At 45.5% G+C, this 72,089-nt stretch overlaps 1 long non-coding RNA gene across 1 annotated transcript; it reads left to right on the forward strand.

Moving 5' to 3' along the window:
* The first annotated feature begins 914 nt into the window (after positions 1-914).
* Positions 915-43,518, forward strand: LOC142862397 (uncharacterized). Its single transcript, XR_012913452.1, has 3 exons — positions 915-1,314; positions 2,279-2,391; positions 43,254-43,518. It is a non-coding gene; the product is annotated as an uncharacterized LOC142862397 (long non-coding RNA).
* Positions 43,519-72,089: the final 28,571 nt, after the last annotated feature.

Below are 72,089 nucleotides of genomic sequence, written 5' to 3' on the forward strand. Positions count from 1 at the left end.
CTTCCTCCATCCATCCTTTCTTATTGTTAACTGTATTGTCCCTTTCTGTGTCTTAGACCATCAACTCTAGTCCTAATAGTACTTTCTAACTCTAAAGGCCACCATATGGGTCCCAGTGTAACAGTGGCAGAAAGAAATCTGGGCGAAGTGGGTGCATGGAGAAACACCACACAAGTGCACCCCTAAAATTGGAGAAGAAGGACAGATGATGTCACCATTCAGAGTCAGTTTATCAATTATTATAAGATAAACAGTATTCTCAGTAATCGCAACATTTTTATGGTAACTGCCAACTGTGGGTGACAGTTTACACGGAGCCGAGAAAAGGGAGCGTTCAGAAGCAAAGGGTTGCCCGTATTTATCTAGCACTGTCCAGTGGGGAGAAAACAAGACTCTGAATTCAAAAGCGTTAGCAATTATAGTTGCTTCAACAGTAAAATCTATGGTGGCACCAAGATCATTTTCCATGGTCTGCCCTAGACTGATTACTTTCCGCTTAATCTCCCAATTACTCGTTCAGAGAATTTGCGAGGGAGGAAGCGTGCTGCACGGGGCGTTAGAATGTCTCTGTCTGTATAAATAAATGCCTACCCCCTTCTCTCACCCAACCCGCTCACTGCAGAGCGCACATCAGAAGTCTAGATCACTCGCCAGTCTCCAGCCGCCGTGCTGGAGACGGTGTTACTCACGCCCCCTAGAGGCGAGTCTTGGGACCAGCCTGGGACCAGCCTGCCAACTTTTCTTTGCTCTCAGTGACATCAGGAGAAAACTAAGATCACAACCACAGACATAAAGAAAAAAGGTGTTATGAGAAGGAAGTGCAGCTATTTTGGAAACAGTGCAAATAAAAAACATCAGTAACCTTGTGCAAATAAAAAACATCAGTAACCTTGTGCAAATAAAAAAACATCAGTAACCTTGTCTGCAAATAACCAGGTCAATTCAAAAGGGCTGCTGATGTGGGTAATTACAAGCCTCTACCATCTACCACGTGGAGGCCCCTCGCCTTACCCTCAGCGCTTCAGATTTTCTCATTTAAAAACTCATCACCTCACCCTGCCAAATGTAAGCCACACTCATTTACATCAACGAGGATTCGGTGTCCCTGGGTTTCGTGCTGGTGCCTCTCGAGACTGCGGCTCACGTCAGCCAGGCTGCGAGACGCTTCCAAGCAAAAGGAGCGTGGCTGCAGAAGCAGATGCCAACCACCCCAGGCACCGTGTGCCCTCTCTCCGTGACAGCCTCCAAGCCTGCACTTGTGCTCTCAGCCAGGGGACTGCACAGAATGACAACTGATGCCACCAGTGAAGGGAGGTAAGAGGGGAGTGAAGGGTGGGGGAAAATACTAGAATCGTTGATTAATAGCTCCAGAAGGGGAGATGGGCTCTCTCAGCTCACATAAGCTTCTGAACTCAGGTGGGGTTAATTGCTTTCTATGCCAGCCCCGCGGTAGCTTTCATCTCAGGAGACGGCAGTGAATGAGTCTTAATTAGCCAGCCTGACCTAATCGCGTTGTCAGCTACATGTGGGACATCACCCAGCTTGTTTTGGGTTCTTCTGGAATGGATTAAAACACACACACACACACCCCACCCTGAACACGGGAAATTGGATAGTCATCCTTCCACGGAAGGGCGTGTGGGGAAGTGCGAGTTGTCACAGTAAGGCCTCTGAACTGAGCCTTGCTCAAGGCAGGCCTGGATGTGGGTGTGGGTGGGTAGCGACCTTAGGTTTTTGCCGAGAGGCAGCCCGTGTGATGGCGGTGCACACAGGTTGCATGCTCTGGGGAACAGCGCATGGAAGGGAGAGAGGGAACAGAAAGGGAGATTGAACTGCGATGCAGTTGCAGCCAATGCCTCAGTTGATCTCATGGGGTGAGGGGGGAGAATCTGCTACTGGGACAGCCCACCGAGTTGTCCTAGAATAAGGCTCGGGGCTGGGCCTTTGTGCCCCTCATGGGCCAGCCATGGGATGAGGCTATCCCTGGGGAAGGCATGTGACCTGGGTACCAAGGCATTTCCTTCAACCAAGGACACTTCTCTGAGAGGGACTCAGATGGGGGGGGGGCTTCTCTGCAGCCAACCTCCTGACACCCTCGGCCTGCAAGTGGGACTGGGGCGGGGCACGCCACAGCCTTCAACTGAGCAAGACCGGAGTGAAAGTGGGCAATGACCTCGCCACCGTGCCAACTGCCAGCTTCTGTCCAGAGCAGAGTTTAGGAAGGTCTGACAACATAATGAAGCTTATAGGGAGATTCTAATGGCTCCTTTTTCTATAGAGGCGGGGAATGAAGGAACTCGTCACGGTGCTCCCGGGAGTCAGGGACGCAGAAGCCAGTGGGGCCCACACACCTCCGATTGCACACCCCAAGCTTGTGGGCAAAACAAACATGTGAGTGTCATGAAGCAACTGGCCCAGGACTGACGGCGCGGGGCTGGGATCCCACCGCAGGTCTTGAACTGCGGAACAGTCAGCGTATCCGCAACTTCTTGGTGCTGCCTTCAAAATATGTCACTTTTTTAAACAGTGAAGAAGGACACATTTGGCAATGTTAGCTTCCCTGTGTTATGGCTGACTTTAAATCCAACTCAAGCTACCAGGAGAGAATACCACTCAAGGGGTTTCTAGGCCCACGGGCAGCCTAGAAAGTGCGAGTTAGTTGAGAAGCAAAGCAGTTGAAGTTTATCCCCAATCTCCGGCCCCACCAGGACCAGAATGAGCAATTTTACGATGCTCTTGCTGGTTTTGTATGACACAGATCCCTGCCATCCTTGTGGGGCAAGGCAGACCACCCTTGGTGGACTCCTGTGGTTTGGAGAGGGAAGCCGAGAAACACAGGAGCTGGAAGAAGTGGCACTGGGATTTGGGTGCAGTTTCTGGTCCAGCACACAGTGACTTAGCTCACGGTGACTGCAGGCAGAGTTAGAAACTTCAGGGGCAAAGTCTGTGTGTTACCATCAATCTCTCCTTTGTTTACACAGTGTGTCCTGTCGACACCTCTATTCCTACCCTCTTTCCCCTCCTACCTCTGGTCAGCTGGGGTTTCTTTCTAGGTGCCATCACCTAGAGCTCCAACAGGGCTCTGGGCACAGCAACCACCTGATAGGCACAGGTAGCCGAAGGCATCGTGGGTCCCAGAGGCCCTCCAGATTGACCCCAGAAGAGACAACAGGGTCTTATAAATCTTCCCCGTTTATATTCTGTGTATGGCCAGCCTGTATTTGCTCTCAGACTGAGCCGATGTTTGCATAATTTTTCCTCCAACAAATAAGACAGCCCCTGTACTGTGCAAATGACTTACATGCCACGATAATGATTTATAACCAGCCAGTGTGTGTATCCCAGCTGTGGCATGGCCACAGCCCAGCAATGGAAAAAGGGTGGGTGGGAAGGGAGCAAATGTGGGAAGTTTCTAAGGACCAAGGAATATCCTATTTTTTTTTTGTTTGTTTTTTGAGACAGTCTCGCTTTGTTACCCAGGCTAGAGTGAGTGCCGTGGCATCAGCCTAGCTCACAGCAACCTCAAACTCCTGGGCTCAAGTGATACTCCTGCCTCAGCCTCCCGAGTAGCTGGGACTACAGGCATGCGCCACCTTTCTATTTATAGTAGAGACGGGGGTCTCACTCTTGCTCAGGTGGTTTCGAACTCCTGACCTCGAGCTATCTACCCGCCTCGGCCTCCCAGAGTGGTGAATATCCTATTTTAACACAACGGGATGCTCCAAGTACCGGGAGGCTGCCTGTCCTATGTTCAGCAACTTCCCAAGGGCAAGAGCAGCCAGCGCTTCCAGAAAGTTTAGGCCTTCACCCTTCACCTAGACTGGGCTGTTCCTGGCTTTTCCCGTTGCTGGGGAGGGACAGAGAAGGTGTGTGCAGGTGGTCCTGGCATCTGCCGCTTTCTTTGCAAACAAGTTCTCAGTCAGTGCAGCAAGGCCGGGGAAGGCTGAGCTTGTTTCCACCAGTTGAGGCACGGGGGAAGTGAAGCGTGGTGAAACATGACCCACCTTGTTTCTTTTCCAGGTTATCTCATGAAGCAGAAAAATACATGTGCATACGCATACACACACACACACGGACATGCCCATTGTGCATAAAGGCTTTGCTGTGGTCAGAAGAGACACATGGGTTCTTGAGAAAGGAGCCAAATCAAAAGACCCAAGATCAGGGCCTGCAGCCGGCAACCTCTGCAACCCCGGAGTCTCCCTCTGTCTTTCCTATTAACCTGTAGTGCCGCCCTAAGCCAGTCAACGAACCTTCCTTCCTTCCAGTCCCTAAACTTCTGAGCGGAGAGGAGCAGTGCAGACCCAGCTCAGGGGTGTCAGGAGATTGACCTGTACCTTCAATGGGCTCATCACCATTAGGGCGTCGCGTAAGGACTAGATGTCGTTGTTCTTATGAACAGCTGGGGAATCTTCCTGGGCTCTCTCTGCACTGTCCCCCTGCGGGGGCCCCTCTGGATTCTGCCACGGTTTGTGGGGGCGAGGCTGCCTCCAGGATGTGTGAAAGGGAAATGTCCTGGGCCGCAACACTCTAAGGTTAAGCAAATGTTCTCTGCAAATAGCGCTGGTTTGGGACAACGTGAAGATACTTCGGCAGTGTGTATTTACTGACGAAATGCTAAAGAACAGACACGGCATTTGGGTATGAAATCAAACTTGCAAGGTGGTGGTGGGGTGGTGGATGGGGGAAGGAGCTAGCATTTAGGGCGTGCCAAGGACTGTGAAAAATTCTCACCCAGTGTGAATAGAACTGGCATTTTGGTCTGTTTAAAAAGTCGGTGGAAGTGGGGAATCACACAGAGAGATATAGTCATACTGCAAGCGTTTTACTTTAATTGGAAAAATGGATCTGTACATTGCTTTGCCAGTCTGTTCAAGGCCAAGACCCCCTTTTTGAGGATGGGTCCCTGACCAGTGTTTTAAATCATTATTCTTGCATAAACCACATCTGTAATCCATCATCTGAGATTTCCAGCGTAGGATTCTTTGATGTGCAGCAAGAACGTAAAGGTATGTGCAAGCAACAGGAATGGAAAGCCTTGCTAGATTTTTACTATTTCCTCCACTCTTTTACAGTTGTCTCACATGCACATAAACTGACGGTGATTTATTTTAACGACTTGCCTTTATGGAGACTTTCTGAAGCATTTAGGTGTTTTTTTTTTTCATAAGAAACAAGAATGCTATTTCTTTTTTGCACTCATATTTCATGGAGTTAAGTAATATTTCATTAAATTACATATTACATATCATGATTACAATTAACAAAACAGGTTTGATAACAGGTTCAGCTGACTTTGGAGCACGTCTGTCTTAGCAGGTGAGAGCTGGATTAAAGAAGGGTACACAGATGGCAGGCCCACAGCTGGCCTTGGTCAGGAAGCCGACAGTGAAACTGGCAAGGTGCGTAGGAATTGGGTAATGTCAGGTCCGGCCTCTTGGGGGACTGTCATCCTGCTTCTTTGACTCCTTGCTTGGAAAATTCACAAGCAGGGCTGGTGCGATGGAGTGACCTCAGACAGGAAGCAGTTCCACACAAATAGCTTTTACTGCAGAAAAGAAGGGAGCTATGCAAGTGAGAGCACGTTCCAGAGAGGATCGGGTCAGTCTCCACCAGTGGGGAAAGACGTTGAGGACTCCCAGGTGCTTTCCTTTTATTGGCCTGGTCCTGGGAGGGCTTATGGGAAGTGTGGGTGTCACCAGAGGAATGATGTACGTGACTGACAAAGCTGCAGTGCCACAGGTGCCTCAAAACCTCAGGTTCCTGTTCTTTGTGGTTGTTAGCTGCGCTTTCCTGCAGTCGCTCCACCCCCACCCCCAGGAACTGCCCTCCTGGCCTGCATCTGCCACTGGCAGATTTAGTCTCTGCTTAACAGTAAGATAGTTTCTCCTTATGTTACTTACGCTGTCTCATTTAACCTGTCCCATAATCCTGTGAGTTTGCTACTGTCTTCTCTATTTCACAGGTATAGTATTTGAAGTCCAGAGAGGTTGGATATTTCACCCAAAAATCACACAGCCTGTGAGCTACCAATTTGGAATTTTAATCCAGTTCCATTTTTGCCCATATCCGGGCTCACTGAGGACTGACTTTATTTTAGGGAGTGATTTCTTTATCTGTGTTTTTGAGTAAAATGTTGACAATCACATATAAGAAAAACCATATTGCTTTCTTTCTTTTTTTTTTTTTTTTTTAAATCAAATTAAATCCAGTCTTGAGCATCCCCTCCTCAGGGTGGTGAGAAATTCAATCTCAGTTACGGTTTAGGGCTCCCCAGCCTCATGTTTTGAAAGAATATAGGGATTTACATATTTACTTGAAAATCTGAGCAGACGCCTCATCCTTCAACCGTGGGGATTGTTCCTTCTACTAAATCAGCACCCCCTAGTGTATGTTCCCCATAGCAGCAGCAGCAGCATCACCTAGGAACTCACTAGAAAGGCAAATTCTCAGGTCCCTCTCCTTATCTAGTGCATCAGAAGCTCTGAGCCCAGCAAGCTGTGTTTTCACAAGACCTCCAGAAATTCTGATACATGCAGACACAGTCTGATAGTATGTACAGGGGCATGCCACCATGCTCAGTTACATTTTTAAAATTTTTTACATTTTTTGTAGAAATGGGGTCTCACACTATGTTGCTCAGGCTATCTCGAACTCCTGGTTTCAAATGATCCTCCTGACTCAGTCTCAGAAAGTGCTGGGATTAAAGGCATGAGCCCCTGCACCTGGCCCCAACTCATTCTTTTGCATATGATGACATTCCAGCTCCCAGTCTTTTCACGCAGGTGGCTGGCAATAGTTCACAGTCATAGGTGGCTGGAACTATGTCCTGAGCCACCTTCTAGCCCTAATCTTTCGGCTGAGCCGCCGATTAGCCCATCCACCTGCCTACTCAATCACTCCCTATGAAGTCAGCATCTCAGACCAACACGTCCAAAACTGAGCTCCTGGTTGGTCTCTTTCACCAAACTTGATTCTCCTATGGTTTTCTTCTTGGTAAATGGCAACCCAGTCATACCAGCTGCTCAGGCAGAAGTCCAGACTCATCCTTAAAGAATCCCCTCTTCCTCTCATACCCCACATCCACACCATCACCAAATGCTGATAGCTCCAAATAGATCTAAGCTCTGACAGTTTCCCACCACTGCCATCCCTTCCATCCTTGACTGTGGTACTGCCATGTGTCCTGGATTGTGGCAATCACCTTCTAACTGGCTTCTCTGCTTTTGACCTGGCCCTAAACAGTCACCTCTTCTTGTCCAAATACTCTGACAGAACAATCTTTTTTTGTGTGTGTGTGAGTTTTTTCTTTTTGTTTTTTTGTGTGTGTTTTTTGTTTTTTTTATTTCGCCATATTATGGGGGTACATATTTTAAGGTTTCAATAAATGCCCTTTCCCCCCTCCCCCCACAAGTCTGCGTTTCCAGCACATCTTATATTTTCCTGGTTAGAGCTGGAACCCATTCTACTAAGCGAAGTATCCCAAGAATGGAAAAACAAGCACCACATATACTCACCAGCAAACTGGTATTAACTGAGCAGCACCTAAGTGGACACATAGGTACTACAGTAATAGGGTATTGGGTAGGCGGGAGGGGGGAGGGGGGCGGGTATATACATACATAATGAGTGAGATGTGCACCATCTGGGGGATGGTCATGCAAAACAATCTTTTAAAATCATGTCAAGTCACACTGCTCCTTCATTCCAACTCCCCAGTGGCTTGCCAGCTCCCTGTTGGCTATTTGTATGTCTTCTCTGGAAAAAAAAAAAAGTCTATTCAAGCCCTTTGCCCATTTTTTAATGGGTTGTATATATTTTGGCTTATATATTTTGGATATTAACCTCTTATTTGACATTTGGTTTGCAAATATTTTCTCCCATTCCGTAGGTTGCCTTTTTGTCTTGTTGATTGTTTGCTTTGTAGAAACTTCTATAAGCAACTCATACAACTCAATAGTAAAAAAACAAACAACCCAATTGAAAAATGGGCAAAGGACCTCTCAATACCTTTAACATATCACTGCCCACCTTGTGTTCCACATCTTCTCTATGGGATATATAAAAAATACTCAGATCACACCCATAAGGACGGCTACTTCCAAAAAGCCAGAAAATAAGCAGCACTGGCAAGGATGTGGAGAAACTGGAACCCTTGTGCACACTTTTGCTGAGAATGTAAATGATAGAACTGCTGTGGAAAAAAGGGTCTTGAACAGATATATGTATAGCTATCTCCATAGCAGCATTAGTCACAATAGCCCGAAGATGGAAGCAACTTAAGTGTCCATCAACAGAAGAATGGATAAACAAAATGTGGTATACACATACAATGGAATATTATTCAGCCCTAAAAAGTAACAGAATTCCAACATATGTTTCAACTTGGATGAACCTTGAGGACATTGTGCTGAGTGAAATGAATCAGACACAAAGGACAAATACTATATGATTCCATTTAGATATCTAGAGTAGTCAAATTCGACAAAAAGTAGAATGGTGGTTGCCAGGTTCTGGGGGGTAGGGAATGAGGAGTTATTGTTTAACATGTATAAAATTTCAGTTTGGCAAGATGAAAAGAGTTTTGGAGATTATTTACACAATAGTGTACTTAACACTACTAAACCATATTGTTACAAATGGTTATGATGCTAAATTTTATGTTATGTGTATTTTACTACAATTTAAAACAATCCTCAGAGACCAATCACTGTGGAAATGTAGTGGAAGATGTAACTTGGATGAGGGGATTTATAAAATCTAATTAAATGTCTTTTAAAAATGTATAGGCAAATTTATAAATAATTTTAGTACTGGGCAAATGACCAACTTTATTAATGATTTAAATGCATATAAAATAAAACAGCTTAAAAATCTGCTAAACACTTATTGTATTACCAAAAATGAATGACAATAATAAAACTCAATGTCAGCAATATTTTGGGGGAAATAGCTATCCTAGTATACACTACCATTATACTGTTCTTTTACTACAATTCCATTACAACTTGGTACTTTTTTTTTTTTCTGGAGAAGAATCTGGTAACATGTAATAGGGTCTTAAAAAATGTTTATCTCCTCCAACCTGGTCATTCCACTTTGGGGAATTTATTCATTCAATTATAATCATTAAGCAATTACCTTCTAGCACCAGGCATTGTTCTGAGTACTGTGAATACAATGGTGAAGTCCATAGGATCCCTACCCAGGGAGTTTACAATCCTAGAGAGAGAAACAAACACACTCATGGGTGTAGTGGACAAACATTTTTGGTGCCCACAGTCCATGCTCCCTCTTTCTGTTAACAATAGTTCAAATTTTCCTTAGGAAACATCCCTTCCTCATTTTCCACCATATGAATGGATTTTCCACTCACCCACACCTATACCTACTTTATTTTATTATATTTTTTACTTCAGAATATTATGGGGGTACAAATGTTTTAGTTACATGAATTACTTTTGTACAGATTGAGTTAGTGTGCACTGAACCCGCTAGGTGTGAATTCACCTCTTCTCCCCGCCCCCCTCCCACCTGCTCGAGTGCCACCAAATTTTACTACCATATACCTACATCTACTTTAAGTCCGTCATTGTATTTCACCTCCTGGCCACTATGATTGGTTCAGAGATGACACATAACTCATTTGGAGCTAATGAGATCAATGAAGGATGTTTTCTAGGACTTGTGGCAAAGACACATTTTCTTACCCTGTATTTTGTGACGAGACGAGGCTTGGAGCCGAGGCTGCCATCTCCATTCCCCGGGCCGTTTCAACCTGAGGACAAAACCAAGCCCTGGAGAAAGGCAGAGCAAAGCCACTAGAGAAGTAGCCAGATGGTATCCTCTGAGGCTCAGCACTGAAGGGTCTGTAGCCAGCTCTACCCTGGGGCTTTCAGTCGTGGGAACCAGTAAGTCCCCTTCTGTGTGTAAGCCAGTCTGAACTGCACCCTGTCACCTACAACAGAAGGCTGGGGTGTCACGATAGAGTGACAGGAATCGAAGAGGTGAGCTAAGGGACCATATAGGAAGGGAGTCTAGCCCAGAGATTAGAAGGGGAGCGAAGGCTGGGACCTGATGAAACAGCTAAGAAGAAAAATAGAGCAATTTATCCCAAGATGTTTACAGCAACCTTATTCCTAAGAGGAGAAGAATTGGAAATAATCCAAACGTTCAACAATAGGTACATTATTAAGCACGGCATTGCATATAAATATAATGTAATGCATCCCAGTATGGTGACAAGCAATAACAAATATGTGCACTATTTGGATACGTGTGTTATACTCAATCTGGTTTTGTTAAGCACTCTCAAATCAGCGGGTTATTAATGTGAAATAGTTTAATGTTTTTCCCATCACTGTGCGCTGTCAATTCCCCCCTTTCTTTACCTTAGCAACGTTTTTGGCAGGGTCTTAGGTTTCCAGTCACTTTCAGTTATTCAAACTCCAGGCTCAGATCTGATTTCACCCTGAGCCTGTCCCTCCTATGAGCCTGGTGGAGCTCAGGGACCTCAGTTAGGAGGGAGGATGTGGGCTGCTCTCTCAAGGGACTGCTCACTGAGCATCTCAGAAGGAAGGTGTGTGTGTGTGTGTGTGTGTGTGTGTGTGTGTGTGTGTGTGTCAGGGGTCTGCTTTGAGATTGTTATTCTCTCGAATCCCACCCATTTTCAAGGCTTAATTCGTGGGGTGTCTGAGAACACCTGCCTTGAGGGTGGCCTTGCTTTCCTTTTCTTTTCTTTTTTTTTTTTGAGACAGGATCTTGCTCTGTTACCTGGGCTAGAGTGCAGTGGTGTCATCATAGCTCACTGCAGCTTCAAACTTCTGGGCTCAAGTGGTCCTCCTGCCTCAACCTCCTGAGTATGTATGCCACCGCAGCCAGGTAATTTTTCTAGTTTTTGTAGAGATGGGGGGGGGTCTCACTCTTGCTCAGGCTGGTCTCGAACTCCTGACCCCAAGGGATCCTCCCACCTTGGCCTTCCAAAGTGCTGGGATGACAGGTGTGAGCCACTGGGCCTGGCCACAGTGGCCTTTCTTGTTCCTGGGCATCATTGTGGCCCCTGTCTCTTGTCTCCTCTAGCCTAGGGACTCCTTGTGTGTGGGCCATAGCAACTAGGTTACTCCCCACTCCAACTTTCTGAGCTTCCTCCAGGGCTGGTGTAGGGGGTTACTGTCCCCTTCTCTTGACCACTGTCAAAGTCTTTGCTTTTCCCTCCACCTTTTGCTGCTCCTTTAAGCTTTTGGTCTCCAGAAGTGTCCAGAGAAGAAAGTGCCTTTCTCTAAATTCATAAATGTGGCAAAAACTCCCAGGGCTACAGAATGATTTCTCCCAATAAGTCTCTCCTTGCTCTGATACGGGCCTGCCGGCTTACAGGAGCTCGCAACCTCCAGACAGCGAGCCTCCCTTCAGGCGGGTACCATCGGGCTCCGCAGGGAGTTTCCCCCGGCCCCTTCCAAATGGGGCTCCATGCCAGGGGGAGCTTGTTTACTGTGCACCTGGGGATGCATCCTGAGGTCAAAGACCTCCAACTTCCTTTCTCCCCATTGTTTCCTAGGTGGGTGGTGGCAAGGCCAGCGGTTGTGGGAATGACAGCAGGGAGGGTTATTAGGGCTAATCTGTCTGTCTTTTTTTTTTTTTTTTTTTTTGAGACAGAGTCTCACTTTGTTGCCCAGGCTAGAGTGAGTGCCGTGGCGTCAGCCTAGCTCACAGCAACCTCAAACTCCTGGGCTCAAGCAATCCTGCTGCCTCAGCCTCCAGAGTAGCTGGGACTACAGGCACGTGCCACCATGCCCGGCTAATTTATATATATATATATATTAGTTGGCCAATTAATTTCTTTCTATTTTTTTTTTTTTTGAGACAGAGTCTCGCTTTGTTGTCCAGGCTAGAGTGAGTGCCGTGGCGTCAGCCTAGCTCACAGCAACCTCAAACTCCTGGGCTCGAGTGATCCTTCTGCCTCAGCCTCCCGAGTAGCTGGGACTACAGGCATGCGCCACCATGCCCAGCTAATTTTTTATATATATATCAGTTGACCAATTAATTTCTTTCTATTTATAGTAGAGACGGGGTCTCGCTCTTGCTCAGGCTGGTTTTGAACTCCTGACCTTGAGCAATCCACCCGCCTTGGCCTCCCAGAGTGCTAGGATTACAAGCGTGAGCCACTGCGCCCGGCCTGTCTTTTTTTTTAATTTCAACATATTTCAGGGGTAAAAATGTTTAGGTTACTTATATTGTCTTTGCCCCACCCGAGTCAGAGCTTCGAGCATGTCCATCCCCCAGACGGTGTGCACCACACCCATTAGGTGTGTATATACCCATCCCCTCCTCCCCCTCCCATCTGCCCAACACCCGATGAATGTTATGATGAATGTTATCACTACGTATGCACTTAGGTGTTGATCGGTTAATACCAATTTGACGGTGAGTCAAGTCCATGTGGTGCTTGTTTTTCTATTCCTGGGATACTTCACTTAGAATGGGCTCCAGCTCTATCCAGGATGATACAAGAGGTGCTAGACACCATTGTTTTCTTTGTGGCTGAGTTGAACTCGATGATATACATATACCACACGCTATTAATCTACTCATATAATTTGTCTGTCTTTTGCTAAGGGGTTGGTGGCCTCATTTTTGGCAGCTTTCTTTAGAATATGGGAGCCTGTTGTTTTTGGCTGTAGTTCCCAGTGCCAATTCCAGGAAAACAGTCTTACTAAACATTCGATTTCATGTACTGTTCAAGCCTCATATATTTCTACTGATTTTCTGTCTACTTGTTCTATCAAGTACTGAGAGAAGAGTGACAGAATCTCGAAATCTAGTTGTGCATTTGTCTATTTCTCCTTTCAGTTCTTTCAGGGTTGGTTTATATTTTTTGAGGTTTTGTTTTCAGGTGCTTACTTATTTAGAATCTTTACTTCCTCCAGATCCATTAATCCCTTTATCAATATAAAATGTCCCTCTTTATTCTTGGTAATATTTCTTGTTCTAAGATCTATTTTTCTGATATGAATATAGCCCCTTTCAACTTTTTTTTATGGGTAGTGCTTAAATGGTATGTTTTTCTCATTCTTTTACTTCTAACCTACCTATGTTTTTTATATTGAATGTTAATATATAGTAGACTGCATATAATTTGTGGGGTTTTCTTTGTTATGGACACTTTGGTTGATTCCCTATCTTGGCTATTGTAAATAGTGCTGCAATAAACCTGGGGGTGCAGATATGTTTTTTTTTTTTTTGAGACAGAGTCTCTCTTTGTTGCCTAGGCTAGAGTGAGTGCCGTGGCGTCAGCCTAGCTCACAGCAACCTCAGACTCCTGGACTCAAGCGATCCTTCTGTCTCAGCCTCCCAAGTAGCTGGGACTACAGGCATGAGCCACCATGCCTGGCTAATTTTTTCTATATATATTAGTTGGCCAATTAGTTTCTTTCTATTTATAGTAGAGACGGGGTCTTGCTTTTGCTCAGGCTGGTTTTGAACTCCTGACCTCGAGCAATCCGCCCGCCTCGGCCTCCCAGAGAGCTAGGATTACAGGCGTGAGCCACCGCGCCCGGCCTAGATATGTTTTTGATATACTGAATTCTCATCCTTTGAATATATACCCAGCAGCAGGATTGCTGGGTCATATGCCAGTTTTATTTGTAATTTTTTGAGGAACCTCCGTGCTGTTCTCCATAGTGGTTGCGCTAATTTACATTCCTACCTAGAGTGTACCAGAGTCCCCCTTTCCCCACCTTCTTGCCAGCATTCGTTATTGCCCTTTTGATAAAAGCCATTTTAACTGGGTATAATTTGGTTTTGATTTCTATATCTAGTCTGGAAACATCTGACTTTTCATAGTAATGTTTAGATTCTTTTTTTCTTCCTTTTTTTTTGAGACAGAGCCTCACTTTGTAGCCCAGGCTAGAGTGCCATGGCATCAGCCTAGTTCACAGCAACCTCAAACTCCTGGGCTCAAGCAATCCTGCTGCCTCAGTCTCCCGAATAGCTGGGACTACTGGCATGCACCGCCATGCCTGGCTAATTTTTTCTCTATATATTAGTTGGCCAATTAATTTCTTTCTATTTGTAGTAGAGACAGGATCTCGCTCTTGCTCAGGCTGGTTTCTAACTCCTGATCTTTAGCAATCCACCCGCCTTGGCCTCCCAGAGGCTAGGAAGATTTTTTTCTTTATCACAGGTTTTCAGCAGTTTGATTAAAATGTGCTTTAGTGCAATTTTCACTGTGTTTATTCTACTAATTGGGCTTTGTTAATCTTCCTGAATCTCTGGGTTTATAGTTTTCATGAATTTTGGAAAAATTTCAGACACAATTTCAAGTATTTTTTCCTGTCCTTCCTCTCTCTCAAGTTTACTGTTCTTTTCTTCTAGGGTATTTGATCTGTTAATTTCACTCAGTGAAATATAATTTTCAGATGTTGTACTTCCCATTTGCTTCTTTTTTATAGTTTCCATTTTTGTCCTGATTATATTCATGTTTTCCTTTAAATTTTGAGGATATCAAACACATTCATAATATCTGTTTTAATGTTTTTTTTCTGATAACTTCATATTCTTTATGATTTTGAGGTCTTTTTCTATTGACTGATTTTTGTGCTGGTTATATGTCACATTTTTCTGTTTCTTGTAAGTCTAGTAATTTTTTAATGGATGTAGGGCATTTCTTTCATTGTTGAATGCTAGTTATTATTGCATTCCATTATAAGTGTATTGGAGTTTGTCCTGATAGGTAATTAAATTTCTTGCAGATCTGTTTGAGCCTCTCAAAGCTTGTTTTTAAGCTCTTATAAAGTAGGTCTAGTAGCCTTTACTCTAGGCTAATTTAGTCCCATTCCTAAGGCGTGACACTTCTGGGGTCTATGCTAAATACCACACGTAATTCAGTGAGGTCTTTCCAGCATGGCTGGTGAGCACTCAAATGATTTCCTCTTCTGTGTAAGCTCCAGAAATGTTTAGTTTTAAGCTTTCTGGTAATTGTTCTTTTTATGGAAGTTGTTCCTTGCCCTGCCTTGTGGAGTTTTGTCCTACGCACTGGCACATTGTTTTCTCAATCAAAGATGCAGGGACCCCTGTTCAGATTTCTGGACTTCTTTCTCTCTGTAGTCCCCTCCTACCTGTACTCTGCTCTAAATTCTAGCTGCCTGGACCTCGGTGAACTCTGATATCTGTTATCTCAATTTGATGAGACTTACAGAACCTGTTTGAATTCACTTCCCTGAATTGCAGTTCAGAAATTGCCTCCTGATGGGAAAGCCTGGAGGATTTTGTGACTCACTTTACCTGCTTCCCTTCTGTCAGGGGTCAGTCCCGTACTGCCTGTGCCCATCGCCTGAAAGCATCTGTTTCACATATTTTGTTCACTTTTCTAGTTTTCTAGGTAGTTTTGTACTCCTTTATTTTTCTCATGCCTGTAAGCAGCCATTCCTTTTGATGAGAACTAGATAAGACTATAGAGAGATACTATATTCATGGGACTTTATTAGGGAGTAGGGTAAAGAAAATTACAACAACATGTTTAATGGTATGAGCATGCAGGCTTGAGGCAGGTGGGGCTGGTCTGCAAATATATAAAAGGCTTTCTTATAAAGAGAAGCAGAAATTAGCTGAGCTGATGCCCAGCAGGCAGATCTATGGGGCGGAAGGGCTGGGCCAGTTGTTCTACAAGTCTAATGCAAAGTGAACCATCTGGGTTTTTGTTAAAAGAGCAGAGTCTGTGCCTCCTACAAGAGATTTTGATTCTGCAGATCTAGGGTGGGACCTCATAATTTGTATTTTTAATAGCACCCTAGGGTGACACTGATGCAGGTGGTCTGTGGACTATTCTTGGAGAAACACCAACTAAGGATCCTAGCTAGGGAATTGTGACGTGAACCTATACAATTGTATCTCAGGCACATGGGCAGGACCCTCTACATGGGTAAAAGATTAGAAGGGCAATAAGAATGGGCTGACAAGGGCGATGTCACAGAGGAGGAAGGTGGCCTTCAGGGTCAGGTGGAAGTTCCAGGGGGTAAGGAGAGTATGAGCAAAAGGTGATAAATGTTGGGCGCAAGAATCCCTTTCCCTTGGCCAGCTGCAAACACTACCTATGGAAGGTGCAGCGTGAGTCAGTTGGCTGAAGGGCTCCACCAGGCAGAGCCTCAGGCACGTGGGCAAGAGCAGCCCCGAGGGAAGCAGCTAGAGTCAAAGCAGAGCGAAAGCCTCACTTCTCCGGCTGACACACCGGCACCTGCAAACACGGATTTAGATGAACCCTTTGCCTCTGCAGCAACAGGGCCTTTTTCATGAAATACTCATCTCCGTCTCGGTGAGCTCTCTGGGGACATGATTTCAGCTTTGTAGTGATTCGTGGTGGGTTGTTACATTGGCCACATTGCCTTAGTGCTGTGTGGACGGGTTCAGTGGAAACAGAGAGAACTGGTTTATCTCTTCATCAGGGCTCCTGAAAGCCCGATCTCAGCAAGAATTCAAGATTCAGGTCGACCGAGTACTGCTCAGAATCCTTTAATAATTTTCTCTTGATGTATCGGCAGCGAGGAATGAAATCTTCCTATCTCTGCCCAAGCCCACTAACCTCCACGAGTGCTGGGGGCCGAGAGAAGCCTTTCAACTATACATCCGGGAACTACACAAGAGGGTCCTTGGAGGCAGTGAGTGTAGAGTCCCACTGCTTCGCCTCTTGAGAGCGGTACGTGCACTCGGATCTCTAAGAACATGGACTTTCATGTTAATTAATGGCCCTAAGGAGGACCAGAACAGAAGTAAAACAGTGGGGAAACGTCTTCCTGGCTTACTCTATGGTCTTTGCTGATCGAGGACACAGTGCCAGGAAGTGACCCTGTTCAGCGGGGACAGGCAATGAGGAAAGAAAATATCATTCCAGTGGCGAACCAACCCACTGTGCTGGGAGTCAAGAAATCTCAGTGTCACAGGACTTTTTGAGTCAGTCACAGTTCCGTGGTGGGATATTCTCAGGAGAAGAGTCACAGCAATCTTACTCTTAAAGAGGAGTGGTAAATTGAGGAGACTTTCTTAAAACAAAGAGACAGTTCACTGTGTAGAGAAGAAAAGCTGTTTTCAGTTAATGTGCACTTACTAGGTATCCATTGGTTACTTTTTTCCTCTCTGAATCACCAGCCCAATGAGTTTTGCCCAATATTCACCCTTTGTAATGTTTCATAGGAAAAGAGTTTCATGGTCAAATTTTAGGTGAACATGACCTATTATATATCTTTCTTGTGGACAGTTATTCTTCACATAGGTATGTTAAAGATACTAAGAAGTCTCATAGTATAGAAACTTACTTAACTTTAAAAAGAATAACTTCTTGTGTCCTAAACTTAATTGATAATGGAATCCCTTTTTCAAATAATATCTAAGGGTATCCTGCAGAGCTAGTATGCTCTGGAGCATTCTTGAGAAGTGTTAGTAAATACCACCAACAAAGGAAGGATTAGATTCATTAACATTTGATCAGAATATCATCAAAGGTTGACTATCACAGTGAGATACCATCACACACCTATCGAGATGGCCAAAATAAAAAAATATTGACAATACCAAGCGTGGTAAAATATGCAGAGCAATAATAACTCTTGGAAATTGCTGGTGAGAATGCAAAATGGTATAGCCACTCTGGAAACAGTTTGGTGACGTATATACATATTAATGTGTCACCCAGCAAATCTACTTCAAAATACTTTTTAAAGTTTGCTACATAATTTGTATATGTTTATGGGGCACATGTGATATTTGGATACATGCCTATGATGTATAATGATCAAATCAGGGAAGTGAGGGTATTATTTTTGCTACAAAAATGAAAACTTACATTCACACAAAAACATGTAAATAAATGTTTGTAGTAGCTTTACTTATAATTGCCATGAACTTGAAATAATCCAAATGTCATTCGGCGGGTGGATGGGTAAACAAACTGCTATACATCTGCACAATGGAATACTACTAATCAATAAAAGAGAACAAACTATTGAGACACACAACATGGATGAATCTCAAATGTATTGTGCTAAGTATGTGAAGTAATGCATATGTAAATCAGCTCAGTTTAGCCATTCCACAGTGTATACACATTTCTTTTTTTTTCTTTCTTTCTTTTTTTTTTTTTTTGAGACAGAGCCTCACTTTGTTGCCTAGGCTAGAGTGAGTGCCATGGCATCAGCCTAGCTCACAGCAACCTCAAACTCCTGGGCTCAAGCGATCCTCCTGCCTCAGCCTCCTGAGTAGCTGGGACTACAGGCATGTGCCACCATGCCTGGCTAATATTTTCTATATATATATTAGTTGGCCAATTAATTTCTTTCTATTTCTAGTAGACACGGGGTCTCGCTCTTGCTCAGGCTGGTTTCGAGCTCCTGACCTCAAGCAATCTGCCCACCTCGGCCTCCCAGAGTGCTAGGATTACAGGCGTGAGCCACCACGCCCGGCCTGTATACACATTTCAAAACAACATGTCGTACATGATAAATATATACAATTTTTATTTGTAAGTTAAAAAAATAATTTTTTAAAAGTTAATAGACTGTATCACAAATTTCCCATAGTCTCAACTGAATTCCAAAAACATCTGGTGACCTGCTCTCCATAAAAGATTTTCCAAAGACATTTCCATGCACATTTGTCGGATTTATTTGTTTATTTGGGTTACTGGCCAGCATCTCTTGGTATCTTTTCTATTTTAGGGAGAAATCCCACATGACGAGTCCCACTTCTCCAAAGTCAAGGTCGGAACTCACCATCTTGGCCTCCTTTGCAGCCACCGTGCAGGCCTGAGGCCCCCGACAGGCGGCGCAGGCGCGGGAGGGAGCGGAGCGTCTGCCTCTTCCCGGGCAGCTGCTGGCACCCAGCCCAGCTCCAGCAGCCTGGGCTGCAGCGTTGGCACCAACTGAGGAGTGTGTGCCATCAGGGGAAGTCGTGCCATTTGCTGGCTCTTCTGGGTGGTCGGACTCATTCCTGGCTGCAGAGTGTCCCTAAGCCCCTTATATCCGCTGCTACACCCTGTTTTTATTTGTTTATATATATATATTTTCTTTTTTTTTTTTGAGACGGAGTCTCGCTTTGTTGCCCAGGCTAGAGTGAGTGCCGTGGCATCAGCCTAGCTCACAGCAACCTCAAACTCCTGGGCTCAAGCGATCCTCCTGTCTCAGCCTCCTGAGTAGCTGGGACTACAGGCATGCGCCACCATGCCCGGCTAATTTTTTTATATATATATTAGTTGGCCAATTAATTTCTTTCTATTTATAGTAGAGATGGGGTCTCACTCTTGCTCAGGCTGGTTTCGAACTCCTGACCTCGAGCAATCAGCCTGTCTCGGCCTCCCAGAGTGCTAGGATTACAGGCGTGAGCCACCGCACCCGGCCTATTTAAATATTTTTAATTTTTTTTAATTTCAGCATATTACGAGGGTACAAATGTTTAGGTTATGTATATTGCCCTTGCTCCGCCCAAGTCAGAGCTTCAAGCCTGTCCATCCCCCAGACAGTGCTCACCGTACCCATTAAGTGTGTATATACCCATGCCCTCCCCCCTCCCATCTGCCCAACAGTCGATGAATGTTACTACTATATATGCACTGAAGAGTTAATCAGTTAATACCAATTCGATGGTGAGCACATGTGGTGCTTGTTTTTCCATTCTTGGGATACTTCACTTAGTAGAATGGGCTCCAGCTCCATCCAGGATAATACAATGGGCCCTATATCACCACTGTCCATTCTTTTTTTTTGAGACAAGGTCTTGCTCTGTCACCCAGGTTAGAGTAGAATGACATGATCACAGCTCACTGCAACCTTAAAGTCCTGGGCTCAAGCGATCCTTCTGCCTCAGCCTCCCAAGTAGCTGAGACGACAGGTGTGACAACACATCTGGCTAATTTTTCTATTTTTTTTTTTGGTAGAGCTGGGGTCTCATTTTTGCTTAGGATGCTCTCAAACTCCTGGCCTCAAGGAATCCTCCTGCATTGGCCTCCCAAAGTGCTTGAATTACAGGTGTGAGGCACTGTGCCTGCCCCCCTCCCATTCTTTTTAATCGAGACTCAGTGAGTGTTGTAGCTATCATCCTGACTGATACTGTTGCACATCATCTTCCTATGAGTATTCGTTTTTGTCTCATCTGCTATAATAACTGCTGCCTTCCTTTTCTTTTCTCTTTTCAACTGAAAAAATTATAATAGGTGCTTACCGAACACTTGTCGCATGAATGAATGAATGAAGGGGTAAGTCAAAGGTGGGTTTGACAATTATGTATGGCGAACACAGAAACTCAGCCCCAAGTTGCAGAATGAATAACTCCTCACCCCAGGCTCAGGGCTGTTGGATGACTTGCCCAGGATCTGGAAGCCTGTCGTGCGTACCGTTGGAACTAGGTCCGCAGCCTCTGGCTTCTTAAGCCCGCTTTCTTTCCACTTTCTTACTTTGTCTAGTGCCACCAAAATAATTCTTCCAGGCATGAACCCCAGGCCCAAGAACAGGATGGAAAGGAGTGAGAAGTGAGGAGGTGTGGGGTTAACTGCAAAATGGGGTATTTTTGTGCTCATTTCCTAGCTTATCAAACACTGGAATTTTTGTCTAAAATTGTATTCTGTATAACAGGCCTTAAAAGGCAGTGACAACACTGTCATTTTTGACCCTATCATACCCTGCCTTTCTCAAAAACAATCCTATGAAAATCAGGTGCTAGGTCACCTGAGAACAGCCCTTCCCTTTGAGCTTAGTGACTCAGACAACTTCTGCAGAGGGAGGAAGTGCTGGTGAGCATGGCCCATGTTTCCTCTTTAGCTCCCTGGTTTCACTCCTTGTCCTGGAGTCAGTGATAGACCTATCAAGCAGGTGGAGAAGCTATCCAGTGTCTTGGACACCCATGCCAAGTGGGGTAGAATCTTAACGAGGACAGCAGTGGTGACAGCATCTCCCAAGACAGCACAGACTTTTCCCAAGATGGGAAGAAATAAGCTGAATCTAGTCAAGGACAGGGAAAGAAGACCCCTCTCCTTCCTTCTGCAGGCCCAGGCTATGGTTGCAAGGGAACGTGGTTCACTTGGGGACATTTATTTAGCTTGGTAGGATTTTTTTTTCAGATTTTAGTTCATCAGCATATTGGTGGTAGTGGTTAAATTATAAAGTACCTGGAATACTCTAAAAAAATAATCTAGAAAAGCTTCCAAAAACGTACGTGGAATGCTCTAGAGATCTAAAGTACCTGGAATGAACTGGGTGTGGTGGCTGCACCTGTAGTCTCAGCTACTTGGGAGACTGAGGCAGGAGGATCCCTGAGCCCTTGAGTTCAAGGCTGCACTGAGCTATGATCCTGCCTGTGAATAGCCACTGTGCACTCCAGCATGGGCAACTCTGTCTCTAAAAAATAATAATAATTAAAAAATAAAGGCTGGGTGTGGTGGCTTATACCTGTAATCCCAGCACTCTGGGAGGCCGAGGCGGGCGGATCGTTTGAGCTTAGGAGTTCGAGACCAGCCTGAGCAACATGGAGACCTCGTCCCTACCAAAAATAGAAAAAAATTAGCCCTCTATGGTGGTGCATGCCTGTAGTCCCAGCTACTCAGGAGGCTGAGGCCGGAGGATCGCTTGAGCCTCGGAGTTTGAGGTTGCTGTGAGCTAGGCTGATGCCACGGCACTCTAGCCAGGGCAACAGAGTGAGACTCTATCTCAATAAATAAAATAAAATAAAATACCTAGAATGTCTTGGGTGAAAAGTTCTAACAAAAGTTATTACATTGACAGGCTTCCTTCGTTTTTCAGTTCTGTAAGTTTTTAAATTTCATCTTGGCCCATTGGGAAGTTCCTTAAAGTGCCTTTGCACCAGTTCCTTGGAGTAAATGCTTTGTTGGTTTCTTAGACCTCTGCAGATCCCTTCATGGCAGAGCATGTATGGTTCCCTAGAAAAGACTCTGGCCACCTATGACAGGCACGTTGATTGAATCTCAAGCTCCTGAATAATACAAACTCATAAAAAATAGATGTGCTCAGAGAAATAAGCTTTCCATAGCAGATCATTCCATCATATTTTCCTGACAGCCCATCTAATTTATGATGGCAATTCCATGGCAATTCCTCTTAATTTCCTATTATGGGTAACTTATTTTTTCCCCCTTCTGAACATGCAGTACAAAAATTTTATTGCACCCATGGGGGAAAAGGAGACAGCCTCAGACAGAGTTGGTGCCAATACAACGTCTTGAATTGCCCCTTGGATACAAGCTTCTGTAAAAGTTAATCAGCTGGAAGGCTGATGGTATAGCAGAAAGAGTTTTGATCAGAGTCCCTGTTTAAACTTCCAAGTGCAAGAAAAGGTATTAGCTATCACAAGGTGCAAAATATTGGAATACAACAGGGCACCCTCAACCATAGATTTGGAAAATGGATTTGTAGCATTTCATCCAGACCCAAATGAATCAGCCAACCTCCCACACATTCTCATCTCACTGCTGAGTGTACAACACTTGCCATTTGTAATCTAAACATCATTTGGGAGACTAGGGAACAGAACAGCATTTAGAACTGAGGGAGAGACCAGAAACATGGTTACTGGCTTGGTGGAACACACGAGGAAGAGGCAGCTCAAACTGCTTGATCTGTGGACGTTTCCTACGGGGAGAAGAGACTTTCAGAGGGGGTCCAAACTGTGAAGGGGCTTCCTCTGCAGGACAGACCCAAAGCTGAAAATGAATGAGATGAAGTTTCAGGGACTGTGTAGCTTTCACAGCAGACAACAGAAGTTGGCAAGTCCAGCTTTGTCCCCTCATTCTGGTCAGTCAATAATTGTGGATCCCATAAACACAACTATCCTGTCAAAGAAGACTGAAATATTTTTTTTCCCTCCCAAACAGAACGAAGAGCAACTATTTAAATTTATAACAGGTCTGCGAAATACGATGTAGTAGAAAAGACAGAAATCTTAGAGCTTAGAAAACTGGAATTTGAATTCTGGCTCTGTGATCTTTCATACAATATCGAACTTCAACCTTCCCATTTGCCAGACAGATGTTAGCTGAGATTGTGTCTTTGCCGCTGAGACTGAGGGGGTGGCCCTGCCTCCCGCATCTTTCCACGGAGCACTGTTTGTCCATCTGCTTCCTCTCTCACTACATTTATCGTCACTGTTGTGCAATTCAGTACTAACGTAATGACATTGTCTGCACCTGCATCTGTCTCATGAGCTAGTCTAGAAGCCCCCTTGAGAGAAAGTCCCACATCCTAAAATTCCCTACTCTGCACCGAGCTAGATACATACATAGCAGGTGAGGAAATGCTTGGTGGTTAAGGAAAAGATCTGCATTTTCCCCACATGTCACTCCCCATTATTGACCTAACAAGTCTGGTAACTGCTACTGTGGACCGCAGGACAGCACAGACTCTTGGGTGTCCACAGGCACTGCCGAGAGGGCGCGGATCGGGGTCCACTGCACAGATACGAACTATGTGGCAGGACTTTCTCCCTCGGCTCACAAGATTGCTTTTTTAATTAGTTGAAGTTGTAGGCTGTAAGTCATTACAAGATGATGCGAGTGGGTTTTAGTGTAGTAATTTAAATGTAGGCACAACTGTGATGTTTGAATTACAAAAAGTGTGATTGCTTTATGGCATGGCGCTGCGCTTTCCCAGAGGATGGGAGCATCCCAGCCTGGGCCTGCCTGGCTGCTGCTGATAAGAGCCTTGGCTACACTCGGTGGGAGGTGGGACAGGAGGGGTCCCCAGGCCTCTCTCTGGACAACCTGCAAGACTGCGCTGCTGCTGCTCTGACAGCAGCAGGAAGCTGCTGTTGGAACTACTGGCCTCTCGTGACAAGATGGGGCAGACCCTGCCAGCTGCCGGGACCCCACCGACCCCAGCCCCCACCTGCAGGAGCTGCGCCCCACCTGGTGTAGCCAAGGCTGTAACCTTCCCTCTCTGGTGGCTAAAATCGACTCTTTCCTCCCCACCGTGTTGAAGGTGGCAGGAGAGGACATTGCAGTTGCCTTTATTTACTGGTGAGTCCATGCTCTTTGTACAAGGGCCTCTCAGCTAGAGGGGAATAACCCACTCCAGTCCTACTTTCAGAACTCAGACCTTGGTCTTTATCAGGCTAAGATGCTCAATAGGCCAGAAGAGGAGGGGACATGAAAGTTAGAGAAAGAGAGCCCTCCTCTTTTATTGAACATTGACATGGTGACAAGCACTTTGCTCAGGATTTAGAAAGGAATGAAGCAGTGCCTTGAAGATTCCGAATCATTCAGCGATTCAGTGCAGTTGAGAGTTTAGCTGGATATCTGTCCCCGTCACACACACAGTCATCGCAGTAGAAGGTAACTGCTAGCACTGACCCTGGATGTTGGAAAGGGGGGAGCCAGGAGTTCCAGGAATAGTGGGATCCACAGGGGCTCTGCTCCATCCTCGCAGGCCGTGTCGTGGGCTGACAAACACATGGAAAGCTGCCTTGTGACCCGGGGAGGTCAGCAGCCTTTGTACTTTTCCAGAGCAGAGCATCAGCCACACCTTGGCTTCTATCAGTTGCATTTTCCAGATTGACTTTGTGGGGACCTGGTCCCCACTTGCTAGGCAGGAGTCCTAAAGCCAGAACCTCAGGACCGAGGGGTCATTAAGTTCATCCACCTCTGACACCAGCATCGTCATCATCACATCTTGGCCAAATTGTTGACCTGGCTCTGGTCACTCAGGGCATGATGACAAGGCTTTTGTTGTCACCTGCCGTAGCTGGCTCCAGCTTTGCTTGGCTTCCATAGGTGAGAAGTCCTTTTCCACATTGTAGGTCTGCTTCCTTGTGGTTCTGTCCAGTCCCCGGGGTGCTTAGCCCCCGATCCACACAATCTCAGGGTATGCAAACACTCTCAGGAGATTGCCTGACTGAAAGGAGGGGAAGGAGGAGAAATCAACAGTTATAGACCCCAGAGGATGTAGATAGACCTCTAGATAATCCGTCTCTCTCTTTCTTTTTTTTTTTTTTTTTTTTAATAAGAGATATTTCCCAGTGAGCAACCATCAGTATGGAAAGGTGAAACCACAGAGGCTCCAGAGGTAATGTTCCCTCATACTCAAGAGGACCTTGGTAGAAGCACCATATTTAGTTTCAAGCAAACAAAGTGATATTAAAGGTGGTCTGGCTAGGCGTGGTGGCTCACGCCTGTAATCCCAGCACTCTGGGAGGCCGAGGTGGGCGGATTGCTTGAGGTTAGGAGTTCGAAACCAGCCTGAGCAAGACCCCGTCTCTACTAAAAATAGAAAGAAATTAATCGACCAACTAAAAATATACATACAAAAAATTAGCCGGGCATGGTGGCACATGCCTGTAGTCCCAGCTACTCGGGAGGCTGAGGCAGGAGGATCACTTGAGCCCAGGAGTTTGAGGTTGCTGTGAGCTAGGCTGACGCCACGGCACTCACTCTAGCCCAGGCAACAGAGTGAGACTCTGTCTCAAAAAAAAGGTGGTCTTAGGAAGCAAAAGGCCATCAGTGGTTAGTGTCTGATGGGAAAACAGAACCGATGTGGTTGGGAAAAAGTTTAGGAACTCTGTAATCTCGGAGATTCTGACATTTGTTAAAACTGCTATACATAGTCCAGAAATGTTGCTGGTCACCCACGACAGCTGCATAGTTGTTCATCAGTATCCGTCTGAGATTGGTTCCCAAATCCCCAGCATAACACAGCGTGTGGGTGCTCAAATCCCTTATGTAAAACGTGTGGTATTTGCATAGAACCTATGCACACCTTTGCATATACTTTACACCATCTCTAGCTTTATGTATAATACCTAAGACAATGTAAATGCTATGTAAATAGTTGTTATACTGTATTGTTTTTTAATGTATATTACTTTTATTTTTGTATTTTTTTCCCCAAATATTTTCCATCCAAGATGAGTTGAATCCATGGGTGCAGAACCCGTAGATACGGAGGGCGGCTGTAGTGGCCCTCTCAGGGCTCTCACTATAGTGCAAGTCCCAGCTGGGACGAGCCCTGTCCATCCTGTTCCCTGTTGTATTCCCAGAGCCAGGCCCAATGCCCGGATATCTTAGCTCACTCAGGCTTCTGTAACAAAGTACCATGAGCAATGGCCTACAAACCACAGATATTTATTTCTCGCAGTTTTGGAGGTTGGAAGTCTGAGATCAAGGTCCCAGCGTGGTCAGGTTTTGGTGAGGGCCCACTGCCAGGCTGCAGACTGCCACCTTCTCGTTGTGTCCTCACGTGGCAAACAGACCCAGTTATAAGGGCGCTAATTCCATTCACGAGAGTGCTGCTCTCATGACCTAATCGTCTCCCCCAAACTCTACCTCCTAATACTATCACATTGGGGATTAGATATCACATATGAATTTTGGGGGGACACAAACATTCCGTTCATAACACTGGCACAGAATGGGTCCCTAACAAATACTTGTCGAATACATGAATGAATACTGATTGAGGAAATAGTATAATGCCAAGTGACCATAAATTCACTTAAGTTTTTTTTTTAACGGACTTGGATTTTATTAATCACAATAGCAGGCAATATTTTGCCTATATGTGTGTAAAATAGATTATAGTTGCTACCCTATTTATAAAAGGCTGGGTTCCAAAAAAGCTGTTTATAGGGTTCTTTGTCCAGAAGGAGAGTATACAAGCAATGTTAATGCCAGTCGATAGTAGCAGTGGAGTTGATATGGTTTTTTGCTATCCTTTAAGTGTATTAAAGTCTTTTAACCCAACAGCCTTCTGAGTAAGGTACTGTCATAACCTCTGTTGTATAGATGAGGAAACTGAGGCTGGGATAAGTTGAATGAGATGTCCTAGGTTACTTGGTGGCTGGTAAGTCACGGGGTCAGAATTTGAAAAGAAGTACGTTGACACGAGAGTTTAGAGACTTAACCACCATGGTGTGCTTTGCTTGGAGCTGTAAAAGTTCCTAAATCGAAAAGCCGTAAGCAGAGTAGTTTCCATGTCCATTTGACTTATCAACCACGTTGGTGCTCAGATAGCTTATTCCTAGCAGTAACTCGAGTGCCTGCCAGTAGTTACAGGGTGATTCTAGCGTAACCCCCAAATATCGTTGGCACTGTCAGTCCCTCGCTGCCTGAGGCTCCCTCAGCTCTCAGTACTGGGCAGATCTTAGCCCCTGCTGACCAAGCCTGCACATCAGAGGGGTGGGACCCTCAGCAAGTGTGGTCTGGAGTTAACTTTGCTGCTCAGTGGACACGGAGTGAATCCCTGGACTGTAATCCCCCGACTGTCTTATCTGCATGGCAGGATATTGGGTCAGATTCCTGATTGTGCTTCTCCTCCCCTGTGGAATTCAAATTCAAATTCTGACCCCGTGACTTACCAGCCACCAAGTAACCTAGGGCATCTCATTCAACTTATCCCAGCTTCAGTTTCCTCATCTATAACAGAGGCTATGATAGTACCTTACTCAGAAGGCTGTTGGGTTAAAAGACTTTAATACACTTCAAGGACAGCAAAAAACATATCAACTCCACTGCTACTATCGACTGGCATTAACATTGCTTGTATACTCTCCTTCTGGACAAAGAGCCCTATAAACAGCTTTTTTGGAACCCAACCTTTTATAAATAGAGCAGCAACTATAATCTATTTTGCACACATATATGCAAATATTGCCTGCTATTGTGATTAATAAAATGCAAGTCCATTAAAAAAAAAAACTTAAGTGAATTCCCCTGTGGAAATAGAACTCAGAACTAAAGCTACCAACAGTGGGGCCTAACATACCCTGCTTAGCCTTTTCCGTTTGGGTCTGTGATTGCGTAGGCAGACTCCTTCAGTAAGCAGCCTCGACGTGGGTGGCAGCTCAAGCACACTGGAAGTTCGTTTCTCCCCCTCATAATGGTAGACCCAGAGGTTGTTTCTGGTTGGTGGGGATTCTGCCCCATGCCACAATTCGGGGTTCTAGCTCTTTCGGTTTGTGTTCCCACTATCATTTAGAGCATTGTAGTTGTCTTCAGACAGCCAGAGAAAGACGACAAAGAGAACGCAGTGGTTTTAGGATGCCACATCCTAAAAGCCACTCTCGTTGCCATGGTTAGAATTTTGTCACCCATGACCATCTCCAATTGCGAAGGAGGTGAGAAGTGTGGTCTGGCTATGTGCTCAGATAAACAGGAAAAGCTTGGATTCTGGTGAACAGCTGGAATTCCAGGACACTAGGGCTGTATGGGCTATGCTCATAGACCAGGCTGCTTGTGCGAGACGACCCCAATTAGGAGCGACTTGAATAAGTGAGAGCCTTACTTTTCTCTCATATATAAAAGAGGTCTAGTGTTCAGCTATCCAGGTCTAGTAAAGTGGTTCCAAAGCCCCCAGGGACATAGACTCCAACTATATGTGTCCTCCTACTGTATGTGTCAACCAGGCATCTGTCCTCATGGCCCAAAGTGGCTGCTTGAGTATTAGATGTCACACTCCCATTCCAGTAGCTGAAAAGAGGAAAAGAAGAACACGAAGGGCACATCCCCTGTACCTTTTCTGGAGATTTCCTTGAAACCTCTCACAACCCTCCTGCTTACCCCATCATTGATCAGAGCTCAGTCACAGGGCTAAGTCCCTTTATCATGTGGCCAGTATGCTCTGCCAACATTGGGATTTTTACTAGGATGTGGGGCAAGTGGAAGTTGGGTACAGGGGTCACCTGGAGCCTTTGGCTAACTGAATGCCATGGGCCTCCCCCGCTCCCCAATAGGACTTTGTTAAAAGGGAAGTGAGAAGATTGTAGCACGGTTTCATTAGGATGCAGAACCACTAGGCACTGTTAGGTAGGGACCAGGAGGGAGGGGAAACAGGTGCGGAGGCAGGTGAGGGAGGTTTGGTAGAGACACTGTTGCCCACCAATTAGAAGAGGGTAAGAAACCCCTGTTTTCATGGTCTCTCTTCCCAGGAGCAGCAACAGGGGACAATGTTACCAAATGTTTTGCTGCTGCATAACAAGGCAGCCGTGACTTTGTCACCTGCCATCTGGCCTCCTCCAGTAATAGGTCCCGTCTTTGGCAGCATGCCACTTCTGGGTATAAATTCTTTACTTATTGGGTGAGGTCAAGGTGCATATGACCTTGAACTCAAAATAGCAATGGCTTAAACACGATTCAAGTTTTCTCTCACATACAGAGTGTAGAAGTGTGCAGTCCAGAGCTGATGGGGGCTCAGAGGTCTTCAGGGACCCGGGTTCCTCCTGTCCCATTGTATGTCTCTGGCTATCTTGGGTCTTCACGGTCAAAAGTGGCTAATGAACATTAGACATTGTCCCCTTGTTGAAAGAGGTTTTTTTTGAGTCCCAGATAGCACTTCTGCTTATGTTTCACTGTCTAGACTTTAGTCACTTGGTTATACTTGGCTGCAAAGGGAGGGAGGGGGGCTGGAAATGTCTTTTATTCTGTGCTGAGCTACATGGGATTGTGTTATTGAAGAAAAAGGAGAGAATAAATACTGAGAGGCAACCGGTGCTCAGTCTAGGGAGTGGGACCAGGCCCTATCCCCCTATCCAACATAATACCCCTTCCCCCAGCCGTAGCCTGGGCCCTGCGCTTGGGAGGACCATCCAGGACACAGGCTGCTATGGGCCTGGGTCTGGGCATTGCCACAGCCTGGAAATCCCTCCCACAGCTCTCCACCTTCTGGATCAATCTCCTTGGAAATCAATTTTGTCTTAAAGTCATATGGGTCTGTTAACTGTTTGAAACAGTTGCTCCTAGAACGACAAGTGGCTTGCTATAGACAGACAGAAGCTGCTGACGTGGGTTGCAGAGAGCAGCCAGGCCAGTGGTTTGCAAGCATTGTTGGCAGCAGGAGCATTGCCTTAATTGCATTCTGAGCACAAAGCCCAGTGTGAGAAGGGGTCAGAGTCGAGGTCAGGTAGGCCTGGACCTCAGCCCTGCTCCTTTGGTCTCCTGCGCTGGCTTCCAAGCCACCTCCGCAGAACTCCCTGGGGCTTGCTGGTCCCTCATTTGAATCAGCTATTCTGGTCCAACTCCCTTGTTTTGCTGATCAGAATAGGGAGGCCCAGAGAGGCATGCCCGGGGCAGAGGCTGGCGGTAGGCCTGTTTTGTCCTTGGTGGTGTGTGCAGGGCTGAAGTTAATGGGGCTTGCGGGGGCAGAGACCTAAAGTGAGCAGAGCTCTAATGATCTGCTGACACAGAGGTTGTCAGTACATGGCCACACACGACGGAGACCTTTCTGTGGACCGGGGCGAGGTGTCGTTCTTTATCTAACAGGGGCTGTGAGAGCTGAGATCATACTGAATTGACTCCGACTATTGCTTTAATTTTTTTTTTTATAGTGGGAGGAGCGTATTTCTAATTCCTTTGAGAGTCTTAGAGACACAGAGTAGGCTGTGCTCTAATTTGTGGTAGGCTAAGAAAGAGGCGTGTTAATAGCTGGCATCAGAATTCCTCCTAGAGAGAGAACTGCATTTGGAAAGGGGATGGGAGTGGGGGAAGGTGAGCCTGAAGCTTTGGTTTGGGGGGGGGTGGGTGGCGCCCAGGCTGCTCCAGGGTCTGCCTGTGTCCCCCCCTCTCCCTGGGGTATCCAAGCTCCCCTATGGTGCCTGCCCCTCTCTCTGCCCTCCCACTTTCTCTGCCAAGTCGGAGTTTTACTCTCCAATAAGCCTGGCTTGCTCCTGACCCACCGTGGCTGCCCAGCCTGGCCTCTTTTGTCATAGTGACCTTTTGGTTTCTGTTTCCTCTGCTAATTGCTTTTTTCTCCCCAAGCAGTTCTCAGTTCAAATTCCTGAGACATGTAATTGTATGGTATCAGCTTATCTTTTTAACCAAGTGATGGTTGGAAAGCCAGCCTGAAGAATTGCCGTCATTGGGTGGGAGGCATGCGGAAAACCTGGTTACAGGCAGGACAAACCTCCTTAAAGAGGATGAACAGTCCCCACAACTGCTATTTTTTAGCGTATTTCCAAGCTGAAATGATATTCTATTGTCTCAGATTCAATTGTTGAAGAAATTGCTAGTCTTCTTGCATGCAGCCCTATAGTAAGATCCTCTGCTGCATTTTTTTCTGATCATTGACTTCACTAAAAGGTGCTTTCTAAGCATCTGATTGCATGTGATGCTGGATAGTTGTTTTACAGAAAGAATAAAGGTCTTTCGCTGTGTTTAAGTGTAGACTGTCCAAAAGAATGCTGGCCAGAAGAGATTCTGTCTTCACCAGGCCCTAATTAATTTATTGGTCATTTTATAAAGCAGGGAGTCAAAAATTCAGAGGCGTATAACAGGCATAAGGGAAAAGAATTTTCCCAAGGTCCCTTTATTCTCTGCTTAAGATTAAGTCTGAGTAATAATCAGATATTAGCTAAACTGGTTCTTTGTAAATACGTTTTTAATTTTGATGAAGTCCAGTTTATCAATTTTTCCTTTTGTGGATCATGCTTTTGGTGTCAAGTCTAAGAACTCTTTCCCTAGCCATAGATCCTGAAGATTTTCTCCTAAAATTTTATGTATTTAAGTCTGTGATCCATTTTGAGTTAATTTTACATAAGATATGAGATTTAGATAAGGGTTGGTATTATTTTTCTTATGGATGTCCATGGGCCCCAGCACTATTTGTTGGAAAAGCCATCCCTCCTCACTAAACTGTGTTTACACTTTTGTCAAAAATCCTTGGGGGTATTTGTGTGAGTCTATTGCTGGGTTCTCTGCTCTCTTCTGTTCTTCTAAAGTCTGTCCTTCTGCTGATACCACTGTCTTTATTACTGTAGCTGTATCATAAGTCTTTGAATTGGGTAAAGTGATTCCTTCACTTTATTCTTCTTCTGCAAAATTGGGTTAGCTATTCGAGTTTGTCTGCCTTTCCTATAAAGTTAAGAATAACCTCGTCTATATTTACCAAAAATCTTGCAGAGATTTAGATAGGAGTGATGATAAATCTGTATATCAATTTAAGAAGAATTAACGTCTTTACTATGTTGATTCTTCCAATCCACGAACACAACAGTTACTTAGATTTATTTCTTTCATCAGTATTTTGTAGTTTTTAGCATACAAGTTCTATATGTGTTTTGTTAGATTTATACCTAAACATTTCATTTATTTTTTTTTTATTTTTTAAAATTGTGATAAAATTTTCATAACATAAAATTTACTGTTTTTACCATTTTAAGTGTACAATTCATTGGCATTAAGTATACTCGCAATGTTGTGTAATTATTGTCATTATACATTGTAAGAACTCTTTCATCATCCCAAACCAAAACTCTGTGCTCATTAAACAATAGCTCCCATTTCCCTGCTTCCAGACCCTTGCTACTAACTTTCTACTTTCTGTCTTTGCCCTTAGGAATTCTGTCTCTCGGGCCCTCCTGTAAGTGGAATCATGCAATACTTGTCCTTTTGTGACTGACTTATTTCACTTAGCATATGTCCTCCAAGTTTATTCATGTTGTAGTATGTGTCGGGATTTCCTTCCTTTTTAGGGCTGAATATTATTCCATTGTGTGTATAGACCACATTTTGTTTATCCATTCATACGCTTCCATATTGGCTATTATGTATAATGTTGCTATGAACATAGTTGTGCAAGTATCTGTTTGAGTCCCTGCTTTCACTTCTTTTGGGTATTGCTGGATCAGATGATAATTCTCTGTTTAACTTTTTGAGAACCACCAAACTGTTTTCTGTGATGGCTGGCACTATTTTACATTCTCACCAGCACTGCACAAGGGTTCCAATTTCTCCACATCCTTGCCAATACTTGTTATTTTATGTGTGTGTGTTTTTTTAAAATACCAGTCGTTCTAGTGGGTGTGAAGTAGTATCTCATTGTGGTTTTGACTTGCATTTCCTTTATGATTAGTGACATTGAACAACTTCATGTGCTTATTGGTCATTTGTATTTCTTTTTTGGAGAAATGTCAATTCAAGTTCTTTGCCCATTTTTTAATCAAGTTGTTTGTTATTTTGTGATTGAGCTGTAAGTGTTCTTTATATATTCTGCGTATTTATTCTTTATCAGATATATATTAATAATTTGAAAATACTTTCTCTCATTTGGTGGGTTACCTTATCATTCTGTTGGTTGGATTGTGTCTTTTGATGCACAGAAGTTTTTAGTTTTGATATAGTCTAATTTATCAATTTTTTCTTTGTTGACTTTGTTTTTCATATCATAACCAAGAAATTATTCCAAATCCAATGTCATAATGCTTTTTCCCTATGTTTTCTTCTAGGAGTTTTATAGTTTTTATAGCTCTTGAGTTTAGGCCTTTGATCCAATTTGAATAAAATTTCCAACTTCATTTGTTTGCATGAGAATGTCCAGTTTTCCCAACACCATTTGTTGAAAAGACTGTCCTTTCCTCATTGAATGGTCTTGGCATCCTTGTCGAAGATCATTTGACTATATATGTAAGGATTTATTTCCAGGGTCTCTATTCCATTCCATTGGTTTATAAGTCTGCTTTTATGCAGACTTTACCACACTGTTTTGATTACTGTAGCTTTGCAATAAGTTTTAAAATTAGAAGTGTGAGACCTCCAACTTTATTCTTCTTTTTCAAGATTATTTTTGCTACTTTGGGGTCTCTTGAGATTACATGTGAGTTTTAGGATAGATTTTTCTATTTCTATCTAAAAAGTCATTGCAATTTTAATAGGGATTGTATTAAATCTACAGATTACTTTGGGTAATAATTACATCTCACCAATATTGTCTTCCAATCTCTCAACACTGGATGTTTCCATTTGTTTGTATTTTCTTTAATTTCTTTCAGCAACATTTTTTAGCTTTCAGTATACAAGTCTTTTGCCTCCTTGGTTAAATTTATTCCTAAATATTTTATTATTTTTGATGCTATTGTAAATGAAATTGTTTTCTTCACAGCCTGTTCTTATTGTTCATTTTCAGTGTATAGGAACACAACTAATTTTGCATGCTAATTTTGTATTCTCCTACGTTGCTGAATTTGTATTAATTCTAGCAGTTTTTTTTTCTTTTGGGATCTTTGAAATTTTGAACATATACGATGATGTTGTCTACAGAGATAATTTTACTACTTTCTTTTAAATGTAGATGGATATTATTTATTTTTCTTGTTTAGTTGCTCTGGATGAAAATAATTTCCACCTTAAATAATATGTGGAAAGTCTTTCATGCTCTATGGGAATCCCTGTTTCCATGACTCAGCCTCCTGGGTTTTCACTGCCTCCTTCCTTGGAGCTCATAGTGTATGGGCTCTGTGGGCTATCACCAAATGGTGCTGTTGCTTCCAAAGTGATTCTGCCCCCTGAACTTGACTTCCTGAGACTTCCATCTCAGCTAGGTGTTAGGACCCGAGCATAGGATTGAACTATTGGACAGTACACAGGAAGCTTCTACTCATCACAGTCATTAAATTGTTTTAAAGGAGGCATTCTGGTTGCCTAATAGATATTTCCCTAACAGTTTTATCCAGTAGGTAAAGACAGTCTGTTACATCTTAGGCAGCATGGAAGTTTCCTGGTTCTCTGCCAGGGAAGGTTTGGCTTTGGTGTTCTCAGAAAAGCATTTTTTCCTCAGTTTCTTACTGCCTCAGTTAGTTGGTTCCCAGGAATGTTCTCTCAGGTGTGTTTCCTGCAAATCCTCGAGGCTCAGAGCTCACTTTGCTCTTTTGTTTAGTCTTTGGAGTAGGTGGAGACCTTCTCCCATGGACCATCTTTTCCCACATTTGCTCCCATCCCCAGTGACAGACCTGGGAGAAGCCTTCTTCAGCTCTGGCTCCAGATCTGTCACATGTGAATCCCATTGGAGATGGAGTAAGGGGGAGAGGGATGTCCTGGAATGAAAACCTGTGACCCCAGTGGGAAAATAGACCTGACTAGTCAGTCTCAGCTGACCCCTTACTCACCTTTAACTAAACTCTATGCATATGTTTGGTCTTCAGAATTTCTTGCTTAATTAACATGGCTTCTTGTTTACAACTTAAAAAACCAGAAGGAACCATTTATTATTATTAATAAATATAAATATCGACCATTTGTTAAATAGCTATTTGGACCAGACCCCATGTCAGACATCTGATTTCTTTTTATTTAATAGTATACACATGCATAGTTGAATTATTATTTCTAGTCTACTAATGAGAAAATAGGCTTATTCAAGGTGAAGTTTCTTACCCAAGGTCACTGTGCTAAGTGTGGATAAGAGTCGTGTTTGACTGACTCCAAATTCACAGTCATTCCTTTAAGTGTTATGTTGCTCTCATTTAAACTTGGGGAACAGGAAGCAGGAGATACATCCAAGAGAATCCTGACCTTTCTGGGAATGCTCACTAATTTCTCGATATTTCATTTTGGGGTGCGATGCAAAATACGACTTTTCATCCAGCCTGGCTGGATGGTTACAAAATTAGCTCCCCACCTATATTTTAAAACTTTCCCCTTATAGAAATTAATACTTTTGTGTTTAACTTCACAGCATTGTCATAATGATAAATCAAATCATGCATTGCTAAGAGCTTTGGATTTTTCAGTAGGAAAATCACTTTACAAATGCAAATTGTTATGATTATCATTTCCACCTCTCTTCCTGACTATGACCTTGGGCAAGTCATGCCATATCTATGCGCTTCCAGCTCTTCATCTGTAAAGTGGAGATAATGGAGACTGCTCATCCATGTCAAGACTTTAAAATGAGAAGTAATAAATGGTTTTATGCACCTCAGAAGGCATAAATATTGTGATTTGATTCCATTAGGATTAATATCAGTTATACACAATTATAAGTTCCCTGGACACAGACCATGAACTTTATGCCTTGGACAATTCTGGGTCTACTATTAGTACTTGGAAATATTGATAAGGCTCAGAAAAAGACAGTTAAAACGTTGAATGCAGAAATCAAGAAAAATACATTTAAAGGCTTCAGTTTAATTGTTTGAACTTTTCTGCAGGCAAATATTAACAGACCTTCCTATCTCTTATAGTCCCTCAGAAGGCACTATAACCATGCACATTTTATAGAAGGAAAAACTCAGCCTCAGGGTAAAACAGCTACAGGCATGTTCCCAGGGCCATGCAACCCCTTTGGAAATAGCTGCCATTCATTTTGCTCAATAGCTAGGAATATAATTCCCAGCAGAAAAAGAGGACACGATTTCTGTCCTCAGGGAGTCCATAGTCTAGTGGGAGGATGGACATTAATTTAAAACACTCACAATGTAGAATGACAACTGTGACTGTCACAATTCTGTGCAATTCAAGGAGCTGGGGGAGCATAAAATGGGATAATTGACCTAGGCCAAGAGATGGGGACATGTCCCTGAGCCGACAGGGATTGAGCAGGGATCAGAAGGAAGAGTCGCCTCGGCCAAGGGTGGGCGGTGGGGAGAACCCTGGTCTGGGAAGGTGGGAACGATGCACCTGGTTAGAGAAACCAAAAGAAGCCCAGTGTGCTTGGAGTGCAGAGAGGGAGGGAAGATTGTGAGATGAGGCCAGGTAGGAGGGGTCTGTTCCCTCTGGGATCTGGACACCCCAGATCCAGATAGGGATTTTCATTTTTATCCTGGGAATATCAGGAAGCTATTGTTGTTAGAATAAAGGAGACTCTTAAAGGTGCCCGTGCGTGCGTGCGTGTGTGTGTGTGTGTGTGTGTGTGTGTGTGTAAGATTGACCAGATTTATGTTCTGGAAGATTCCTCTAGCTGTGCTATCTGCTGCAGAGCCACTGGGCACAGAAAGGCAAGGGAAGAAGGTGTTTGTAACAGTCCAGGCAAGAACCAGTGGCCGTGTGGTCAGGGTGGGCAGCCTGTGAGTAGAGAGAAAAGGACAAATTCGAGAGCTATTTATTTAGACAACAGACTCAACAGGATTGGGTTATGGGCTGAACATGCTTATCATGGAAAGGAAGGAAGGAGTCCAAAAGTTCTGTTAGATTTCCGGCCTGGATGGCAGGATGAATTGAGAATGGAAATCCAGAGGAGGATTAGGTTTGGGGTGAAAGAGCATACATGCAACTTTGAACACGTTCACTCTGAGATCATGGAGGTGCCAAGCGCCAGCGGGTAGACAGGTGTGAACTGGAGGAGGGACTGGAGGGAGAAACTCGTGAATCACCTGTGCAGGGAGGTAACTGACCCATGGCTGGGACACAGCTTTTATCTGACTCCAGACCTATTGCCTGGCTTCTGTGGGACCTTTAGAAAGCCCAACTTTGTCTTAGCTCTTCTGCTCTGTGCATATGTATGTGTCTCTAGAACTTCCACTCAGACTTGCACATGGCCTCCAATGAATTAATTAATCTTGCCACTGTTTTGGGGAGAAAAGGCAGGATGGGTCAAAGAGAGGGAGGGAAGGGAGAAAGTAGGAGAAAAAGGTTGGGGGAGGACCAGGGGAAGGGGATCTCATTCTCTCAGGGAGGGATCACAGCCCCTGTTTTCACCAGGCTGGGCTTGCTAACTCGTTAGCTCTGATCATGCATTAGGTTGCTTCTCCATCTTCTAACTTCCTTCCAATCTAAAGGCTCAATATCCCTAATGCTGTTTGCTGATAGTTCTGAGAAAGTTCTGCTCCCTGACCAGTTCCACAGGTGTTCTAAGTGCCTGGGATGGCTTGGCCCCTGCTGGGGTCAGGATGTGCCTGGGGGGCAGGTCCCGGGCTAAGTTAGACAGGTGGGCATCTGAATGGACAAGGTGACTCCGAGGACCAAACTGGAGTTTGGCATGGAAGGCAGGAGAGGGGTGGATGGCAGGGGAGCTTCCCTGGAGCAGATCAGATGAAGAAGTAGGACACAGATAAGGCGGAGAAATGGGCCCCAGGTGGAATGGGGCTGTCAGCAGGGACCCACGACACTTCCTGTCAAGTGCACCTGTTCAGCATGGACTTCCTGATCTTAGATGCGCAGGGTCATTCCTGGGACTTGGGGAGGGGTAGAGGCCATTTCCATGGGGACAGCGGTGGCTTCTCTTTTGGTTCACGATTAAAGGGAAATACATTAAAATGCTAACCTTAGTTATCTTTGAAAAATGTATCATTTTTTAAAAAGCCTGTCATTGAACAGACCTGTAAGGGAGCATTAAAATCAGAAGCCCAGATAGCATGAAAGATTAGCAGGCTGTTGGTAACTTTATTACTTTTCAACGTTTTAACACAAGTTCATGCATCATCAACTTCCTTTCCTAGCTGTGTTCCTCACATAGGAGATTTTAAAGAATTGGCTGCTTGCGACATATCCTGCTCTAAAATATTTATGTTTAAAACCGGAAAAAGCATTGAGATGATTACAGTCATAAGCCCCAGGATACAGTTGCTGAGAGTGGTTTGGAATGATCTGAACTACTCTTCCTGGGAGACTACCACGTTTTCAATCTCATTTTAGTTTTCTCGCATCAATCCAGCCAAGGAACAAGAGTTATGTAAGAGGGGCAAGATCTCTCTGACCCCACTTGGAACCTGCAGTGGAGGATGCTAAATCTGCACGTGTGTGGCCTCAACGGCTTCCCACAGCCCTGGGAGGGGCACGTTATCACTCTTATTTCACAGATAAGGAAATCGAGGCTCTGGGAAGCTCGGTGGCCAATGTATGTAAAGATTTAACTTCCAGGATTCGAACTTGAACCTGGATCTCCTGACCTTGAATCCTGTGCCCTTTCCATTCTGTCTCCTTTAGTTCTTTGTGTTTATTGATTATTTATCCCAGATCTTTTTCTTTTAAAAGGCTGTGAAATAGCTCAGAGGTAAATATGGCTATCTTACATTTAATGAGGTAAATCTTCTTATTTTCTTTCTTCCCCCCAAATCTGGCAAAAGGAGAATGGGGTACCCGAAAGCAGTGCCCCCATCAGCACCGTCCTTCTGTCTGTATGCGCATCCTCCATATGCTCTTGTCTCCTCATAGCACCCCAGATTTAGATGCATGATGCATTTGTTAGCACCCCACTGCCAGGCACTGTTGGGTGCTTTTATGACACTCTGCATTCAATCTGATGAGACCAGATTATGTGGGGGAATTCTTTGCTAATAGAACATTATCCTCAACCTCTCTCTTTTGCAAAAGGCCTTACAGCCTAGACGTGTTTCATTTGTGCTGCGGGGCAGGAGGGAGTGGGCCATGCGATGGCCACCTTGCTGTCCTCAGCTGAGTCCCCGTGAGAACAAGTCGGAGCAGTCCCGTTCCAGCTCTGCCTTCCACCCACGGCTTGAGCACTTCTCTTTTTCATTTAGCTCCTTTGGGTCCCTTTTTCTTCTCTTTCCCTTTTCCTCTTCTCATCACAAATTTAATTTTCACAGTTACATAATTTACACAATTGAAAATCAAATCTTTATACATTTTACCATTCTCCATTTCAATCCAAGCCCAACCCAGAATACAGAATCAAGCGGGACAAGACCCGTCTCTACCAAGGTGCTACCTGAACTGGATCACAACTCATTTCTACAGTGTAGATAAGTACTGTCATCCTTGCTGTGCAGATGGAGAAAAATATGAGATAGCTGACCCATCCAGGGCAACAGTGAGCAGAATGTCCACTGAGAATAAAAGACAGGAATCCTTGACCTCTCATCTCACATCTTAAACGCCAAGGAAAGCTTTGTGGGAGTACACACAATGTCTCTTAATGTCCGCTACAGTCCTGCCAGTTTGAGCTCTGTCTCCTAAAGTGGTGTTCTCCTGAAATGGCGTGGGGAAACGTATTCCTTCTGTGGTGAACAGGCGGGCAATGAAAAAAGGAGTTCTGCGTTCATGCATGCTTAGGAAGTTCTGGAGTTCTAAACTGGTCTCCTTGCTACAGGACTTCTCAGAGCCTTAACATGCACACAGGCGTTATGAATCTGCATGGGGAGTTCTAGAGATGCCATATCCCTCCACCGGGTACCCCACTGCTCTCTTATCATCTCCAGAATGTTCTGTGCAACATGTTCCAACCTGTTTGGGGGCACGTTTATCTATTGATACTTCTCAAAATTAATGGTTTCTTATCATCATTAGTACACAAAAGGAGTGTTTAAAAAACTCTCAACCTTGGGGAAATATGAGTCATCCCAGGTGTAAGGTTTGATGCCCAATGAGCTCTGCTTGATATTCGCTACTGGGGGGGAAGTGAGGAGTGCAGGTGGGGAGGGGCATGCTCTCCTGTCTCCAGATGGCTCTGGACCCTTGCCTGCCAGAACTCTCCCTCCTAGACACTGGATGAAGAGGAAGGAACTAGGAGAGTGAGGCAAGTAAGGAGACACTGCTATTTCAGGCTTACTTCTCTGACACAGGGTCAAGGACACTGGCATTGCCCTCGGAGCTTGGGAAGGAAGCTGCAGGCCCCGTGACCCCTGGCTCTTCTGCATCGTCCTGTGAATAGGGCCACCACTATTTGCAGTGTTAACTCAAGAAGTCCCCAACCAGCCAGGCATCATGGCTCATGCCTATAGTCCCAGATACTCGGGAGGCTGAGGCAGGAGGATTGCTTGAGGCCGGGAGTTCGAGACCAGCCTGGGCAACACAGGGCAACCTCATCTCAAAAAGAAAAAAAAAAATTCCCTAACCAATGTACAGCTATGACATGTCAATTAAATAAAAATAAATACCAAAAGGACTTTTAAAAGTACAATAAAATTTCCAGGACTGTTCTGAGCCTAAAAAAAAAAAAAAAAAATACAATAAAATTATGATTCTAAAAAAAAGAAGTCATCCCCAGCTGACAGAGAATTAGCCAAAATTATGAGTGTCTATGAGGCAGAGATCCAAGCTCTGGGAGGCAGAGGCCAACTACAGTGTATCTCTGGGCGTGACCACAAAGCCCAGCTGGTCTGCTCTGTGGAAGGAAGCCCTACAGCCCTCGGCAGCACCGGCCACCAGCCCTTGCCCTTCTCCCGGGGGTCTCCCAAATGCCGGCCTCGCAGCAAACACTTCCATGTGGAAACCGGAAAACCAGTCGTGCCTTACTATTGTTTTAAGAATTTAAGAGTTTCTTTTGGCTGGGCACGGTGGCTCACGCCTGTAATTCTAGCACTCTGGGAGACCAAGGCAGAAGGATCCCTCAAGGTCAGGAGTTCAAGACCAGCCTGAGCAAGAGTGAGACCCCGTCTCTACTAAAAATAGAAGGAAATTAGCTGGACAACTAAAAATATATAAGTTTTATAATTTTTAAAAGAAAAAAAAAAAGAGTTTCTTTCTCAAATTGGGGTGCACAGGTCCTGAGGAGGCGGGTGTGTGCAAAATCACTGGACAAACATGTGGCAATTTTACTTATAGATTTAAATATATATATTTTTATATGAAACTAAACATTTTATGACCCAGAATGAAAAACCCATGAGTTTTCAAGATTAAATATGAGACTTCAATGAAATTTTGTGGGTCTCTGTCAGCTTTATCCCTGGAATTGGAATGGGAAAAGGGGTTGGCTATCATTGACTATTGGGATTGGGGCTCTTTGATAAAAACTTTTGGAGTTTTATTTCTAGATAAAACTGTCATTTTAAAACTGAAGAAACTGAGGCCCAGAAAGATTAAATATCTCGTCTTAATCCCCCAGCTTGGTAGACATTGTTAGCTGCCTACCCTATATCCATTTCCATTCCTCCACACCCTCTTTTGAAGCTACAGAGCCCTGGTTATGTTAAGGGCACCAATGTGCCCAGCTAAAAATACTTACTCCCCAGAATTCCTTTAGCTAGGAAGAGTCATGCCATATAGTTATGCCTAGCTGAGGCTTTCTGGGAAATATTCGCTTTCCTAATTCAGATTTCTCCCCTTTCTTTTTTTCTCCTTCCTTTTTCTTTCTGTCTGAAACATGGATGTAAGGTCTGGAGGTAGAGCAGCCATTTTGCACTAAGAGGCATCAAGCTTAAGGACAAGTGCCAGCACTCTGGGGATGAAGAAGCAGGAAGGCAGAGTGACCCTTGGTCCCCAACAGCACAGTTGAGCACCTGCTTCAACCCTGAACTGTCTCAATTCATTCTCCATGATATGTGAAAACAATAAACACTTATTTCTGAAGCCCTTTTAATTTGGCTTCCCTTATAGGCAAATAAATGATTTCCTAAGTGACATGCCCAGTCATCTCATTTAATTTAAATAGACAGGGTTCTGATGTCTTATAAAAGATGTATAGGTGTGTAAATATACCTACCAAGGAATTTGGTTATAGAAGTATTCAAATGGTTAAGAGTATTGATGACAAGATTTCTAATCAATGTATCCTTTCATTTGTGTGTGTTATAGTTATAATTCAATATTATTTCAAAGAAAACTATGAAGAATCGTGTAGGGTATAATGTTTTTGAAAGGCTTTCTGATGTATAAGTGGCTTCCTTCACTACACTCACCCCACTGTCTAGACTAAGCACCAAGGACTGCTGTAGGGAATAAGGGAGTTGGTATCAGTGACAACACTGAAATCCTAAGGTAGGGAAGAAGGAATCTGTATTGGAGAGTAAGTCCCCAAGCCCCACCAGACAGGAAGGGGAAGTGGAAATCCTTCTGGTTTGGAAAGAAAGGTAGCAACCAGTCAAATGTGAGGATGCGGGTGCTTCCCACTGAGCAAACGGCCAAGGGAGCCGTGGTGCAGGGTAGATATCGCAGGCAGGGCGAACGGCAGCGACAGGAAGAGGGCCTTTTCCTCTGCTCTTTCTATGGTTCTCTGGAAAGATGGCATTTCGAAGTTGTGCCCTAGAGCAATACGGGGATGTCAGGGCAGAGTGGCAGAGAAGAAAGGGTGGCATAATGTTCAAGGCGCTGAGAGCTGAGGGGCCTGACAAAGAGCTGGCTGTGGGGTGATGGCCTAAGCCAGGGCCAGCTAGAGTGTGTGGCTGGCTGAGGTTTAGGTGGCAGAAGCGGGGCTGGGTCAGTGACAGGGGCCCACCTGGTGCAGGCTGTGGCAGGGGCTACCGTAGCCCTCCACGGCAACCTTAATAGCAAGTACCAGTGGAGCGTGTGGTGGAGTCCAAGGAATGTTCCCGAGGAAGCCTGTGGGCCCAAGGCCCGTCTTCATCACCCCTGAGGATGTGACCACTTCCCCCAGCACACTCCCAGATAACACTAGGCTGGGGGAGGCTGGGGGAGAAACCCTAGGGATGGGACATTTACCCCAAAGAAACTGAGTTACCCTAAGAAAGATGGTTAGAAATTGTAAGAGGAGATGACCTTGGCCTAAGCTTTTCTGCCAAAGGAATATTCTGTCTGACATCCAGCTTTACGTAATCATTAGCACATAGCACAAACTGCACTATAATGATAACCTTTGTTTAATCTCTCTTATTGCAATGCCAAAAAAATCCACATTTACTAACTTTAACTTTCTTGTTCTCCCTTTTTCCCCCAGCAACATGCCTTAGCCAATCAGGTAAGGACAAGATTGTATGGTCAAAGTCCCTACCAAAGGGACGAGACACAGCCCTCCTCTGCGTTAGGGATAAAAAGGTGAAGAACTTCCCTGTAGTGCGCTGGCCAGCTGCTCTTGCTGCTGCCACACGCCCTTCTGATCAGAAGTAAATATTTTGCCTTGCCGGGACAAGTTGCAGTGTTTGACTATTTTCTTAACGGCACCACGGGTTATTGTTAACAAAGGGAAACCACACTGAGCTTCCTTTATCTGGTGGATTTAAGTCCTCTTCCCTCCAGCTCTCCCTTTCAGGACCCTAAATGCTGAACAGGAATGGGGACATCAGAGCAAATTCAAAGCATTTATGGGAAATTAAGAATGCCAGGTTTTTTCTTGCACATCTCAGTTTGGCATGGAATGTTTTCACCCTATCATGTAATTGTGCATAATTAGGGGCTCTAGCACAAAATAAAAACTGGAAGGTGAGAAGGAAGGAAGGGAGCCAGGCATAGTAATGTGCACCTGTATTCCCAGCTACTTGGGACGCTGAGGTGGGAGGATCCCTTGGGAGGCCAGGAGCTCGAGGCCAGCCTGGGCAACATAGCAAGACCTGTGTCTCAAAAAAAAAATTAAAAACAATAAAAAAAGAAGGAAGGAAAAAAGGTGAGTCCTTTTTACAGAGCTGCAACAGAGGAAGGAAATATGATTCCAAGTGGTGGGCTGAGGAGAAGCCCAGGCCTGGAAGCAGTCATGATGGGAGATCTTCATCTTCTTTCTAAAACAAATGAAAGACTAGACACCCTGGAGGGGCTGGAGAGGCTGGGGCAGGGCTGGTCTGTGCCTGGCTTGGAAGTCAGAGGGGCTGAGGCTGGTGGGCGAGCCGTGGGTGAGGTTGGAGCAGGGCTGAGCTCTCGGTTGCCCATCTTGTCCTTCCCCGATCCACGTCCCATGCGGTTCACCACCTCTCTTCCTGTCGTGCGCCAGCCTCTGTGTGTCCCTGTCTCGGAGGTGGCTCTGACTCCCAGGCCTTTTCCTGTTGCCTGTACTGCTGTGGCTGACAGAGCTGCCCTCATCCCTTCTGGTCAAAACTAAACAAAAGCAAAAAACCAAAGCTAGACACCCCTCCAGCTTGGTTCCTGCACGATCATGAGCGAGGAGGAGGAGATGGGGTCGAGCAGAGGAGAGCAGGACCCGCCGGCTCCAGACGTGTGTGGGGGGGTGTGTAACAGGGGCTGCACTGCTAGCCAGGGGCCACCGTTAGGACCCACTGCTGCTTGCTCAGTGAGGAGAGGCAGGTCCACTCACATCTCCAAAATGGTGGTTATTGCGTGAGGTTGCACATCCATTAGCATTAAATTCGTCTACAGTTAAGAGAAAACTCGAGTGAACAGTGAATTTACCTAAATAGTGTAGAAGGTTTTTTTCCTGTGGACTAGACAGAGCCAGGCTGGCATGGCAGGGCCTACCTGCACATCCAGGTGCCTTCCACCTTCTGCCCCACCATCTCAGCATGGGACATCTATTCTTCAGGTCACACCATGGCTCAAGTTGGCTGCTGGACTGCCAGCCATTCCATCTGCATTCCAGGGAAAAGGCAAGGGTTGGGGAAGGCAGAATAGCTTTCCTTGTCAGTGTGTCCCTCTTTTAAAGAGCCCTCTAGAGGTCCTTCCCAGCAGATTCTATTTCAGTCCCGTCTCCTAAAGCTTAGTCCCATGGTCATGCCCAGTATGAGGGAGCCTGCCAGAGCATGATTGTGCAGGCACCTCGCTAGCCCCGACGATGCAGGGATTTTGTAGGGGACAATGGGCTTTGAGTAGTAGCTGTCACACTTTGCTGCAGATGGGGAAGAGATGGGGGCAGGTGGCGTGGTCTGAATGTTTGTGACCATCTCAAATTCATATGTTGAAATCCTTGACTCTGGGGTGATGGCATGGGGGTGGGGGCGTTGGGAGCCTAACGAGCGAGATTAGTGCCTTCATAAAAGAGAATCCCGAAAGATCTTTGACCCCCCTTCACCAAGTGAGGACACAGCAAGAAGGTGCTGTCTGTGAACCAGAAAGCAGACTCAGCAGACCCTTCACCTGCAGCAACTTCATCTTGGACTTCCAGCCTCCAGAACTGCGGGAAATAAATTTCTGTCGTTTATAAGCCACCCAGTCTATGGTATTTTGTGACAGCAGCCCAAATGGACTGGCAGTAGGGTGGACTTCTTCAGGCTTCTCCCAGCAGGCCTGAGCTACTTGGAGTGTTTGCACACGTTGCCGAGGCTTTTCCTGCTGGAGACGGGACACCCAGTGTTTCCACCTGAATGCTGCAAGATAGAAGCCACACAGCAGTGAGCACGGAGCCCAGGGCAGCAGACGGGGCATCTGTAAAGGACCCAACGCCATTCAGACAAACCTCTCACAACAGCCTCCAGCAGCTAATGCACCACCTGTGCACCGCAGGGGAGGCTGGCGGGGGGTAGCAGCGACCCGGCTGGAGCACACACGGAATCCAGCGGGTGTGGCGACGCACCTGCAGTCCCAGCTACTCGGGGCAGAGGTAAGAGGAGCGCTTGAGCTATGGCCACGCCACTGCACTCTAGCCTGGGCAACAGAGTGAGACTCTATCTCTAAAATGAAAATAAAAATAAAACAAATAAAATAAATTAAAAAAAAAAACACAGAGTCCACCTACTAGACCGGCATCCAAAGGCTCTCGGTTCATTTTTGTTTGTTACCAAGATTTGCAAATTCACAGCAAATTAAAGGGTGCAGAATCACCTGTCTGTAAGTGAATTCTGCATGACTCTTCTCCAGAGTCCCACTTGCCTGGACACGGTACACAAGCCCATGAGGGACACGACAGCCCCACTATTGAGGCTGGTCCTTGAGACAGGAGTCGGGGATGGAAAACACCTCCTTAAAGATGGCAGTCTCCGCCCGAACTTTCCATTCGGCCTAATGAAGGGCCTATGATGTCGGATGTTTAACTTGGAGGGGAATGGGAGACCCCAGGGCCCACTCTCTTCATCTTCAGATAAGAAACCGAGACCTGGTTAGGCCACGTGACCAGAACTGCCAGTCCTCCCTGTCTTCCCCTGCTCATCGGCGGTCACCATTCCTGTGTATCCTTGGGGGCAATGACTTCAGGGTGACTTCCACCTTGCCAGGTCTCATTACCGCTGGCCTCACTGTCAGTAACACGACAATAACCTCTCTGGGAAGCAATCCCTGGAAGAAACAGAAAACGCATGCACCGATGATTTGGCCAGTGCAACAGTGGTACCTAAATGCTAAGTATGCATTATTAATTTGATGTCCTTGGTGGCAGGCCGTGCACACTGCGAGGGGCCAGAGTCGTTGCTGCGAGGGGGGCTCTGACGCCGAGCCCGCAGCTGCGTGGAATCCGGCAGGCTCCATCTGCCAGCCCCCGGGCTGCTGCCTTTCTGCCAGGCACGGATTTGTGTGCGCTGCGTGTTGCCTGGGCTCTCCTTCCTCCAGCAGGCACGTTGGAATGCGGTTTGCACGGTCGGTCGGACAAGCCGCCGGGAAGCTCCCGGTGCCCCTCCTGGCTGGTCACAGCCATAGGTGGCTGCGCACAGAGGAGGCTGAAGCATCACCCCCTGCCCCTCCCCCCCACTGCCCCAGACCTCCACTCGGCTGCCCGTGAGAACATTTAGTTAGCTGCTGGGGGTTCAGGCTTTTCCTTGTCTTACCACGTGGGTTTTTAACCTATTAATGACGAAAGAAATCCTAGTGTGGCCCCATATTTAATGACCCAGTGCTAAAGAAAAAGACATCAGAACCTCTGGACTCTTTATTCATTTTTGTGACTAAATCCCTCTATGAACTTGGGCCTGCCTGTCGTGCTCTGAATTTCCTTTGCAAAACGGAGATTTGCAGCTGATCTAGTTGATGGGTGTTCTGGAAATATGCACTTTGGAGTGACTCTTGCTGTGAAGATTCTCTAAGTATCTGTGTGTATTTATCGGGTGCCCGACTCTAGGCCAGGAATCTCTGCTCCCTGTAATCCTAGCACTCTGGGAGGCTGAGGCGGGAGGATCGTTTGGGCTTAGGAGTTCGAGACCAGCCTGAGCAAGAGTGAGACCCTGTTTCTACTAAAAAAAAAAAAAATGGAAAGAAATTATCTGGACAACTAAAAGTATATATAGAAAAAATTAGCTGGGTATGGTGGCGCATGCCTCTAAGTCCCAGCTACTCAGGAGGCTGAAGCAGGAGGATCGCTTGAACCCAGGAGTTTGAGGTTGCTGTGAACGAGGCTGAGGCCACAGCACTCTAGCCCAGGCAACAGAGTGAGACTCTGTCTCAGGAAAAAAAAAAAAAAGAAAAGAAAAGAAAAAAAGGAATTTCTGCCCTGAGAAGTCTGTGCTCTAATGATGTGTGTTGACCCAGACACAGGCAGTGCATGGCCACTGCTCAGAGAGAGGAGGGGGGGGATGGTCACATACCAGCTTGCCAGGAATCGGGGCTCACCTCACAGAAAGATGGCTCAGCGTCCCTGAAAACATGGATCAGAGTTTGACAAGCGTGAGTGTTGGAAGAGGGCATTCAAGAAAGAAGGAGCAAGGAGACTGTATTAGTCAGGATTCTCTAGAGAAACAGAACCAATAGGTTGTGTGGATTAAGAGAGGGAGAAAGATGTATTTTGAGGAACTGGCTCATGAGATTATGGAGGCTGGCAAGTCCCAAATTTGCAGGGCAGGCCAGCAGGCGAGCGACCAAGAGAAGAGCTGCAGTTTGAGTCCAAAGGCCATCGGCTGGCAGAATTCCCTCCTCTTCCCGGGAGGTCGGTCGTTTTCTTAAGGCCTTCAACTGATTGGACGAGGCCCACCAACACTGTGGAGGATAATCTGCTTTACTCAAAACCCACTGATTTATATATTAATCACATCTGAAAAACACCTTCACAGCAGCTTCCAGGATGTTGCCGCTAAGGAGGCTCGCTAAGTCCCCCTAGGAAATTAGCCATCACAGAGAGTAAGGTGTGTGTTTGGGGAAGTCTAGCAAGTCACAAACCAGTGGTGGGAGGGTGCTGGGCCTTCGGGGTGGGGGAGGGTGGCAGGTGTGTCTCAGGGGCCAGGTTTCTGCAGACGGGCCGGGCTGTGTGCTTCGGGCTCCGGGCTGACCTGCTTCTAGTTAGTGCAGGGTGGGCTGAGTGAGGCCGTGGGTGGTCTGGGGAAGAAAGGAGCAGCCGCCGGGAAAGGTGGGGGTGGAGGCCAGTGGCCCCTTACAGCTGCAATCTACAGGAGAACGGCCCCCGAAACACACGCTGTCTCCGGCCCTCCACCTACCCTGGGGACTTTGCGAGAAGCAGTCTTGTCACATTTTGTTTTTTCCCATATGATCACAAGCCCTCAGTCTGAAACCTCGGGTGCACAGATTCGTTTAGCTTTGGGTACCAGGAATAACTTCCCCTGAGCAATGATTTGCTTTTGTCTTCGGGACATTGTCATCAGCGATCCTGAGCGTGGCTCCCCCCTGCGTGCTGCTCGGCACAGAACCAAGCCTGAAAATCCTCCTGCACGAGGGGCATCGTGACACACGTGTTTTGGATCACGTCCCTGGCTTTATCTTATTTTTCTTGTCCTCATTTTATCTCCCCTTTTCTTCACCCGAGTGGTTTAAGTCTTGTTCAAATGTAGGCAGCTTTGCAAGCTACCTCAAGTTCTCTTGGGAACGAAGTGGAATAGACATAGATTAATGACCAACCGACTGGACAACTGACAACGGCAGGGCAGGTGTGACTTTGGAGACCAAGACCATTCCAAGCCTTCGCTGGAGGAAGAGAAATCTGGACGCAGGCTGATCCAGGCACGATTCTGAAAATGGGTTCCCTTTCAGGAGGGAGAGTTCCACCAGACCTCGTCAATCCTAGCTGCCCAAATGACGTCTGTTCTCTGAAATGTGTGGCCCAACTGAGCTCTGGCAAAGTGAGGGCCAGACCTGGTGTCTTAGTCCCTTTTCTGTTGCTTATAGCAGAATACTTGAAACTGCGTAACTTATAAAGAAAGGGAATTTCTTTCTTGTAAAGTTATGGAGACTGAGAAGTCCAAGGTCATGGGGCCGCCTCTGGCGATAGCCTTCTTGCTTGTGGGGACTCTGCAGAGTTCCAAGACAGTGCAGGGTATCATGTGGCACGGGGCTGAGTGTGCTCACGTCCTAGCTCAGGTCCCTCTTACTCTTCTTCTAAAGTCACCAGTCCCACTTCTGTGATAACCCATTCATCCACGAACCCACTAATCTATTAATTCATGAATGGATTAATATATTCACAAGGGCCTTGCTCTCATGACCCAATTGCCTCTTAAAGGCCTCACCTCTCAGTCCTGCCACACTGGGGATTACATTTCCACGTGAGTTTTGGAGGGGACACATATTCAAGCCACAGCACCTGGGTAGGTGTCCTTTCCAGTACGTGGTGTCCAGGATTGAGCTGCTCCCATCCCAGAGCTGGTGTGCCAGGCCTGGAGCAAACCCAGGCCTTCATCCTCTTCAGCCTCTCCCACCACTCCCCTGACGCTGTGGCTGTCCTGCCGCCCGTCCGTGGTGCCCTCTTGCAGAGCTCCTGCCGCCCCCTCCCTCTCCCCCCGACCTGGACCCTGTTTCTGGGATCCTTCTCCTGGTCCCAAATGATTCTCTCTGGTTTACAGCCTGGGTGGAGCAAATGTTGCTCTGCTATTTCAGAGAGTCCCTGGCTATTAATCGCAGTCTGGAACGGACTAGAGTTTTCTATGCCAGCTTTCATTTGCTGTGTCTTTCCTGCTTCTCCCTGAGGAGGAGGACCCGCCCGTGCTGGCCCGGTCAGTTCTCCCAGCCCTCGTTCCACAGCCGCTGCCTGCCTCCAAAGGGGAGCTCCCGGCATGCCTGGCATCCAGGACCAGAGCTGAGTGTCACAAGTTTGTGGCTCCAAGGGCAGTGCTGATGGGTTCCAGGCAGTTAGGAAATAGGGAGCTACAGAGAATGAATAGAGAGAGTGACACTGATCCGAGAGGCAGCCTCAGGGAAGGACTTACCTGCAGGTTCAGGCCCACATTAACTCCCCCAAAGACTACTGTTGGGTTATGGAGAGAAGGGGGATGAGGAAATAACCTGGGGCCACCCACATCTCTGTGGTGGAGGCAGGAGAGGGACAGCAGTCAGTGAAGTGGCTGTAGATGGCAGGATGGGAGGATTGAGGAGGGTCCCCTTAGGGACCAAGGGCACAGGAAGCTAAGGAGGAGACAGCTGCAGGGAGGGGAAGCTGATGAACAGGGGAAAACACTGGGAGAGGACAGGGAGGAGGCAGAGGTGTGACACAGCCCCCAGGACACCATGGCGAGTTTTAAGGGAGTAGGCGCCACTGAGTCTTGGACAAAAGGCCAACTAGGGAGAATTAAGACAGGAGGACCTGGTGAGAAAATGGAGGATTTATGAAAATTCTGTAGTTTAAGAAATGCTAGGAAGGGAGAAAGAGAACTTGGTCTAGGGAGGAACTTGCTGTAGAGACATAGTGCCATGAAGACTTTTGTTATTGGCTTAACAGCAAGCTGAGCCTGCCCCAGTCGTGAAGCCTAAACTTTCATGTTTCTCCTTTTGGGGAAAAAGAAGTGAAGGTGTGTTTTTCCTCTCGGGGAGCCTACATGGAGATCTCTCGCAAGAGTGCATGCCCTTCCAAAATATCCAGATCAGAGGTGTGACTCTCAGTATCCTTGAATACCCTACAAGGAGACCTAGGACAGATTTTTTTACTCATCCTAAAAGAGATAGTTTCGAGCTCTCAGCAACATCAGCTAATTGGGCCAGAGATCTAGTTCCTGTTTTTCAGGAATTTGCAATATCATGTAAATATTTTCTATATTCCTATGTTGAGTGTATCTATGTGGACAATGGGAGAGGATGCTGGGAAAATCTGTGGCATATGGTCATTAAAATAGAGAGCATCTCTCGGAATTAGAAGCCAGTAGTGTCTGAGTGATTACACAAGAAGAGAATTGGATAATTTAAATTTATATCCAAAGACATATGTAGTTTTATCCCTTTGAGAGTAAAATTACCTTTCGAGTGACAGAAGATTAGCTGCGGAAGTCTCTTCTGGATACAAAGCCTCATCTACCTCTGTTTGATACCCAGAGGTGCAAGTCAAGGGGAAATTGGGTTTTGATGTCTATAAATGGTCTCTCTCGTGGTCACTGATCAAATTGCAAAGAAAACTTAATTTTGGAAATATTAGCAATGCTTTCACACTTGGAGGTTACCTCTTAAAAAATGTAGGTCCAGGACGCACTATTTAAAGTTGAGAAACCAACAACATATTACTGTCCACTGGCTTCCTACAGCTATGTTCTTTGAATCCAAACTCTCAGCGTTCAAGGCTCTATCTTACCTGGCCTTGCCTTCTACTTCATGTCCCCTTGTGCCCTTTGGGCCTTCATTGGGCCACTCCGTCTGTGGCCAAGTCCAGCTTTGCTTCCAGGGCCTTGTTTCTGTTGGGTCCCTCCAGCTGTCTGTCTGCAAGTCCAAGACAAACAGACTGCACCCCACTGAACCATGGTGGTAAACATCCATCCCTTTCACAACCTCACTCCTGCTCCTTTCAGGCTTTCTCTGGTTCCCCTTTGACTTATTTCCAGTTTCTGTCCCCGTTCTTGTTTTTACACGTTGGCCTTATTAACCTGCCCTTGATTTTTTTTTTTTTTTTTTTAGACAGAGTCTCACTCTGTTGCCTGGGCTAGAGTGCCATGGCCTCGGCCTCACTCACAGCAACCTCAAACTCAAGCGATCCTCCTGCTTCAGCCTCCCAAGTAGCTGGGACCACAGGCATGTGCCACCATGCCCAGCTAATTTTTTGTATATATATATTTTAGTTGGCCAATTAATTTATTTCTTTCTTCTTCTTCTTCTTCTTTTTTTTTAGTAGAAATGGGGGTCTCTCTCTTGCTCAGGCTGGTTTTGAACTCCTGAGCTCAAATGATCTGCCCACCTCGGCCTCCCAGAGTGCTAGGGTTACAGGTGTGAGTGACCGTGCCCGGCCCTGATTTTTGATATTATACCCTGGCATTCCCCAGGTGGCTTAACTTTGTGCAGATGACCTCTCTGGCTCCTTGGCTCTGATTCTCTCCAGCAGACCACACCCTAATTTGTTTTCACTGAGCTCCAGACCATGGACTGGCCTGCTAGGCTAGTGCTCAGTATCCCCGAGCACGGGTGGCGAGTGTGTGTGTACGTGGGGGTATGCCCGTGTGCACATCAGTGTGTTGGTGTGTGCATGAATGTGTTGGTGTGTGTGCATGTGTGTGTGTGCACACGTGGGGGCGGGGGTGTGTGTCTGGGTGCAGGGTTCAAATTTCCCCATTAGAAATCTCCACCTTCTTCTCTCTTACCAGACCAAAACCCATTATGGGAAAGCTGAGAACCTCTAGGAGTCTCAATATTCACCTCTTTACAATGAGGATGAAAATACTTGTTTAAAATGCTGCTATGAGAATTTAAATAAATCACACTTATCTCATATCCTGGCAGAGTCCGTGGCACATGTGAGGTGCTCAATCAATGGGTGCCCACCTCAAGTCTTCGCACTGTCATGATGATCAGATTTCTCTGGCTGGATTGCCCACGGCCTCTTCTTTCTCTGATACTCTGTAGCACTTAAATCTGAACCCCATAATTGATTATTCAGTTGCATATGAACTCGTGTTATCTTCTTACTTCCCGAGCCAGATTATAAGGAAGTCAGGAACAAGGATGATGTGTTATATTTTTCTGGTATCTCACACAAAACCAAGCATGCAATAGGCCTTCCATATATAACTGATGGCAGAGGAGAAGTAGAGATAATGAGAAAACCAAGGGAGGTCTGGGAGAATGCACTTTTTGCTGATGCCTATTTCTGAGCACACCAGGTAGACGGCCAAGCTAGATTCTAACGCCACTCACTTCCCAACCCTGAAGCTAATAAAGAGCAACAAATCCTCCCCAGAGATCTGGTGTTCATCATTCCACACCAAACACACCAACTCTTCACACCTCTCCCCTTCTTCCCACCATGGGCATTGGATCTCTAGGTGTCGTGCAACAGAATGCAGGACTGTCTCAGAAACAGATGGAAGATTCACACTCTAAAGTGTTGTTAATGCCTCATATATTGCTATTTGTAGTCACAGGGCTGGGAGCAATGTGGACGCTTAACTCATCTTGATATTAATTGGATTTTAGTGAGCCTTCCGTTAATGGAGAACACAAACTCTGTAAAATAATTTAAAGAGGTTTATTCTGAGCCAAATACGTATGAGCATGGCCCAGAAAGCCATGCCCAAGAAGCCTTGAGCAAGTGGTCTGTCTCCCCATGGTTGGGTCACGGTTTGATTTTATCCATTTCAGGGAGACAGGAATTACACACAAAGTCATAAGTCAATACACAGAAGGCATACATTGGTTTGACCCAAAAAGGTAGGAGGACATCTTGAAGCATGGGATTATAGGTTATAGGTGGGTTAAAGAATTGTGTAAACAAATGAATCTTTGTCTAAAGGCTTGGAATGTTTTAAGTTAAGATAAGGAAGTCTGTTAATCAGAGACAAGCCACCAGACATAGACTCAATTGCTCTATTAAGTAAATTGAGGACCTGCAGGTGTGGTTCAAGCTCTGCCCTGTATGGCCCTAGGCCTGGTCATGAGTGAGAAAGGATATCTCCAAGAAGAGAGGGGGGCACAAAGAGGCAGATCTGACCTCTTTTCTCATGGCCGGCAACTCAGCTTTAGGATATTTCTGGAGTCCCCTTGGCTAAGAGGGGTTCCATTCAGTCAGCTGGTGGGTGGGAGGCTTAAGATTTTATTTTAGTTCACAGTTCTCTTTATTTTTATGAGAACACCCCTTATCCCTTTCCTTGAATTAGTCAGTGGGTTTCTGCTCAAGGACTAGAACTCCTGGCAAAGTGAGTTGAGAAGCCAGAGGGTCTATCTTGGGGGTGGAGAAGCTACAGAGGAGCTCTGGAATGGTGCTGAGCTCCCCCAAACACATGTCCATTCAAAGAAGAAATTCATGCTCCTTCCTTCCCACCCGTTTGTCACCAGACATAATATTTTGCAAGCAGTTATCCGGGGAAGTGACAGCAGGAAGCCATTTGCCGGGAGCTTCTGTTAGCGGGCTCCCCTGGGTGGGTGCTCATTTTGTCACAGAAGGAGCTTCACATTAGCAGGGCTATGTGGCACTTGAAAGGCATGAGAATGGGCCATTGATTGGCTTTGAAAGGAAGCCAAGTTTGCTTTAACCACCAACTGGTCCTAATTCTACTCATGTGCTTAAGTTTTCTTTCTTTTCCGTCAATCTGATAACTAACATTAGCTTAGCAGTTTCGTTAGCATAGGTTTTCTGAATATTTCCAGGATGGCTGCCATTTTTTTTTTTTTAAAGAAGGGCCAGAGGAATTGGGCTGAAGTCATTATTCCTGTAAGAGAAAAGCAGCATTGCTCTCCCATCTCCTCTCTGCAGGGGTAGTGATTAGTTGCACCATTGAATTCTAAGCCTCCTCTTTCAGCAATTACAGAACCTTCTATTATGAGCTTGTTGAGAGTTGGTTAGAGTAAAATTTTGCCTATTTACTTGCTCCACAGGAAAATCAAATTCTGTTCCTTTGCCCAGAGCAACTGTGCCTTCTAAAGCTGTTCAGGGCATCTGGCTGTTGACATCAATGGCAACATGAGCACAACTGGGCCACGTTTCTTTTACAAAGCCAATCCTTTCTTTCCCAAACCTCAGCAGTGTCAGATTAAGTGAGCCACAACTAGGTAGAGCCATCCATCAAAACAAATCAGTCAACCCATAAATTAACTTCTAGGATGCACCAAGGGATTTAGAAGAATTTATCCTTGTCTCATCCTTCTCTTTCTAACACACAGTTCCTGTAATGGGCAGAGTAGCGTGAGCTGCCCTAGGCGACTTCAGAGAAGTGTACTGCTGAGGACAGGGCAGGGGACCAGCTTGGGAAGGAATGCTACTTCACCGAGAAGCAGCCTCTCAGTGGATCCAGTGTGTGACAGGTACGGGGACCACATTTTCTTTTTTTTTTTTTTTTTTTCCAAACAGTCAGTTGTCTGAATGGACCACATTTTCTGTTCCAGTGACAAGGAAAGACTGTTGCCCAAAATTCAAGAGCACTTATGGGGATCCTATTTGAAACTGGAGCTGTGCCTGGGCGTGGTTGCTGTAGACAGGCACACAGCTGGCCCGGCATCTGGCCCAGATCCCAGCTACATACAACCCAAGTCCTGTCTCTGAGGTTTTGCCCTGTGGGGTTTGTGAGCTTGTGGAAATTCTTTTGTGAAGATGTCACATTTTCCTGATAATTTGTCTCATTCCTATGTCAACTCTTTAAGAAAGGGAAAGAATCCTCTGTGTATTTCTGCATTGTACTTATTCATTAATGTTTGTCTTCCTCACCTAAAGCATGTCTTAGCCGCCTTTGCACGCCCAGCGCCTCACATTAGGCCTCACATTAGGGTTGTCCAAGGAAAGTAATTGCAGCAACTCAAATAGAGGTCAAAGGCTTCATTCAGACAATGTGCATCAAGGAGCCTCTGAAGATCAGGCAATTCCCCAGTCAATGCAGGGTGGTGGTTGTATAGGGTGAGGGAGGCAGGCAGATGTGTCCTACTGATTTGGCTCAGGGAAAAGTTTTGTCTTTAACTGCTGTGGAACTTGCAGTTGGAGGTTGTCCTGGCTTTCATCATTCTTGCTCAGGATGGTTGGTACAGTCCTGTCCTGATAACTGTTAGGATAGTACCTGCAAGAATGGCTTTTGCAAGATAAGTGTGGTGGCTCATACCTGTAATCCTGGCACTTTGGGAGGCTGAGGCGGGAGGATTGCTTGAGGCCAGGAGTTGAAGACCAGCCAGCCTGGGCAACATAGCAACATAGCAAGACCCCATCTCTTTGAAAAATAAAACACTAAAATTAGCCAGGCGTGGTGGCGTGCACCTGTAGTCTCAGCTACTTGGGAGGCTGAGGCAGGAGGATCTCTGAGCCCAGTCCAAGGCTCAGGCCACTGCACTCCAGCTTGGGCAACAGAGTGAGATCTCACATTCTGGGGAAAAAAATAAAGAATGGCTTTTGCAAGCTTTGCAGTGTGTTGGTTAGTCAAGGTTCTCAGAGTGGGGAAGGAAGGGGAAATGGAAAGGAAGGAAGGGTTAAAGGGAAGGGAGACACAGGGGACTCCCTGTCGTGCCTGTTGGAGTCTTTTTAATAAATGCTTATGAAATGTATAAACATTAAGGCTGAGAAGGTCCGGGGTCCATGTCTGAAATGCCTAGCATCCTCCTCATGTTAAATGTGACACTTGTTGAAAGTGGGACATGAAACGGTCAGAGCGCCAGAGCTCAGAGATTTCCCAGTGACCTGGGCTGAGTGGGAGAAATGAGTGGAAGCTCACAGCAAAGGGACATCTGTGTGGCTGGATGGAGTGGTCATTTAACACAGGGCATTGCACGAGATCTCGGAAGAGAGAGAACAGAGTCCAGGTCCCCAGCAGGCACCCACCCCCAATTTCTATGCCCTCAGACTTCAGAAAACAGTATCCAGTCCACAAATTATAACTCGGGGTTGGGGAGTGGGGGAAGAAGGGACTAACTGGTTCCAGATAAGAAAATTCGATCTTAATGTATCAAAAAAAAAATTGCAAGCTTTGGATAGAACTGTCCGTGCTAAATATGAGCAAGATGTAAAGGAATGGCCTGGCAGCTACACACACACACCGCACTGCCCCAACACGTGTGAGTGAGAAAGACGAACGTCACTTCACACTCAAAGTACAGAAGAACCTAGCATGGAAGAAAATATAACCCTCAAGCCAGAAGCATATTCCCCACAAATATTTTGAATTATAGGCAAACTTAATGAGAATATAAACTCATTTTTCAAAAGAAGAGTGTACAGGAGGAAATGGAGCAATATCCATTCAATTCCAACAGAGAGAGCTGCTCAAGAATATTATCCCCGGGTGTCATTGAAGTGTGGAGACACAGGTGGCCATTCACAAAAAATTCAGAGCACATGAGCATATAAGCTTCTTGATAAAACTTCACATTGATAAAATTCAGCTACTCGAGAGGTGAATCAACATCAAGAATTTAAGAATGGCAAAGCTGTGGTTATAAAACCAGTCCTGATGCTGAATATTGAATTGATTTAACTGCAGAACTAAGATCAAGCCACTGGGGAGTCAGATTCCTACGAGAGATGTCTCGAGCCCTCTGCAAGTAACCATGATGCTCAGAACAAAATATTGGGAGGTGGGGACAAGGAGTTATTGAAGAATGGCTCAAGAATACTAGATAGCTCATTTTTCAGAGCAGGTAATCAATATTGTCTGTACGCTGAAACTGAAACATGTAGTTTAGAAAAATGACTTCAACTTTTCAATGATTACTGTAGTCTTCTTTCTTAAACGTGATAGAATAATTAAAGAACTAACTTCTTGAGAGCAGTATTTTCTAATCATCTATTTATCCATCCATCTAACCTTCTATCTTTATCTATAATCTATAGCTAGGCAAAGGGAGACGTTTAGAGAGATGTCACCAAGTGACATTGATTATTACTGGGTACTAGGATTGTGAGTGATTTGTTATTTTCTTCTTTCTACTTTTCTTTATTGCCTGGATTTTTAATAGTGATTCAATGTTTATTTTATAAAAACAATAAAAACACTTCTGACCAAAAAATGAGATGGTCACATCCTGTTAAGATTCCTGCCACTTCCACTCCATCAACCCGTTGTTTGTTCCTGTGGTCAGATGCAAGCCTCTGACAGCACTTCTTCTACGCACATCTTTGGTTTCCCGAGACACTGAATCATAAACAAGACTAGCCAGGGGATTTCAAATGTCCTTCCTTTAAGCCGATGAAGTTTAATCATATTACCATTCGAGACAGAATTTAGGGAAAGACGGATGGCAAAAAAGGGAATAAGAAGAAAATTCTGTTTTTCCCACAAGGAGTCTGACATAAGTGTAAGAATGCAGAGATGCTAAAGAGATGCAATTCTGCTAACGCAGGAAGAACAAGACGCAAGGTGTATCTTGGAGTTACGATCCCACAGCTAGACTTTAGACATGTGACCATCTTGGAATCCGAGGAAGGGGCAAGAGAATGTGAGACATAGGATGGGGTATTAAAAAAGGCGAAAGTTGGCCAGGACTAGTGGCTCACACCTGTAATCCCAGCACTTTGGGAGGCCAAGGAAGGAGGATCACTCGAAGCCAGGAGTTTGAGACCAGCCTGAGCAACATAGTGAGACCTTCACCTCTACAAAAAAGACCCTGTTTCTTAACAAATATATGTATATAAAGTAATAATAAAAAAAGACAAAGACAAAAATGGAGGAGAGAGGGATGTGTTAGGAGGATCACCAGGGTTGAGAGGACTCAATGTAAACTGCTATCCTGCTCTTCACGTGGCCAGAGAAAGATGAGATGTTGGGGTGCTTTGCAAGACATCAATACGGTTAAAAAATATTAATCTGTCCACATTAAATGCATATGCATACAGCTATCTTTAAATACAAATAATGACAATATATACACAACTAAAGCCTGGGAGAATGCCTGGGAAAATGAGAGCCTTACACTTAGTCAAGATAAGATCACAGGAAACCTGAATGAAACATTTCATGTCCCCAAATAATTATGAGAGGCAGCTTGCATGGGTGAGAGCTGTGGTTTGCTCACCTCACTTGGCATTTCCAATAATGTACGTAAAATCCAATTCTGTTCTGCTCACCAGGGAGGGGGGCAATACCAGTCCCAACAGCACGGGCAGCCAGTGCAAGGGAAGCAACCTGGTGTCTGATCTTAGCTCCACCGTGTCAAGAGAGCCCAGAAGAGGAGAACGCCGGAGAAAGGCCTTAATCAATTGGCGTTTAACCTTTGGTTCAATACATTTTTGTCTTGCGGTTAGAACTGAAAGGGCTGAGGCTGCTTTATTTGAAAAGTTGTGTTGATGACTTATCAAAAGCAGTTATATCTGGGAGCTCATTCAGGTGAGAGAACACTCCAAAGCAATTTCTGTTCTGCTTAGCATTTATATAGCGCCAGAGAGCTCCATGGGGTTATTAATACACACTTTGTACTTTCAGAGCAATTTACCACCATGTGGACAGGGCCCGCACCCGTGGGGCGGAGGAGGTGGGAGGGCCGAGCAGTCAGAGGCCTGCGCTCCTACTCTGCAAGCATCAGTTTGTCATTCCTGCCGAGGGTGGCCCTTGGCTCGGAAATTGGCGCCCTCAGCAGCGCTGTCCTCATCCATGAAGGCCACCTCCCGTGGTTCTATGTGCCCTGTGTGACTTGGCCACTTCCTGTGCGAGAGGCCCACAGAGAAGGTGATGGACACCTAAAAATACCCACTGTGTGACCCTACACGAAATGGGGCTTGTGTTTTGCTCCTTTCTGGGACCAGCCATCCTGCTGCTGAGACCACGCCTGGCCCTCCCCCTCAGCAGGAGCTAGGGGACTTCAGGCACCCGGGTTTTGCCACAGCCCCTCACTGGGCTCTCGTTCCCGGAAGCAGTGTCTCCTTTCCCCTGACGCTGCTGACGGGGCCTAATTCTCTCGTCCTGGACCCAGGGCCAAATCTCTAGTGTGCCTAATCCTCCCAAGAGACCTGCCGGGCCCTGCCAGCAACCTGGGCTGGCACCTTTCCTGGGGCTTCCTGGCGGCAGTGGCGCCGGCTCTGCCCCACACCAATGTCTCCCTCTCTGTCTGCAAGAGGAGACCAAGAGGGAGCAGACAGGGAGAGGGGCCTGGCGCTGCGCCCTGTGGAAAGTGTACTGCTCAGTTTAAGGGGTGATTCCCTTCTTTCTACTACGCCAAACGAGGGGGCCTTTAACAGAATTCCTTCTTATGGTTGGCAGTTCCTGCCAGAAGGGAGTTTGAGGTTCCTGGCAGAAGGGGAGATAGCAGGGTGGTCCCCAAAAAATATGTAGGCCCAGGGAAACACAGTCTGGGGGTGCCCTAATAAAAATATTAGCACATCCTAAAGGACAGTGTTTTGCAGCACCCCTGCCCCCAAGCACAGGGCTGAGGGCCACCGCCACAGGAGGACTCCTAGTGCCAGCTAGACATCCGCGTAGGTGGTGAGCTTGTAGATCTGCTCAAAGGGCAGAAAAGAGTTGGAGAGAAGGATGGCGAGAGACGGGGCATGGCTATAGGGCAGATGGCTTGTGCAGAGTTTGGTGCAGCCAGTATATGTCACCCCGGGTTAAGTGGAAACTGCAGAACACAGCAGGGCTTGAACCCTCTTGCCATGCTCCGTGTGCCGGGTTGGGGGTCCCAGCCAGAGAGGCTACCGGCTGGAGGACCGGGAGCAGGTTCTTGGCAGGGTGAGAAAACTCAGGCCAGCATTGGTGTTCTTCCTGCGGGGCAAGGCCTAGTGATGCTTCAGGGAGTCACATGGCTGGACATTTGACACAGGGAGGCTCCCAGGGCCCGTGTGAGCCCCAGACATGGGGGCCGCCCCGAGGGGCTACCACAGAGCCTGCCGAAACAAATGTTTCTTAAATGAAAAGTGACATTTTATTTTTTTCTATGGGGGTGGATGGCAAAGAATTCGGAGCCTACATGTACTGCCTGGTACCACCACACTCATTTGTGCTAAAGTGTCAGCATTAATTTTTCTTTTCTTTGAATAATTTTAAGGGGGTACATGTGCAATTTTGTCACATGGATATATGGCATAGTGGTGAAGGCTGGGCTTTTAGTGCAACCATCACCCAAATGAGGTACATTGTACCCATTAAATCATTTCTCAACTCTTCCTCCCTCCCACCCTCCTACTGGTCCAGTCTCCAGTGTCTATTATTCCACACTCTATGTCCACGTGTACGCATTATTTAGCATCCACCTACAAGTGAGAACATGTGGCATTTGACTCTCTGTTTCTGAGTTGTTTCACTTAAGATAATGGTCTCCAGTTCCATCCATGTTGCTACAAAAGACACGATTTCATTATTCTTTACAGCTGAATAGTATTCAATTGTATATATGTACCACATGGGAAAATAGAGTTCAAAAAGTGATGCAAATCATACAACCTTTTAATTTCTTTAACCTTTCTACTTCTAGAGCTAAAGCCAAGTCGTAAGAATATAGATTTTGGACAGATTGTTTAGATGCTAATGTGCTATAAAATGTCTCATTTAACATCTGGAAGTTTTAGTATCTGTAAAATGTATACATTAAAATAATCTTATTGAGGATTTAAAAGGTAACTTTGTTTTACATCTCATTGCAAAATAATACCTATCTTCTGTAGAAAATTTAGAAAGCACAGGTAAGTTTGTAAAAAGCTAAATATGAACTGAAATCCCACCACTGAGAAATAATGGTGATTAAACTTTGGAATAGTTGCTTTCTAGTCATTATTCTACTCATATGTGTGTTGGCATGCATGCATGCGTGTGTGTATGTACACAGAGATGGGATCATATTGCGTGTTGTATTGTGACCTACTTTTTAATCACAACATTATATTATAAACACTTCCCATGGAATTTTTCTGCAGCATCACTTATTGGGTGCAGGGTGTTTTTCTGTTGGGCATCTCACAGATGGGGAAACTCACTTGGAAAAACTTCCCGAGGCCCCATCTTTCCTGCTCATTAGAACCCTGAGTGGAACCTTCAAGAGCCCCAGCTCTCCTTTCCCTGAGCCCTGTCATTTGTAGGGCTCAGTGTTCTCTTTGTTGCTTCATGCAAATTTACTTTGTGCTCTTGATTCTAGTAGAAGCCCTTATGCTGCCACCTTCCTCACTGTATCACCTGGGCCGAGTTCCAGAACCTTTCTGAGCTCTGGTTCCCCTGCCTATAAGAGTATCTATAAGTTGACCCCGAAAGATGAGCCACCCGTGCAGCCCAGCCCTGGACTCCCAGGGCCCTCTCTTGGTCCTGTACCAGCTGTGCTTCTCAGAGCCCCTGCTGGAACCATGCGTAGCTTGCCCGGCTGGGACAGCCTTTGCCGGCCGGGAGTCACTTCTGAGTTCTGTAGCAGTTGTGCAACGCACGGTGGTACACGGTTCAGTTCTGGGGCTCTGACCTTCCCTGGCTGTGCCCTCGTGCCACACACAGGTGCCTGGCGGTGGCCGGCCACCACCTCCCACAACAGGACAGGACGGATGAGGCCTTTATCTTGTTTGCGTACACTCCCAAGATATGTTCCCTGTGCTGCAGTAGGTAACAGCTACCTTCAGAAAATGACTGATGTCCTTCTTTCGCAAACATCATTTTTGTGGGGTTGAGCTGGGCCACTTTGCCTCTGTGACTTTCAGGAAGCACTGATTCTTCAGATCCGCCTGCAAACTGCAACCCTAAGGGGGAAATCTTTGCCTGGAGGGGGCTATTGGTCCCCAAGCCCTACTGCTTTGCCAAACAAGAGGGGCTGAAATATGGGTCTTCATCAGAGTTAAGTGTAATTTTAGAATTGAAGCCAACGGGCTTGAAATATAGCCAAAGCATATTGGTTCAAAAAAATAAAATCTCTAAGTTTTCAAAAGAGTTGGTTGTAATTACTTTTATTTGGGCTCATAAATCTTTCCCAAGCACAGACCAATCTTTTCTGAGACAATCTATGATGACCTCCGGCTACAGGAAATTAAAAGGGCAACGTCCTCATGGTCAGTTCAGGAGCATCTTGGAAGTGTCTGCATATCTAGAGAGAACAGCCCTCCAGGCCAGTTACCTGAATCCAGTTACCTGTGAGCACGGGCCAGCCAGGAGCCTGGAGTTTTGGGGATGCGACTTTTTTTTCTTTCTCAACCTTTTCCTCTCATAACTTGTCATTGAATCAGAAGCAGGACCAGTTCCTCAGACCCTCAGGAAGACGTGATGTGGTGGCAGGTCGAGCTATTTTCAACTGCGTGTGCCGTCTGCCCTAACATCCAGATCGGAATCACAGGGGGAATCTATAAAAAGCCAGAAGCCAAATAAATGTTAGCAGTGCTCCTGCGCATGCGCGAGCCCTTTCTTCAAGCGCAAAGCAGGCTGCGTGGATGGAAGAGCGGGGTTTGGACACCACGCCTCCGTGCAAGGTGGCCTCCTCACCCCAGCCAGCTCCCCGGGGCTGCCTGGCCCTCACTGTTGGGTACAGAGTGACTCCAGTGCTTCTGTGAAGCATCACGTGCCTCCTCAGTCTGGCTGAGTGTCTGCACATTTGTTCCTATGTAGCAAGGTTTGCGCATCTTTTTTGTATACTTCCAATTCAGTGCTTGGAGGGAGGAGGGAGGAGGTCGCATCTGCTCTGCTTTCACCCTTTGGAACCTCCAACCCCTGGTTTGTGGTGCATGAGGCAGATACAAGTATGGGGGCCATCCTTAAGCTAAGGAACAAAAATGGTTTTGCTTTGGCAACTTTTGCCAAAGCTTATGACCATGTGACCACACGGCAGGGCCCCTCCCAAGGCCGTGGCTGCACCAGCTCCTCAGGAAATCTGCCTGCACTCTCTGGGATGTTGGGAGCCACCTGTGGTGATGGTTCTTGGTCACTGCTGCCTTTAGCCCTTGGGCCTCGAGTGCCCTCACCCTTCCCCACCTGCCCAAGGCCCCTCCACCTTCATTCTTCCTCCCCGCTTTAGCGTGTGATCTGAGAGACCAAAGCAGATGCCTCTTTGTCAGCTAAGATGGACGCCAAGGTTAAGGTTAAGCAAACAAAAGGGTTCAGGTCTTGGCTAGCATGGCAACTGCCTCAATCCCCACAGCTACAAGGAAAATCACACTCTTTGCCAAACTCCCTAACAATAGGAGCGATCGGGCAGATTGTCGGCCCGCTCCTAACTCCGATTATAACCCAGACCACTGCAACGCGGACTGGACAGAGGACCAGCCTGACAAGCATCCTTCCCTGATAAGCACCTGCAGTCCTCAAGCTAGTTTCGGCCAGCTTATGGACGCTGTGCAGAGACTGTCCTTGTGTCCCATAGTTCATCTTTTGATGTAAAGAGCCAAAGGCCACCTCCTTTTAATGCTAAAGCCCCACTTCAAGGTGAACATGGGATGTAAGTTACATATATGTTTACCTATTGTGCAGGCACTCAGCCTGCACCCCTCCTAAATATGCATAGCTTTCCCCCAAACTGCTGAATATGTATGACTCTACCCTGTAATACTGAAAAACAGCCTGCACTTTCACTCTTCAAGGAGAGAGCACCTTCAGGCCACATTGGAGACTGTCTCCTCACAGTCTGCAAACTGATATTGCCAATACAGTTTTCCTTTCTACTATTGAACCTTCCTGGTGGTCTTTTGGATGACAAGTATTGGGTAAAAAGATAAGCTCTGCTGTTCACTCTCGGCCTCAGTTTCCTCTTCTATAAAGTGGGAATTTCGGATGTTATCTTTTAGAAAGTGTCTGAAACACACTCACTTCTCAATGAATGTAATCGTGGGCCTATTTCTCAATCCACTTGCCCAAACTCATGACCAAACAGCTACCCAGATTTCTATGTCTGCAGCATAAGATTTTATTACAGCTAAGAATTATAGGGAGGAGAATACCCTTCCTCCTATTGTATGAAAACAGCTCCCAAGAGAGACAAAGGACCATCCAGAACATAGACACTGGGATGCTCCACAGAAGATATTCACTGACACTTGTTTATCATAGTGAATGGCCAAAACCAACTTGAATCTGAAATAGCCAATGGGAGGAGATCTGTAAAACGAAGGTAACATTACACAGTAGAATACGCTGCATCTATCAAACTTGTTTTTACTTATAAGTGGGAGCTGACTAATATGTATACGTGGAAGCAAAGTGCAGAATGATGGACAGTGGAGACTTGGAGTGGAGGTGGGAGGGGTTGCCGGGGAGGGAGAGGGGGGGGGTGCAGTGTGCACTGCTCCAGTGGTGGATGCACTGAAGGCCCTGACTTCACCACAATGCAATGTATCAATGAAGCAAAATTGCACTTGTGCCCCATGAATATATACAAATATAAAGTAAATGGGCAGGCTGGGCGTGGTGGCTCACGCCTGTAATCCTAGCACTCTGGGAGGCGAGGTAGGTGGATCGCTCAAGGTCATGAGTTCGAAACCAACCTGAGCAAGACCAAGACCCCGTCTCTACTAAAAATAGAAAGAAATCAATTGGCCTACTAAAAATATATAGAAAAAATTAGCCAGGCATTGTGGTGCATGCCTGTAGTCCCAGCTGAGACTCCGTAGGCTGAGGCAGGAGGATTGCTTGAACCCAGGAGTTTGAAATTGCTGTGAGCTCGGTTGATGCCACGGCACTCTAGCCCGGGCAACAGAGTGAGACTCTGACTTGGGAAAAAAAAAAAAAAGTAAATGGGAAAAAAGAGACAAATTTATTTTAAAAGATATCAAATAGATTTTCATAGTAATTTCTACAGAAATAATACAGGCTATCTAACTGTACTTATAGTCTTATTTCATTTTTGTAAAACAATATACACACACACAGACACACATACATATCACTGGAAGCATGTACACCAATGTTACCTATGGTTCTCTCAGAGGGATGAGGCGAGGGGCCATCGTCTAGCTTTGCTGGCCTGGCCTGCTTTTCCTACAAGACTGCAGCAGACTCAGCGCCCCGGGGCACCTGGGCCCTCTCCTTTCCTCTGCCCAACCCCACTTCAAGCTTATAATCAAATTTTAATCACCAAGCGGTACCCAACGGCCAGATGTTTTCAGGCTCATGCTTGTGAATTTAGAAACAGCAGGAGCTTCCAGCCAGTTATTGCAAGTGACTCTACAAGAATGATTACTTTCTCCGTTTGGTGGCTCTGATGATTCCTCAGGAAACTGAGCTGAGAGTTTAATGTCAAGTGGCTTTGTGAACAGCATTTTTATTGGGAGTTGAGCCTTTGATTTCTGAGATGTGAAGCAACACTGTTCCGCTCACTAGGGGGGTTTCTTGGACCATGGATGATGTCAAATTTGGTTCATACAAGAGGGCCTCGTGTGGGGACTGCATACACAGGTGACCCTAAAAACATCAGCTTGCCCCAGTCACCACATTCATGTATTTAGGCAGGTCCAAATGTTTGAGGCAGCTTTCTAATGAGAAGCTGGTTTCACTTATGAAGTTATGTTTATGAATAGTAACCTATACAGCAGCTGAGAACTGTCAAATAATGACGAATAATTATAGATTAATAATAATTATTATTATCATCAATAATTATTAACAGTAATGATGAAATGATTCTTAATGTTTATGTTCTGTTTCACTACCACTAATAATGCTAAGCAAAAAATTGACTTTTGTGTCTAATTTTATAGTATGCAAACTACTTTTTATTTATTTATTTATTTTTTGAGACAGAGTCTCACTCTGTTGCCCAGGCTAGAGTGTCGTGGTGTTAGCCTAGCTCACAGCAACCTCAAATTCCTGGACTCAAGCCATCCTCCTGTCTCAGCCTCCCGAATAGCTGGGACTACAGGCATGTGCCAGCATGCCTGGCTAATTTTTTCTATGTATATTTTTAGTTGTCTAGCTAATTTCTTTCTATTTTTAGTAGAGATGGGGTCTTGCTCTTGCTCAGGCTGGTCTCGAACTCCTGAGCTCAAACAATCCACCCACCTCAGCCTTCCAGAGTGCTGGGATTATAGGCGTGAGCCACTGCATCTGGCCACAAACTACTTTTTAAAAACAGCTTTATTGAGAAATGTCAACCCGAAATAATCAAAAGGATGAGAATTCAGTTTCAAAGAGATTATTGGAGTTCAAAGCTCAGAATAGCCATTCAGGTAACACAGACTCCAAAGGAATAGGTCAGTGAAAAGTTAAGGTCTTGCTTATGTAGGCAGAAATCAAAGAAATTTAACAGAATTACAACATTTTTCATAAATGTTTGGTTTATGAGTTACAGTAATTTAATTCATTATAGCTTGTTTTCGTTTTTCCAATTTATAAAAAGTATATTTAACATTTCATCTTAGACAATGTACTAGCCATGAGGTCTCCGTGTAAGAGAAGAGAGAGGGAAGTGAATCTACATGAGGATCCACAGTGAAGAGAAGAGGGGTCTTTCCTGGAGCCCTTTAGTCTTTTATAACATTCTGCAAAACCACATAGGTAAAGAAAAGGCTAATCTGGCCGGGCGCGGTGGCTCACGCCTATAATCCTAGCACTCTGGGAGGCCGAGGCGGGCAGATTGCTCCAGGTCAGGAGTTCGAAACCAGCCTGAGCAAGAGCGAGACCCCTGTGTCTACTATAAATAGAAAGAAATTAATTGGTCAACTAATAAATATAGAAAAAATTAGCCGGACATGGTGGCGCATACCTGTAGTCCCAGCTACTTGGGAGGCTGAGGCAGGAGGATTGCTTGAGCCCAGGAGACTGAGGTTGCTATGAGCTAGGCTGATGCCACAGCACTCACTCTAGCCTGGGCAACAAAGTGAGACTCTGTCTCAAAAAAAAAAAAATAAATAAAATAAAAGAAAAGGCTAATCAATAACAGGGGAACAGAGGCTATCACTGCCTAGGTTACAGCTGCCTGTCACATTACTCAGGTTCCATAACCACATTCTTTCCAGGTTCAAAATAATTTAAAGTTCCAACAGTTTTGATTTTGAATTACTTATTTTATATTATAGATACAATTTATATACAATACAATTCACTATTTAAACTGTACAGTTCAGGCTGGGTATGGTACCTCATGCCTGTAATCCCAGCACTTTGGAAAACTGAGGCAGAAGGATGGCTTGAGACCAGGCTTGACAATACAGCGAGATCCCATCTCTACAAAAAATTTAAAAATTAGCTGGGCATCGTGGTGTGCATCTGTAGTCCTAGCTACTTGGAAGGCTGAGACAGAAGGATCACTTGAGCCCAGAAATTCAAGGTTATAGTGAACTATGATTGTACCACTGCACTCTAGCCTGAGTGACAGAACAAGACTCTGTTTCAAAAAATAATAATAATAAAATAAAGTGTACAATTCAATGGTTTTGAGTATATCAGAAGAGTTGTACAACCATCAATCACCATAATCTATTAATAATTCTAGAACTTTTTTTACCCCAAAAAGAGAATCTGTACCTATTAGCAGTCATTTCCCATTACTCCCAACCTTCATCTCAAGCCCTAGGCAACCACTAATATACTTTTTGTCTGTAAAGATTTGATTTTTCTGGACATTTCATATAAATGGATCATACAATATGTGGCCTTTTGGACTAGCTTTTTGAAAAACTTATGTACATAATGTTTTTGAGGTTCACTCATGTTGTAGCACGTACCAGTCCTTCTTATCATTAAATAACATTCCATTGAATGAATATACCACATTTTATTTATCCATTTATCAGTTGAATGTCTGAGTTGTTTCCACTTTTTGGCTATTATGAATAATGCTGCCATGAACATTCATGTACAAGTTTTTGTGTGGATGTGTGTTTTTATTTTTCTTGGACATAAACCTAAAAGTAGAATTGCTGGGCCATATTGGGAACTCTAAATTCAACATTTTGAGAAAATGCCAACCTGTTTTCCAGAGTGGCTGCGCCATTTTACATTCCTACCAGCAATGTACAAAGGTTCCAATCTCCCCACATCCTTACGGACACTTGTCATAGTCTGTCTTTTCTGAGTGGAGCCATTGTTTGGTTTTCCAAACCACAACTAATTCTCCAGTTTTCTTCCTTTTTATTTATTTATTTTTAAAGACAGGGTCTCACTCTGTCACCCAGGCTATAGTATAGTGGCATCATCATAGCTCACTGCAACCTCAAACTCCTGGGCTCGAGTAATCCTCCTGCCTCAGCCTCCCTAGTAGCTGGGACTACTACAGGCATGCGCCACCTTGTCTGGCTAATTTTTCTATTTTTAGTAGCGATGGGGTCTTGCTCTTACCAGTCTCAGACTCCTGAACTCAAGCAATCCTCCTGCCACCCAGAGTACTAGGATTACAGGCATGGGATCACGACTGGCCTAACTCTCCATTTTTCTGGCACTAACTGGGTGTCCTACAATTCAATGTTGACACTAAGTGCCCAGAGTTAACATCAGACCCTGCAAGTTAAGGGCTCAGTCCCACACAACTGTCCCCATTTCAGACACCAGCACAAATAGGGTCCTCAGGCCACCTACACTTCTTGTATCAGTAATGGTCACTCCATCTTTAAGCTAACTAATAGCCCTTTCTTTTGCAATGCCCAATTGCGTCCTTGCTTAAGAATTCCAGGAACTGGGCCTCAGCAAGTTAACAAGACTGCAGACTCCCAATCACGTTGCAGTCTAGCGAGGCCAGCCAGACCCCCAGACTGCCAGATGGCAGATTGCTAAAGATAACCAGTGACAAGACAGGCAGACCTGCGTGTGCCCAGCCCCTCCCCAGCCTCCTTGCCTGTAAAAGCCCTTCCTCAGACGGAGGGACTTGCGGTGGCCTTTGCAGCAGGCTGTTGCCTCTTGAATAAACCCATTTTCCTCTCATCAACCCCTCATCTCTCCATGGCCTTTTGGGAAGCGGGCAGCTGAGCCTGCTTTCGGTTACATTTTGACTGAGGGGCTACAATTGGGGGCGTCCCACTACCCCTCTTAAGGTTCCACAATTCATTCAACCCACAGGGTTCAAGGAAGTACTATGCTTACCTTTGTCGTAAAGCGTACGAGTCGGTGCAGGGGCCAAAGGAAGACTTCCCCTCTGCCCTCTGTCAGAGGCAGCACCTATGGCCAAACTCTTATATTGTCCCATTCGTTGCCAGAGCGGTGTGGCTACCTGCCCTGGGTCCACCCAGTCCCTTGTGGGACCCTTGTGACTAAGAGGACTGAAGAGCCAAATGGGGAATTGTGAAGTAAAATAAAATCTTAAGGCTCTCCCCGCCAGCTGACTGAATGGACCCCCTCTTGGCCAAAGGAATACCCTAAAACTAAATTGCCTGCCAGGAGGAGGGAGGGACATCCTTTGTAACCCATTAACAGGCCTAAGGGTACACAAGACAAACCTGCAAGTCCTCAATTTACACAACAAATATATGTCCAGTGGCTTATCGCTGATAAACAGCTCCTTCTGTTAAAACGTTCCAAGCCTTTAGACAAAGCTTCTTGTATTTAACCAATTACAAGTCAAAGAATCTTTAAACCCCCCTATAACCTGTAAGCCCTCCCCCTGCTTAGAGATGGCCCATCTTTTCCAGCCAAACCAATGTATGCCTCCCATGTATGGATTTATGACTTAACTTGTAACCCCTGTCTCCCTGAAATGTGTAAACCCAAACAGTAACCCAGCCACAGCGAGTCTACTTGCTCGAGGCTTCTTGGGTGTGGCTCTAGGTCATGGTCCTCAAATTTGGCTCAGAGTAAATCTCTTTAAAATTATTTTACAGAGTTTGGCTTTTTTTTCTATCGACATCTCTGAAGTCTCACTGAAAAATCAACTGACCAAAGGCAGGTTAATAGGGGAGAAGGCATAACGATGTATTACATCAAACACCCAGTGAGGTACAGAAGTTTAAATAGCCTTTTTTTGGAGGGGAGGGGGAGATGGGGAATATAGATAATTCTGTTGAGTGTCAATAAATGATTACTAGGGAGAACCAATGGATGGGGGAAACAGATTTATTTGTAAATGAAACTGCCCTTTATAAAGTTAACAAAGGGCCAGGAGGTGGAACCTGTGGTAGGGTAAATATGTATACAACCAGCCATTGTTCCCTGGCCAGCTTTGCTATAACTGCTCACTACTCAGGAGTCACATGGAGATTCTGAGCTTTCTTCACTGATCCCGTTGATAACATCACCCTTGTGAAACCTAGGCTAGACTGAGATATCTTCCAGGCCTGCATTCTGGTGGACTGGCTGACCCGCTCAGACCAGTGGCCCACACCAAGGAACTGACTCAACTGGTATTGCAACCTCCACCCACCCAAGCACTGACTCAGCCAAGAAGATAATTTCTACCCCTCTGTGGTTCCACCCCAAACCCAGCTAAATCAGCTGACCCAATTGCAGGTCCTTTGCCTGCCAAACTATCTTTAAAAACCCTTTCTCCCAAATTCTCAGACAGATTTGAGAACTTTCTCCCACCTCCTTGCATGGCCCTGCAATGTTAAACTCTCTGCTGTAACCCCTGCTGTCCCAGGTATTGGCTTCCTCCGGAGCAGCAGGCAGGGAACCTGTAAGGCTATAGCATAAATGGTTCTCTTTGGAAAGTGAAGGAGCCTAAGAGACAGATACTATCTTGTGAAAGGGTCCATTCAGGTATGATTATTCTTCAGTCTTCTTTTTTTGCAATAGATAGTGAAATAACGGGGAGGGGAAGGAAAAACAATTGTTTTCCTTGGTGGGTCCATCTGATCTTTATGTAGATATGGGAAGTCTCTTCCAGCATCTGTTGATCTGTATTTTGAATTTTGAATTCAAAATACTCATATACCAGGGAGCCATATTTGGGGTGAAATATTTTGGTTTCCTTTATCAGAAACGGCCAGATGAAGAGATGCCTAGGGTGAGTTATGGGAGTGGGGATGCTTTTATGCCCTCTTTTTATGCCCTCTCCTCGAGGCATCTGGGCACATGCTACTCTCTGGTAACACGGATGTGTTTACCAACCTGGAAGGGCTCTTGGCCTCATTGTTTCAGTGTTTTAACTGACGTATCCTTTGGTAGCGTGATTGATTCAATCACTGACCAATCTGAATCAACCTCCAGCCCCAGTCCCCTCCCCAGAGCATGAGGGGTGGGGCTGATAGTTAAAATCTCTAAACACATGGTAGGTTCCCAGGGCAACCAGCACCCCTCCCACAAGCTAGCCAGGGGCCCAGAAAGAGCAGCCTCATTTGCATAAACTCAGGTGTCTTCTGAAAGTGGCACCTTATGAATAACAAAAGATATTCCTATCA

The sequence above is a fragment of the Microcebus murinus genome, chromosome 19, assembly GCF_040939455.1.
Source record: "Microcebus murinus isolate Inina chromosome 19, M.murinus_Inina_mat1.0, whole genome shotgun sequence".
NCBI lineage: Eukaryota > Metazoa > Chordata > Mammalia > Primates > Cheirogaleidae > Microcebus > Microcebus murinus.